The 71,883-nt window shown below is 43.9% G+C and overlaps 1 protein-coding gene, 1 long non-coding RNA gene and 3 pseudogenes across 5 annotated transcripts; 3 read left to right on the top strand and 2 right to left on the bottom strand.

Annotated features, from left to right (window-relative positions):
• Window positions 1-2,046, top strand: part of LOC117311663 (UDP-N-acetylglucosamine--peptide N-acetylglucosaminyltransferase 110 kDa subunit pseudogene) — a 3,403-nt pseudogene extending 1,357 nt beyond the window's left edge.
• A 1,527-nt stretch (window positions 2,047-3,573) lies between these two features.
• Window positions 3,574-12,115, top strand: LOC141278368 (uncharacterized). 4 transcript variants are annotated; one of them, XR_012330987.1, is made up of 4 exons: window positions 3,574-3,692; window positions 7,598-7,729; window positions 7,889-8,212; window positions 8,845-12,115. It is a non-coding gene; the product is annotated as an uncharacterized lncRNA (long non-coding RNA). The 4 variants fall into 4 exon arrangements; XR_012330988.1 differs by lacking the exon at window positions 3,574-3,692 and adding an exon at window positions 3,699-5,887; XR_012330986.1 differs by lacking the exon at window positions 7,598-7,729 and having other exon boundaries at window positions 3,575-3,692.
• Window positions 12,116-30,175: 18,060 nt separating this feature from the next.
• On the bottom strand, window positions 30,176-38,346 carry LOC141278247 (putative POM121-like protein 1). Its single transcript, XM_073801956.1, has 4 exons — window positions 38,295-38,346; window positions 37,088-38,063; window positions 33,716-33,923; window positions 30,176-30,400 (listed from the first exon to the last, which is right to left on the bottom strand). Exons 2-4 carry the CDS (start codon window positions 38,047-38,049, stop codon window positions 30,176-30,178), a joined length of 1,395 nt encoding a protein of 464 aa, XP_073658057.1. The 5' UTR covers window positions 38,050-38,063; window positions 38,295-38,346.
• Window positions 38,347-41,874: 3,528 nt separating this feature from the next.
• On the top strand, window positions 41,875-41,980 carry LOC117312044 (U2 spliceosomal RNA; annotated as a pseudogene).
• A 16,085-nt stretch (window positions 41,981-58,065) lies between these two features.
• LOC117311664 (UDP-N-acetylglucosamine--peptide N-acetylglucosaminyltransferase 110 kDa subunit pseudogene) lies at window positions 58,066-61,212 on the bottom strand (annotated as a pseudogene).
• Window positions 61,213-71,883: the final 10,671 nt, after the last annotated feature.

Below are 71,883 nucleotides of genomic sequence, written 5' to 3'. Positions count from 1 at the left end.
CTTATCGCACTGCTCTGAAGCTTGAACCTGATTTTCCTGACGCTTATTGTGATTTGGCTCATTGCCTGCAGATTGTCTGTGATTGGACAGACTATGATGAGCGAATGAAGAAGTTGGTCAGCATTGTGGCTGACCAGCTGGAGAAGAATAGGTTGCCTTCTGTGCAGCCTCATCATAGTATGCTCTATCCTCTTTCTCATGGCTTCAGGAAGGCTATTGCTGAGAGCCACGGGAACCTCTGCTTGGATGAGATCAGTGTCCTTCATAAACCACCGTACGAACATCCAAAAGACTTGAAGCTCAGTGATGGTCGACTGCGTGTAGGATACGTGAGTTCTGACTTTGGGAATCATCCTACTTCTCATCTTATGCAGTCTATTCCAGGCATGCACAATCCTGATAAATTTGAGGTATTCTGTTATGCCCTGAGCCCAGATGATGGCACAAACTTCCGAGCGAAGGTGATGGCAGAAGCCCATCATTTCATTGATCTTTCTCAGATTCCATGCAATGGGAAAGCAGCTGATCGCATCCATCAAGATGGTATACACATCCTTGTAAATATGAATGGTTATACCAGGGGTGCTCGAAATGAACTCTTTGCTCTCAGGCCAGCTCCTATTCAGGCAATGTGGCTGGGCTACCCTGGGACCAGTGGCGTGCTTTTCATGGATTATATCATCACAGATCAGGAAACTTCACCTGCTGAAGTTGCTGAGCAGTATTCTGAGAAACTGGCTTATATGCCCCATACTTTCTTTATTGGTGATCATGCTAATATGTTCCCTCACCTGAAGAAGAAAGCAGTCATCGATTTTCAGTCCAATGGGCACATTTATGACAATCGGATTGTGCTGAATGGCATCGACCTCAAAGCATTTCTTGATAGTCTCCCAGATGTGCAGATTGTCAAGATGAAATGTCCTGATGGAGGAGACAATGCAGACAGCAGTAATACAGCTCTTAATATGCCTGTCATTCCTATGAATACTATTGCAGAGGCAGTTATTGAAATGATTAACAGAGGACAAATTCAGATAACAATTAATGGATTCAGTCTTAGCAATGGACTGGCAACTACCCAGATCAACATTAAGGCTGCCACTGGAGAGGAGGTTCCCCGTACCATTATTGTAACCACACGTTCTCAGTACGGGTTACCGGAAGATGCCATTGTGTACTGTAACTTTAATCAGTTGTATAAAATTGACCCATCTACTTTGCAGATGTGGGCAAATATTCTGAAGCGTGTTCCCAATAGTGTACTGTGGCTGTTGCGTTTTCCAGCAGTAGGAGAACCTAATATTCAACACTATGCACAAAACATGGGCCTTCCCCAGAACTGTATCATTTTTTCACCTGTTGCTCCTAAAGAGGAACATGTTCGGAGAGGCCAGCTGGCTGATGTCTGCTTGGACACTCCACTCTGTAATGGACACACCACAGGGATGGATGTCCTTTGGTCAGGGACACCCATGGTGACTATGCCAGGAGAGACTCTTGCTTCCCGAGTTGCAGCTTCCCAGCTCACTTGTTTAGGCTGTCTTGAGCTTATTGCTCAAAATAGACAAGAATATGAAGACATAGCTGTGAAACTGGGAACTGATCTAGAATACCTGAAGAAAATTCGTGGCAAAGTCTGGAAGCAGAGAACATCTAGCCCTCTGTTCAACACCAAACAATACACAGTGGACCTAGAGCGGCTCTATCTACAGATGTGGGAGCATTACGCAGCTGGCAACAAACCTGATCACATGATTAAGCCTGTTGAAGTCACTGAGTCGGCCTAAATAATGACTGTGTGCACAGGAGAATTACCCTGTACCTGAGCCTCAACCTTCTGGGGGAAAGGGAACTACTTTTTCCTTATCTGTACAATACCATGCTGCAGATGGGTGACAGACAATGATAAGAAATAGCACAGCCAGACTTGCTTCCTGCATGATCATGATCATGATAGGGAGAGACACAAGAGATGGGAAACTGCTGTTCCACAAGGAGTCTCCATAGAATTTTGCAGCAGCCAGGTGTCTGGAAGGTCTGGAAGGTAAGTGTGGAAGGTCTGATCTCCCTTGGTCTTCCATGGGATGGATGGTTAGTGTGGAAGGGAGATAGAGATTGCCCAGCCGTTCTGTGATTATCATGGATTGATTGAGTCTTCTGGATTAATATTTTTCTTTATATTTGGGGTATTGGAGCTTTTAAAAATGTTTGGTTTCAGGTATTTTTATTCATGTGAAGTGTATATGATTCTCTTGAGATAAGGTTTTAAGCTAAAATATTCCTTGTTTTAGTTTCTGAACTCTACAGATAAATGGGGACTTTGCTGTAGTCTTTTTATAGGTTTTATAAACCACTTGAGCCTATATCAGTCATTTTAGTTTCTGACATAATGTTTGGAACTATCAGTGCCTTGTTGGTTTATAGATGATGGCTTAAATTCTTTTCCTGGTCCGTTTCCTTCTTCCCCTCCCCCCACTTTAAAAATTCTCCTGTAACTTGGCTAACAAAAAACCAAGTCTGATTCAAAACCTCCCAGAGCGTTTCTCTTAAACGCATCATCTGGTGCCAAATGAAGATCCTTAGGAGTGATTATTAATTCTGAAGGGCACAGTTGTGGTACTGTCACTGATGATAACGACAATGGATTTTTGGCCCAGAGTTTTGACCTATTTCACCAGTGTTTTACCGTTGACTGCCCCTCTGTGCTGCTTCCAAAAGTGATAGTGTGTGTTAAGATTTTTACTTTCATTTCTAAAGTTTGTTTTTTTTTTAGTGAGTCCTGTTCTTCCTTTTTCTTTCAGCAGAACTGAAATCCCAGGTAAGTATAAGTATTCAAATATTTGATCAGTAAGTCACAGTTATCTCCAGTACATTAAATAACTTTCATCAAAAAACATGTTATAGGTAAAAAGCTCTGAAGGACCAGCTATGTATATGATAATTATGTTTCAGACCTTCTAGGGTATTATATATAATAACTTGTCTTCTGGACGTGGTCTTGAAGTCTTTATGGATCCAGCCTCAGTAGTAGTGAACTGCACTGCTACTTGGTTTGGAGTACAAATTAGACTTTAGCCCTCCTGGAGGTTGAGTTTTTGGTATTGAAAACCATAGGAGTGAAATTATTGTATTTCAACAAAGGATCGAGGGCTTGAGGCTTAAACAAGGCAACATATGTGTGGGAAGCAGTCAGCCTTGAGAGCAGGTAAGGACATGCCAGGCATGAGGCCGCTGCTCGAAGGGACTGTCCCTACTTGTTCCCCTCCTTATTCCATTCCATGGGAGATAAATCACCAGGGCCCAGAGATCAGAAAGAATGTAAAATGAGACAAGCAAAGCTGTCTCCCCCCTGCACATGCAGGTTATTTTTGATGCTTCTGGGTTTATGGGTTTCCTCCCAGGGAAGTTAACCTTGAGCCGAGACAGTCTGTAGGTAATGTAAACCACCATCTGGCAGCCTTCCGATTTCTAGTCTATATAATCTGCAACTGTAGCATAATAAAATTTGCCTTGCAACCATCAGTTGTCTTGGTCCTTCTGACCCCATCCGTCGTTGCTACTTTCAGTTCCTTACCCCTTCCCTTGTGACCCTGGGCGGTGAGATCCTCTTTCTCCGGCTGGTCCGCGGCAAGTGGCACTCGAACAGGGACCTGAAGCGTGAAGGCAATTAAAAGAAAAAGAAAGTGCAGGTAAGAGAACCCTTATGCAAAATATGTGTGGCCACCAGTAAAAGTGAAACTAATAGAGGCATAAGGCAATAGTCAGAAGTAAAATAAGATGGGGCCAAAGGGCTCAAAGGAGTGTGAATTATTTGCTCAGGTTTTACTTTCGATGCTTAAAGCTCGGGGTAATAAAGTTTCTACCTCACAGTTGACTGAATTTTTACAGCATATCCATGGTGTATCTCCCTGGTTTCCTGATGGCGGCTCTGTTGACATAGAAATCTGGCAGAAAGTTGGAGAAGATTTAAAAAATTATTATGAGTCTCGAGGGCCTACTCATACTCCTGTTGTTACATATAGTTTGTGGAATCTGATAAAAATATGTTTAGCTGCTTCTCATGATAGTGTTGATTTGAATGTAAAGTCAGAAAAACATAAGCCTCTGACAGAAGGAGAGACTGTATTATCAGCTACTGTGTCGCCACTTCCTAAACCGAAAGAGCTAATTAATTTAAATAGTTTAGATGAAGAGGAACATTTTGACTTAACAGATGAGGCTTGTAAACATAAAAGAGAGAACTATCCTGAGGATGATTTTCTAATGGCTGTGATAGATAAGTCAGTGAAAAAGCTGCAGGTTAATAAGGACTGTCTTGCTCAAAAATCTACATCTGTAAAAATGCTCAGTCCCTTGCAGCGCGCTGTACAAGGAGCCATAAAACGAGGAGAAGATCCTATTTTCTGTTGTCCCGTCATAGAAAGACCTGGTCCTAATAATCCTCAACAAGCTACTAGGGAGCATCAGGCTCTCCCTTTGAAAGTTTTGAAAGATTGAAAATCTGCCTGTGCTCAATATGGGCCCACTGCTCCTTTTACTGCTGCTATGGTTGACAGGAGAAGCTCTTCCCCCCGCTGATTGGAAGTCTATTGCACGAGCTTGTTTAAATGGTGGAGATTATTTAATATGGAAGTTTGATTTTTATGAACGGGCTGCTGAACAAGCAGAAAAGAATGCTGCCCATAATATTCCAGTTGATTATCATATGCTGATTGGGGAAGGACAGTATCTTTCTTTGCAAGATCAATTAACTTATCCCTTTGTTGCTTATCCTCAAATAAATCATTTGGCATTACAAGCCTGGAGGAAATGACCTTCTACACACAAAACTGAGGATCTTTCAACAATTAGACAGGGACCTGATGAACCATATGCTGATTTTGTAGATAGGTTGTCACAGGCAGTGGGGAGACTCATTGTGGACGGACTCACTGGTACAATTGTAGTTAAGCAACTTGCTTTTGAGAATGCTAATAATGCGTCTCAGGCTGCGATTCGACCTTGGAGAAAACGGGGAACATTGGAGGATTATATTCGCCTTTGTGCAGACATTGGGCCTACTTATATACAGGGTGCTGCTGTGGCTGCAGCATTAACTAAAGTGGGGTTTAAAAACAACCAAAAGAAAACGAAGACTTGTTTTAAATGCGGAAAGGCAGGTCATTTTGCTAGCGAATGTAGATCTTTTAATTCTAACCCTAGTCCTTCCTTCCCTACTCAGAAACCTCCAGATGGTCAGAAAATCCCTGGTTTATGCCCTAAATGCAATAGGGGAAAACATTGGGCACAAGATTGTTGCTCGGTGGCCCACAAGGATGGGCCACCACTGTCGGGAAACTCCTCCCGGGGCCTTCCCTGGCCCCAACAAATAATAAGGGCAATGTCTGTGTATCCTCCTCAAATTATCAATCAGACATTAACCAAAAACAGAAACATACAATATCCTCGCTCTCCAGAGCAACACCAGGAAGCGCAGGACTGGAGCTCAGTACCTCCGCCCGATATGTATTAACTCCTGAAATGGGTCCTCAGGCCCTCTCTACGGGCATCTGTGGACCTTTACCCAAGGGTTTGATGGGACTATTATTGGGAAGAAGTAGTGTCACCATGAAAGGTTTAACTATTATGCCAGGAGTCACAGATTCTGACTATGAAGGAGAAATAAAAGTCATGGCACAAACTATTAAAAATACAACAATTATTTCTCCTGGTGATAAAATTGCACAATTGCTACTTTTGCCCTTTGTACTTCATGGACAAATTTTACAACATCAAAAGAGAGAAACAAAGGCTTTTGGATCGTCTAATGCTGCCTACTGGATTCAGAAGATAGGGAAAGAACGTCCAGAAATGAAATGAACCATTAATGGAAAGGTTTTTTCAGGTTTGTTAGACACTGGAGCTGATGTCTCTGTTATGACGCAGATACACTGGCCTAAACGTTGGCCCATTAGTCCTACTATTACAGAACTTCACGGAATAGGACAAAGTTCTTCTCCTATGCAAAGTAGTCAGTTATTATTATGGCAAGATAGTGAGGGCCATTCAGGATACTTCCAGCCTTATGTTTTGCCTGGGCTGCCTTTAAACCTCTGGGGCCGAGATATATTAAAAGAAATGGGAGTATTACTTTATAGTCCAAATTCTCAAGTCTCTAATATGATGTTGGATCAAGGATTTCTTCCCACAAAAGGGCTGGGAACAAATCAACAAGGAACTGTCCATCCTATTGATGTGAAAATAAAAAATGATAGACAAGGTTTGGGTTTTTCTTAGGAGCCTTGGATTCTCCTCCACTCACTGCTGATCCAATTACTTGGCTGACTGATGACCCTGTATGGGTGGACCAATGGCCCCTCACAAAGGAGAAATTAGAAGCTGCAGAACAATCAGTACTGGAACAATTAGGGCATTTAGAAATTTCCAGTAGTCCTTGGAATACTCCTATTTTTATTATCAAGAAAAAATCTGGAAAATATAGGTTATTACAGGATCTAAGAGCTGTTAATAAAACTATGCTAATAATGGGAGCTCTTCAACCAGGCCTACCCTCTCCAACAGCCATACCACATAATTATCATCTTTTAGTTATAGAGTTAAAAGATTGTTTTTTCACTATTCCTTTGTTTCCTGAAGATAGAAAACATTTTGCTTTTAGCTTGCCTGCCTTAAATTTTAAGGAAGCCATGAGGAGATTTCAATGGAAAGTATTGCCTCAGGGCATGGCAAATAGTCCTACATTATGCCAAAAATATGTGGCTCAGGCCTTGACTCCTGTGAGAAAAAGGTTTCCATCGTTATATCTCATACATTATATGGATGATATGCTTTTAGCCACTGATAATATTTCTTTATTAGAGACTGCTTTTCCATTTTTACAACAGTCCTTACAATCATTTGGCTTGGTCACTGCCTCAAAAAAATTCAAAGACAATCTCCATTTTTATATTTGGGAAAATATATTGATAACACTACTATTAGGCCTCAAAAACTGCAAATTCGAGTTGATAATTTAAAAACATTAAATGCTTTACAAAAATTACTTGGAGATATTAATTGGCTAAGGCCTTCCTTAAAACTTACTACTGCTCAATTACAGCCTTTGTTTGATATTCTTAAAGGTGACTCAGATCCTTCTTCTTCACGCTCTATGACTCCAGAAGGATTTCAAGCTTTACAAATAGTCAATAGATCTATCAGTTCTACACAATTAACTAGAATTCATACTCACCTTCCAATTTTCTTAATAATTTGTCCAACTCCTCATGTGCCTACTGCCATCTTATGGCAAACTGTTGGAATTATTGAATAGATTCATATGAAAACTACACCCTCTAAAGTTATTAACCCTTATTATGAACTTATTAATAATTTAGTAATGCAAGGTAGAACTAGATGCTTACAACCTATAAGTATAGAACCTTCTCAAATTATTATCCCTTATTCAGTTAGTCAACAAAATTGGCTTTTTCAACATAGTAATGAATGGGGTCTTGCTCTTGCAGGATTTTCAGGTACCTTGGAATGCCATTACCCTGCTGATAAATTGATCCAGTTCAGCAAACTTAACTCATATCTTTCCTTCTATAATTAGGCAACAGCCTGTTCCTCATGTACCTTTGGTTTTTACGGATGGTTCTTCTTCAGGAGTGGCTACTGTAATCATTGACGACGGAACAAACCTCATTAAAGAAACTTCCTTGACTTCAGCTCAACGTGTTGAACTGTATGCTGTCATTATGTCTTTTAAACATTTGCCTTCTATGTCTTTAATTTGTTTTCTGATAGTAAATATCTTATTAGCTTATGATTTCTTCTGGAGACTGCGACCATAGGACATACTAATAACCCTGAATTATCATCCTCTTTTCGTTTGCTTCAACAGCTTATTCGTTCCCATGATGGTCCTGTTGCAGGTCTGTATATCCGTGCTCATTCTAACTTGCCTGGTCCATTGACTAAACTTAATGCGACTGCAGATGTTTTAACTCGATCTAAACGTGATCTTTATCCTGTACATTTTCCTCCCAAGAATAGAGTTGAAGTTACTCCTCCTCCTCAATCTCTTTTCCCTAAAGCAGGACATGTCCCAATTTACCGTACTCCTCCTTTCCGTTCGTCATGCTGTCAAGAATGGCTAATGTACTGCATTCATTATCTTCATACTGTTGATACTCATGGTCCATGTCCTGGACACCCTCATATTATGGTAAGTTATGATCAAACTGCTTCACAAGCAGCACAGCCGTTGCACGCTTTACACCGTCAGTCGGCGGCTACATTACACACACAATTTTCCCTTACTCGTGAAGCCGCCCGACAAATTGTTAAGCAATGCCCACAATGCTTACCTCACCTTCCTGTTCCACATTATGTTGTTAATCCTCGTGGATTATTACCTAGACATTTATGGCAAATGGATGTTACTCATATCCCGTCTTTTGGGAAATTACAGTTTGTTCGTGTCACTATCGATACTTACTCTGGTTTCCTCTGTGCTACAGCACAGACCGGAGAAGCTACTAAACATGTTATCACTCATTTATTACACTGTTTTGCTTTCATGAACCTTCCCAAAATTATTAAAACAGATAATGGGACCGCTTACTCTAGTGCTGCTTTTGCAACATTTTGTAATTCATTACAGAATTACCCATATTACAGGCATTCCATATAACCCTCAAGGACAAGGTATTATAGAACGTGCAAATAGATCTTTAAAGCTAACTATTGAAAAAATAAAAAGGGGGGAATTGTATAGAACAACGCCATATAACCTTATAAATCATGCTCTGTTTATTTTAAATGTTCTCACTGTTGACAAATTTGGCTGCTCTGCAGGGGGAAGGTTGGTGGCTGAGCCAAGATTGGCCTCTCAATCTCCGGAGGTCCTCTGGAAAGATCCGTTAACCAGCACTTGGCGTGGTCCTGATCCTGTGTTGATTTGGGGACGTGGTCACGTGTGTATCTTTCCCAGATCAGCGCCTGGACCTTGCTGGCTTCCTGAGCGCTTAGTCAAGCAAATAGATGGCTCGCCACAGCTCACAACTAGTTCAGAAGATGAAGAAGCTCTGCATCTCTCTCGAAAATTTGACAGTGTTGATTCAGAAAGAGAAGAGGAAGAGAAGACCACTTGCCAGGACGACTCAAAGGAGTGATGTTCCAACTTGGGGACAAATTAAACAACTGGTTTCATGAGCTCAAGAGTCAGTGAAACAACAGAATAATCCTGTTACACCTGTAACTTTATTTTTGGCTATGTTGGCAACCATTTCACGTGTTCCCTCTGTTAATGCAGCAACTTACTGGGCCTATGTACCTGATCCTCCACTATTACAACCCATATCTTGGTCTGAAGCAGAGTTTCCTGTATTTTACAATGATAAGTGTTTATGGGCCTCTTATTGGGAATATAAAACAAACCAATATGTCTGTAAATTATACTAAGTGGTTTAGTACCCATCCTGTCTGTCTTAGCCCATTGAATCTGGAAACTGGATGTGTAAAGGCTATTAGTTATGAGCATACAGATGTTTATGAGGGAACGGATCAATCAATTAGTTTGTCAGGCTCTCCAGGCATCCTTCATTTTACAGGAACCAACATTACTCTTATATGCCCGGCTACCAGCCGATGAGAGGATCTTAAGGATACCATCATTTGGTATAAAATGGGCAACCTCTTAATATTAGAGGTCAAATCTCATACGCCTCACCACTTAGGGATTCCGCTATTACTATAGCCAAGGTTACAGGTGAAGATTCAGGAAATTATTTCTGTATGAAGCACTTATTTACTTGGAGGACAAGGGATATTTATAGCTGGACATAAGGTTACTATGCTTAACAGAAAATCAAAAAATCAATTTCCTCCCCTTATGACCGTTAACTTTCCTGGATCCAATTTTGAACATTGCAATGCATCTTGGAATAATAAACAAATATACCAAGGTGTCAATTCTTATCTCTTCTATTCCCATCATAGATAGGTTTATCACATTTCAAGAGAACTGGGATATATGGAAACTAGCTCTAACTTATTCCAATACACCTGTTAGAACTTCTGTTACTCCTCCATATACACGTTTGTGTGGTTCTATTAACATTGGTAATTCATCCAAAGGAGGATATAATATTAGCTGTGTTAATTGTACTTTTAGCAGTTGTACGTTCCCTTCTGCAGGAACGCAATCTGTGCTTATACTAAAGCAACCCATATATGTTATGGTGCCTGTACATCTGAGAGAACCTTGGTATGAAGATACTGGAGTACAGGCATGGGTGGAACTCTCTAAAGCTTTGCAGAGAAGGAGACGCTTTCTTGGGTGGCTAATAGTAAGTTTACTTGCCTCAGCTGCTCTGTCTGCTACCGCGACTACTGCCGGTCTTGCTCTTTCACAGAGTATTCATCATGCTCACTTTGCTAATCAGTTATCTCAACATACCAGTCTTGCTTTATCTTTACAAAGTCACATAGATTAACAGATTAATAACAAGTTAGATGAATTTAAAAACGCAATTTTGGGGATTGGAGATCAGATGGCAGCATTAAAATTGAGGATGCGTTTAGCTTGTCATGCAAAGTATACATGGATGTGTGTTACTCCTTAAAAGTACAGTGACTGTATTTGGGAATGGGAAAAAGTAAAAATACATCTGCTGAGTGGTCAGATAATATTAGTCTTGATCTTAAGAAATTAAATGCTGAAATTCAGGATATACAAAATGCACATCTTGATGATAGTTCGCCAGAAGATGTAATTCAAACTTTACTGGACCATTTAAAGTGGTTAACTCCTCAGTCTTGGATTACCGGAAGGTTGTCAGGATTTATTACCCTGGCCATAATTTGCCTATTATTGATATTAATCTTCTCATGTCTGTTTCGTATCCTCATGCAACAGTATACTACTCTCGGCACTAAACTTCATGGAATTATTTTGCAGCAAAAGTTAAAAAATAAAAAAGGGGGACCTGTGGGAAGCAGTCAGCCTTGAGAGCAGGCTACAGACATGCCAGGCATGCCGCCGCTGCTCAAAGGGACTGTCCCTACTTGTTCCCCTCCTTATTCCATTCCATGGGAGATAAATCACCAGGGCCCAGAGATCAGAAAGAATGTAAAATGAGACAAGCAAAGCTGTCTCCCCCCTGCACATGCAGGTTATTTTTGATGCTTCTGGGTTTATGGGTTTCCTCCCATGGAAGTTAACCTTGAGCCGAGACAGTCTGTAGGTAATGTAAACCACCATCTGGCAACCTTCCTTTTTCTAGTCTAGATAATCTGCAACTGTAGCGCAATAAAATTTGCCTTGCAACCATCAGTTGTCTTGGTCCTTCTGACCCCATTCGTCGGTGCTACTTCAGTTCCTTACCCCTTCCCTTGTGACCCTGGGCGGTGAAATCCTCTTTCTCCGTCTGGTCCCCAGCACACATGAATATATGTTTTTGTCTTGCTGTACTGCACCTGTGCTGTCTAGTAACAGATATTTTGTCTGCTAGTAGTGTTCTAGATTATGTCTTTCCAAAGCGCTGAGGCAGTGCACCTATTCTGTAGTTGCAGCTGATGCCTGAATGTATCCTAGCTGACAAATTATTGATTAATAAGAACTTGAATTTCTGAAAGATTTGTACTGTTAACCAAAATCTGAGCAAGGAGTCTCAAATGTAATTCTTAGCCAGAATTACATGTTAATGAACCATTTAACAGTGTAAATCAAGGAACATCAGTGTAAGGATTTCTTTTAATTTATTTTTTACCTGCTTGAAATATCAGTTAAAGTTTGCCAGCTTGGTTGCAGATGAACGGACGTTTGAAGTTCACCAAACTACTTAATGTGGGATAGGATAATAGACTTCCAGCGCCCTCAAGGCTGTGACCTTGCAGCCATTTTACATAGCACATCCTCCTCCTATAGGGATGAACCTTTCCCTGGCCCGAAAAGTGGCAGCTCTGTTGAAGCTTTGCTTATTGTAACAGGCTTCTGTTTCCAGGTTACATGTCTGTGGAAGACTTAATTCTGAATAGAGATATAGATATTACTGGAAACTAATTGTTTTTTCTATTATACTCTGCTTTATCAAAAAAGTAAAACATTTAAATTGTGCTACAGAAATTCAGATGTTGTCTTGCAATCTTTAAACAATAAATGAATGAGTTGCCCTTAAAAAAAAAAAAAAGAATTAAGCAGTTAGGCTTTGTGGGCCATATACAGTTTCTGTAACTTCTCCTACCCTTTTTTCTTCAACAACCTTTCTAGACGTGAGACGTTATTAGCTCACAGTCCCACAGATCCAGGCTGAGAGCCTGATTTGATTTGTGGCCATTATTTGCCGATTCCTGCTCTGCGTCCTTACTGAGGAGGGGGACTATGTTTGAGTAATCACTTCTTTGAATCAACTATTGGTCTTCTGGGGCTTGTCCTTACTCTCCTACAGTCTCTAATCAACATGGCATCCAGAGAGATCTTGTTAAAAGTGAGATCATGTCACTTAAGTCTCTTCAATGGCTCCTTCACAGGAAAAGCAAAGTCCTCAAAGTGCGTCCACAGCCCTAGAAATGTGGGCCTCTGTTTTCCTGTCTGTTTCCTTCTCCTCTCCACTTTGCTCCCTCTGTTTTCCACACACTGACATCCTTTCTGCTCCTTGGATACTCCAAGCCCACTCTTGCCTCATTGCCTTTCCATCTGACTGTTCCCTCTGCTTGTACTATTCACTTCCCAGATATGCACCTTGCTCCCTCTCACAACCTTAAGTTCCCTCTTATATTTTATCTTCCCCAGAAAGCCCTCATCGATCACTTAGTTTCAGATCGCAGTCTCCTCCTACCAGCTAACAATCTCCATCTCCCTTCCCTGCTTGCTGTTTCTCTCCAACACTTACCTGATACACTATTCTATCCATTTATTTAATTTTTATTTACATATTTATACTTATGATTTTTTTTTTTTTTTTTTTCGGTACGCAGGCTTCTCACTGTTGTGGCCTCTCCCATTATGGAGCACAGGCTCCGGACGCAGAGGCTAAGCGGCCATGGCTCACGGGGCTAGCCGCTCCGCGGCATGTGGGATCTACACGGACTGGGGCACGAACCGGTGTCCCCTGCATCGGCAGGGGTCTTTCAACCACTGCGCCACGAGGGAAGCCCTATACTTATGATTTTATATTTGCTTATTTACTTTTGTCTCCCCACTCAGCTCAAGAGAGACTATATTCATCTGTGTTAATCACTGCTGTGTTTCCTGAACATGCCTATAAATCATACTGAAGAATGGTGCCTGAAATTTGGTAAGGGATCAATCAATTTTCTTGGCTGGATGAAGAAATGTGTTCATAAATTAACGAACAGATCTTCGAGGCTTCTGACTTGAGGACTAATGGGAAGAGGATGGCAAATGGTTGGGACAGGGTACTGCAAGAAGTAATATTTGGAGTACTCTGATAGCTATCCTAACATAAGATTGTGTTCATTTAAGTAGGTTTAATGAGAGAGCTGGGAACTAGGGACACACAGCATTAAGGTTTTTATAATGCATTCTGTAGAGTTCTTTTTAAGTCTGTACAAATATCATTGAAAATATATGCATACATATACACCTCTGTTACTTTAATTAGTGCCTTACGAGAGCCCCTCAAGGAAGGAGTAGTAGCAACTATCAGTATCCTTCCTTTATGATGAGCTTAATTTATTCAAAGTTACATCATAATTTATTTGTAACTGTGAAACTAGACTTAGTTATTGAATAAACCCTCCCTAGGAACGTATGACATTAATAAAACCAACAAAACTTTGTTCAGTTTCCAATGATAGACACACTACAGACTCAATTATGGGCCATCCAGTTTAATGAAGGGAAGAAGTGATTGAACAAATATAGAGCAAAGAGAATATGAAGTTTTATCCTCCATTAATATTAGTAACGGATAGTGTGGGCTCCAATGCCTTCAAGATAGCTTGAGACCATCATCTCTGTGTCATGGGCAGGGGGATGTTCAGTCAGGGTGTCTTTCACTGTCACTGAGAAAAATTTCCATAATATATAATGATACCTACTGAAACTGATATGGGGCATTTGGGTAATAAGGAATCCATTAGCATATTTTTCCGGAAGCCTTGACTACAAAATGAAGACAGTAGATTTGCACACTTTCAGCCATGAAGAAGTTGTTTGGATATTCATCCTTATGCCTAATGAAATAAGCTTATTTCATCTCTGCAGCTTCCCATATACCATTTTCCCACCTCTGTTTTATGTTTGGAAAGACTTTTAGAAATTGAAAGTCAAGTTAAAAAGTGAGTGACAACTTAAATGATATATGGAATATTTTGCTGACTTACAAGAGCATGCAGAATTAAATATGACCCAGTTCAAATGTTTATTTTAACGTGTATGTTGAGGGGGCGTTTTCAAGGTGCCAGAAAATGAGAATTCACCTTCCAGTGTGTGTTACCAGTTCTGTTCATTGCACAGAATCATCTTCATAAAACATACTGTTTTCTATGTACCTGGTATATATCTCAATTAGTTTGAAGAATTTCTCAGATACCTCTTAATATGTAGTGCTCCAATTCCAATCTTGCCATGTCCTGTACCAGTGACACAGCACACAGGAGTTTTATTTCTCTTTATTTCTCTGGGTTGTTCAGAACCCAATGAAAGAACAATGGAATGGGATCCAAGAGATCAGGGTTCTTGTCCCAGATTTACCATAAAATAATTGTGTCCTCTTGGGAAAATTATAGTCATTCTAGGTCCCTTTTCTTTACTTTGACAGAGCTGCACTAGATGACCCCAAATAATATAGCACTCTTTCAGTAGTCGCTTAGATGTTATTGGTATTCTGAAACAAATGACGACAATGACACATGGAGCTGTGCAACATCTCTGTAACTCTGTTGTCTTAGAGTTGCCTCCATTTGACAGATGATAAGATGACTGTGCATAGAAGTAGATGTTTGGAACCAGCGGTTCCAAAGTAAGTGGAGGTAAACCGCAAATTTCCTTCCTTCCTGAAGCTCACTTAGCCAAAACATAGGCTTCTGAATATTAAGCTGTAAAGCATATTATCAGTACATTTTAAAAGAAGCTATTCTTCTAGGATTTCCAATTAATAGCAGGAGGTTTTGAAATTCTTGAAAGATCATCTGATTTTGTGAGATTTACAGCTCTATTTTCCTGTCAAGCAAGTTGTATTAGTGCCAGACAATCATCTGAGCTTCTGGATGCTTCTCTGAACCTCTTGAAGTTTTCTTCTTGCTATCTGAAATTCATGCCAGATAAGCCTTTTTCTAGAGCATATGTACAGACTTGTGTATTTTTATATAGGAAAGCGATGCAGTGAGTCAAGTCGGGGGTTAAGCCCTCATTCTCAGAGTGGTATTGAGCTCCTGGTGAAATATAATCATCATTTCCTCAGAATCGGAAAGCAGTTATCTCAGGTGTATAATCCCATTAACTATTTATACATTTACATATGATACATGTATTTATTGTACCTACGAGGTGTGTTCTCTTTGGGAAGTACAAAGCTCTTAGAGACATAGGTTGTTCATTTTTTTGTTTTCCCACAAATACTGTGACCCTTTGAGCAGGAAGGTCTATATTTTACTAACATCTAGAACCAGCAGTTAACACGGTGTCTAAGATGTAGTCAATAAATATGAAATAGATAAATGAACACATTTTTATGTAAGGGCCAGGACATGGACAAATAGAAATTTTTCGTTTTCAGTCACAAAGCAACAACAGACATAAAAATGATACAACAAGTGCTACGGTCATTCAAAGAAGGCATAGAATAGATAGAAGGATCTCCTCTATGGCACAGGGAACTATACTCAATATTTTGTAATAACATCTGTATGGGGCACCTGCTCCACACCAGGCCCTATGACAGGTGCTTACATACTTTCCCTCTCCCCCATCCTATGGGGAAAGTACCTCTGCTATAGATTTAACATTTGCCTCCCCCAAAATTCATATGTTGAAATCCTAACCCCCAAAGTGATGGTATCAGGAGGTGTGGCATTTGGGAGGTGATAAGGTCATGAGGGTAGAGCCCTCATGAACAAAATTAGTGCCCTCATAAAAGAGACCCCGCAGAGGTCCCTCGACCTTTCTGCCATGGGAGGTTACAGAGAAAACACGCCAACTGTGACCCAGGAAGAGGAGACTCACCGGACTGTGAATCTGCTCGCACCCTGATCTTAGACTTCCAACCTCCAGAACTATGAGAAATAAATTTCTGTTTTTCATAAGCTACCCAGACTCTGGTATTTTGTTATAGCAGTCCAAATGGATTACGATAACCTCTGTCCTTAGGTTTCAGACCCAGAAACTCAACTTTGTAGAGGTTACGAGGACCCTAAAGCCACTCAACCAGGCAGAGGCAGATTTGAAATTTAAGTCTCCAATTCCACATGTAAGTCTATCAGACCCTGTCTCCAGACATGATGTCATGAACAAGAGCTAATGCAACAAAGAGTTTACATGCAGCAAAACAATTAGCAAACAAAGTAAGAATATAGTAGACCGACTGTTTTGGTCACCCAATAGCCATTCACCACTCTTCCAGTTGAACAGAAGCCATGCCCCGTGGGCACATTCAGCCCTGCTGTTTTCACTTCCCAGATTTGAGGGGTAGGAAATTATTATCCCTCCTGGCCATCAGCACCCTGACCTCTACCACCCACCGGGCCAGCTTCAAGAACAGCTGGATCCACCTGTTCAAATGAAACAGGTCTGCTCTCTGTGGTGTTGGCTTCTAGTTCAAGCAGCTCTCCCCACATGATAGCAAAGCTGGCTCCCAGCGGTTGCAAGCATGAATCCTACCAGCCTAGCAGTCCCAACAGATACCTTTTAAGTATTTTTTCCCCAAAGCTCCAGTTAAAAGTCCTAGGCTGATTCCAATTTGATCTGCTCTGGACAAACATTTTCTTTAGAACCTAGAAGGCTGCCAGACAAAATACAGGATGCCCGCCTCGTTAAAGCTGAACTTCAGATAAACAGTAATTGTCTTAGTAGAAGTATGTTGCATGCAATGTTGAAGACACCCTAAAAAGTCGTGGTTTTCACCTAAGGTTCAGCTTTAACTGAGCGCCCCGTGTGGGCTTTGCCAGCTGTGGTGGGCGCTGAGCGGGGTCGGCGGGGACGGGGGGGAGGGGAGGGGGGAGACGGTGACCCGAGCCGGGTTGCACACCCAGCCCGCAGCGTGCAGGGAGAGAGGGGCAGCCTCGTCTCCGCTGCAGGAGCTGAGACGGGGAGAAGGGGAGCGCCCCAAAAGGAAACCAGCTGCCCCTCCCAGGAGAGAGGAGATGGCTGTTCAGCAGCCAGAAACAGCAGAGGAGCCGGAGCACAGAAGCGGCGGCCTCTGAAGACGCGGTGCACATATTTCTGGTGTGCGAGGGGCACGCGGGCCGGTCCGTGGGAAAGAGGGGAGCCCGCGCCGGCCCCTCCGCCTCCCGAGCCTGTGCGTTTCCCTAAAAGAGCAGCAGCTGTGCAAACTGACCGTTCACAGTTGTGATAAATCGCCTTAGGAAAGCACTTCGATTAAAGTCACATCTAAATAGAACGCAAGAAGTCACCCCTGAACAAATCAATTGCGAGAGGGGCAGCTCTGGGCGCGCCCCCACCCCGCTGCTGTTTTGCTTTCCCCGCAGGACGAGGGGCCGCTCACTGGGTCGCGGGGACAGCGCGCTGTCTCAGCTGGGGAAGAGGCGCTTCCTCAGGACACATGCAAAACCCAAAGTGTGAAAGGAGGCCTTTATGCCATTCCTTTGGGGGATTTCTTAATGACGTAAAGCCCAACTTGGTTTCAGATCTGCCTGTCGTTTCCATGACAGAACTTTCCTGGGGGGTCCACCAGCAGCGGGGTGGCCAGGCGCCACAGGGCTGTGCTCTCCTTCCCAAGCCAGTTCATCTCCATCTGTAGCATTTTCAGAGAAACTCTCGGATAGGTTTTCTCCAACAGGTTCTTTTTCCTTCAGTTTATAAAGTCATTCTCCTGCACAAAATGAACGGCCTGAAGACATCACTGAGCCTCTTTTTCTCCCAGGGTCAGGGCCAGCACGGCCCCCAGACCACAGGGACGCAGGACCTCACAATGGGCTTCAGGTCTTCCCCTCCCCTCCCGCCCCTCCCACCCTGCCCTACCCCTCCCCTCCTCCCCTGCAGAAATCACATCCCTTTCTCCAGACTCCCCACTTCAGCTTGAATTCCAGCAGATCTTTACCCTGCCAGTTAGTAATTCAGGACTAATTAGGTGATTGCTTTCATTTATGGTAGCAGCTGGGGCGGGGGTGGGTGGGTGGGATGAAATGGCTTTGCCCCTATTCTTGTTGGAAAAATAAATCACACCCACTGTCACTTGAGATCTTACTTTGGCCCCCAATCAAGCAAATTAGCAGCGTGGTTCATTTCCCCAGCATTCACTCCTGAACAGACGGCAGTGCCCTGGAACATGGCTTAGAGCTGTGTGGTCAGTGCAATTGTTTGGGGCTGTTTGTGCCGACAATGAGAGGAGACGCCTGTCTCCCAAAAGAAGAGTGGCCCTTGTCTTGCTTAGGCCAACGAGCTGCCCGGAGCGCTGTCCGCCTGGCTTCTGAGGAAGATGTACACCGCCGTCTAGTGGATATGGGGGCTCACTGCAGTGTGTTCGCTCTCCCGCCTTTCCTTCTGGCCGGTAAGGACAAGCAATAATGCTTCTTGTAAATTCCTAAAAATAGGGAGGTCTCATTATATCACCAGGAGTGAAATGTTTGCCTCAATGTCTGTAATGAAAGTGCAACCCCATGCTTGCATAACGTCTGTCTTGTCAGTAGCCCTCTTTCATCCCGATGTTTAGGTCCAAGACAGGATTGTCATTGTCTGAGCAATGGGTATCTCTGTGAAGCTGGGTAGTTCTCCCCTGTCCCAAGTAGTGTGGGAGGAGACAGTCAGCACCTTCAGAGGCGCCTTCATCTCTGCAGCCTCGCCATCACTGCTCATCTCGCCCACAGGAAGCCCTATTCCAAAGTGCACAGGGTAGAGGCGTTCGAAAGTTGGCTTGTTCAACCAGGGGCATTGCCACTTCCCAGCGGGAGCCACAAACACACCCACATCCTAAGACTCTTTTCAGTCTTGGTGTTGAGGGAGTTCCCACTCTGTCCCCTGCCTACACACAAGTCAGCGTCTTTTTCCTTTCCACTCATTCTACCTACATGAAGAGCATGTTGATCTCCCCAGTTTTAACACAGGAACCATGATTTTCTTGGGTTTTGTGTACTGGTGGGGGGGGGGGAGATTGAGAGAGAGAGCAAGTACATCCCAATATGGAAGGGCTTGGGGCCGTGGTTCTCCATCAGGGGCAATTTTGCACCCAGGAGACATTTGAAAGTGTCTTGGGACACTTTGGATGGTCACAGCTTACGCGAGGCTAAATGTCCTTCCATCACAGGACAGGCCCACAGCAAAGAAGCATCCAACCCCACCCAGCAGTCGTGCTGAGGCTGAGAAAGCCTGGTTTAGGCTCGCAGATATCGCCCTCCAGCAAGCCGGTGAGAACACTGATTGTCCTCAAATGGCCCACACTGCAGAGGCTGTGGATAGATAATTCATCCTCTCCCAAGTCAGTACTGACCACCGTTTTTCTTCTTTTAAACTCTTCCATTTTAAACATAATTTAGCTGTCTCTTTTTTGTCCCTCTGCTCTGCTGGGAAGAGAAAGGATTGGAAAGGGGGAGGGGAAGGTGACAGAAAAGGAGGATTAGAGGCCTGACCTGTTTCTCCTGCAGAAGCTGGGCACATTCCTCTCTCACAAGCTTTGTGACCCAGCAGGGTACAATTAAAAGCACAACAATTTGCTTGTTATTCAAGTCAGGCATTAGTCCGGGTAATGGCATGCTTACTAGAGAGATGGATTTCCTTGTTTGGAGCTAAGCACAGGACTAGCTGAATTCTGCATGGAGAAATCTTGATTTGTTCAGGTCTTTCATGTTTTCTACAGAGAAGGGGTTATGTCTTCCTAAAGAGGGGCCTTGCTTAAAAAGCTACAAAAGTATAAGAAAAGGATTTAGGGCAGAGGGGCCTGTGGTTACGTAGCTGAGGGGTACAGGGAATTTCAGAGCCAAGGATTATTTAAAGCCATAAAGTTAAAAAAATAATTGGTTTAGGGACTCCCCTGGTGGTGCAGTGGTTAGAATCCACCTGCCAGTGCAGGGGACATGGGTTCGAGCCCTGGTCCGGGAAGATCCCACATGCCACGGAGCAACTAAGCCCGTGCGCCACAACTACGGAGCCTGCACTCTAGAGCCCGCGAGCTACAACTACTGAGCCCAAGTGCCACAACTACTGAAGCCCACGCGCCTAAAGCCCGTACTCTGCAACAAGAGAAGCCACCCAATGAGAAGCCCGCGAACCGCAACGAAGAGTAGCCCCTGCTCACCGCAACTAGAGAAAGCCCGCGTGCAGCAACAAAGACCTAAGGCAGGCAAAAATAAAAATAAATAAATTTTTTAAAATTTATTTTAGAAATTAGTTTAGCACTACTGCATCCATGCTGGTGAGTACGCTGTAAAGGCAATTAAGCATGAGCTAAAATTCATTTTACTTTGGCTAATTACTGCATGGATCCAGGAGAGGGAGAGGAAAGAAAACATGCCCCCTCCCTGGCAATCAGGGAGGACGTTGGTTTTGGTTTCTTTGCCTTATCGGCACGCTTATTAGTTGGGGTGCCCAGAATCCAGCCGTCACAAGGGCCTTATTAGTTAAAACACAGGAAAATTGTTCTCTCAAGGCAGAACAGTGAATGCTCTGCTGTCCCAGTGACCAAGCAGAAGCCACTATTAGTTTTAACTCCATCGATTATTGTTAGCCAGAGAGGACATGACATACACAGTCCTGACTTCACCCATGTGCCTGCTGAGCCTGGGTCAGGGGCTCTCAACCCAGAGCAACTCTGCCGCCCTCCCCCCAGCTCCCCGCCCCCGGGACAATTGACAAGTTCAGGAGGCATTTCTGCTGTCACAGCTGGGGAAGGACTGCTGGCGTCCGCTGGGCAGAGGCCAGGGATACTGTAGGAGTATCCCACAATGCCCAGGACAGCCCACAGCAAAGAATTATCGGACACAAAATGTCACCAGTGGCAAAAGTAAGAGGTCCTGGTCTAGACAGAGGCAATTTCCTCTCCTTGAGTAGGTGAAGGTCTTCAGAATCTCCGCTTCCTCAAATACATAATGGACAAGTCATCAGATGACCATATTTCATGCTAACTAACACGCTTTTCTTCCCACTTTTCTACACTGGGTATTCATTCTCCCACTTCAGGAAATCGAGTGACACTAAGAAAAACTTGCCCTGGAAGAATGGTCCGCGGGGGCGAACCGAGACCCAAGTCGGTGCCCGCCCTCTCCTTCCCCGATTCACACACAGGCACCCAAGAGAGAAGACAGCGAGCTTCTCTGCAATCCCCTGGTTCGCAGTTTTGAGAAGTTTTATTCCCTTCTCTGAGATTACCCATTCTTCCCTGCATGAAGCATGTTCAGGGAAGTCATTTGTCCTGCAGCTTTACAGGAGTTAAGAGCCCGCAGCAGTGAGATATCCATTTCCTCCCTGGAGAATGAGGACTCCCCCTGAGGGAGGTTAATGCTCAGGACAGGAGCATCCCTGGAGCTGGCGACAGCCAAGGGGCTGTGACTCAGGACTGTCCCAGGCAGGCCATCAACTCGCTGGGAGAGCCTCAAGGATGTACTTAGCCTCCGTTTACAGGAGGTGAGGAGGGCAGAGTGCTGCAGACGGGGAGCGGGGCGGCCACACCCAGACTAAACCCTACCCGGCACCCTGCAAGAGACAGAAAACCTCTCCCCTCAGGTCCCACCAGCCCTGCTCTCCCCTTCTGTGCACCCCTTTCAAATGCGTTTTTCTGCTTTGCCCCCTCCCATTCAATCCGTTCTAGGTACAGCAGTCACGGTGATCCTGGTAAGTCCCAAGTCAGATCGTGTTGCTCGGAGCTCAAAACCCTTCAAAGGCTCCCATCTGGATTCGAACAAAAGCAAAAAAAAAACAAAAAACAAAAGTCTTCTCCCCCTCTCCCCCTCCCCATTCCTCTCTCTCTCTGTCTCTCTCTGTCTGTCTCTCTCTCTGACACACACACACACACACACACACACACACACACACACACACACCGTCCCTCCCCTTCCCTCAAGCCCTTCCAGAGACACTGGTGAGCTGTCCCTGGCTGTTCCTAGCAGCTCCCTCCCCATAGCCTCCTGCACTTGCTATTCTCTCTGCCTAGAATGTTCTTTCTCTCCATAACTACAGGGGCTGCTCTCTCCGGTCTGTCCACATGTCCCCTTCTAATTAGGGTAGCCCTCTTTCCCTTTGATGCTTTATTGTTCCCGTAACCTGCATCATCTGGTAACATGCTAAAAACTTCCATGCTTTCATTTGCGGGTCCTTCCCTACCCCACCTCTCACTCCCAGATTGCAAGGATCTCTGTATAATTTTTTCACAGCTGTCTATCTCGAGGACCAAGTACAGTGCCCGGCTCCAGCAAGCACTCAGATATTCGCTAAAGAAATTAGGAAATGGACCAGGCTACTTAGCTTCAGAAGCTCTTTCATGGAAGTTCCCATCCCCTCCGTACCAGTTCTCAGCTAGTTGACTGAAGACTAGCACCCTGACAATGAGGCAGCTCTAAACTGTGAACGACAAAAATATTTACTGTGTCTCAGAGGGGCACTTGTGTTTGGTATTTTATTTTTTAAATAATTTTTAAAATAAATTTTAAAATTTATTTATTTATTTATTTTTGGCTGCGTTGGGTCTTTGTTGCTGTGCGCAGGCTTTCTCTAGTTGCGGCGAGCGGGGGCTACTCCTCGTTGCGGTGTGCGGGCTTCTCACAGTGGTGGCTTCTCTTGTTGAGGAGCACGGGCTCTAGGTGCATGCACTTCAGTAGTTGTGGCACACGGGCTTCAGTAGCTGTGGCTCGCAGGCTCTAGAGTGCAGGCTCAGTAGTTGTGGCATACGGGCTTAGTTGTTCCGCGACATGTGGGATCTTCCCGGACCAGGGCTTGAACCCGTGTCCCCTGCATTGGCAGGTGGGTTCTTAACCACTGCGCCACCAGGGAAGTCCATGTTTTGTTTTTATTTGTAGTGAAATGCACATAAAATTGTATCATCGTATCACTTATGAGTGTAGAGTTTAGAAACGTTCAGGAGATTCACGTTGTGCGGCAGCCAATCTCCAGAACTCTTTTCTTCTGGAAAAACTGGAACTCTCTGCCCTCCAGCAACCGCTACCCCCAGCCCCTGGCACCCACCATTCGACATTCTGTCTGTATGAACTTGACCACTCTAGGTGCCTCATACAAGTGGAATTGACAGCATTTGTCTTTCTGTGACTGGTAGGTTAGCATCATGTCCTCAAGATTCATCCATGTTGTAGCCTGTGTCAGAACTTCCTCTTTAAGGCTGAATAATATTCTGTTGTGTATACATCCCGTTTTGGTTATCTATTCATCTGTCAGTGGGCAGTTGGGTTTCTTCCACAGTTTAGTTATTGTGAACAATGCTGCTATGAACATAGGTATACAAAGTATCTTGCAAAACCTGCTTTCAGTTATGTTGGGTATATACCCAGACGTGGAACTGGACCATATGGTAATCCTACTTTTAATTTTGAGGAACCACCATAATATTTTGCACAATGGCTGTACCATTTTACATTCTCACCAGTAGTGCACAGGGCTCCAATTTCCTACATCCTCATTAACCCTTGTTATTTTTTGTTTTCACAGTAGCCACCCTAATGTGTGTAAGGTGGTGTCTCACTGTAGTCTTGACTTGCATTTTCCTAATGATCGCTGATGCTGAGCATCTTTTGAGGTGTTTATGGGCCATTTATGTATCTTCTTAGCAGAAATGTCTAATCGAGTCCTTTGCCCATTTTTTAGCCAGGTTGTTTGCTTTGTGGTTGAGTTTTAGGAGTTCTCTGTACACTCTAGATATTAATCCCTTATCAGATATGTGATTTCCAAACATCTCCTCTCATTCTGCAATTGCCCTTTTCCTCTGTTGATAGGGTCTGGATGCACAGAGTTTTAAAAATTTTCTTGAAGTCAATTTCTCTATTTTCCTTTTGTTGCCTGTGCCTTCGGTGTCATATTCAAGAAATCATTGCCAAAATCTAATGCCATTAAATTGGGGGCACTTGTGCTTTTTAAAAGGACCTTTTAATGACAAGTTCCCCAGTTTGGGGAGTTCAGAGCCCTGAAACCTAACTATAAGTGTTCCCAATGCAGAACGTACATAAGAACCAGAGTGCTTAATCAACATTTCTGTTGGCAAGCAAGGTCCCAAGGAGCGTGTGGAAGCACAGCAGAAGTATCATGGAGGACTTTTAGGAATGTTCTCTGCCACCTTAGTTTCCTCCCTCTTTCTCCATATATCCCTCCCATTTTTCCTTCTTTCCTTCCTTTCAGATAACATGTCTGGGGCAGGATATGGTGAAGAAAATGCTTTTACCTCACTCCCCTATAACAACACTGACCACTCCATGAGCCTTGGAGAAACAATTTGCCTAATTTGGAGAGAAAAACTCCATTCAAGCCCTGCTGGGATGCAAGTTCAAATCTGCGTGACCACAAAACCCACGTTCATGGACCCACTTGCCTCTATTGCTTTTTTAAGCTATAGGAATGCTGGATGAGGAATGTTGTCTGTTATTAACTAGCAAAACACGATCCCCCTTTGAGCCTTCATGTCATTATCTATAAGATGAAAATGGACAAGCACAGCACATTTCCAGTGTTACTTTTGAAGTTTTCAGTGCTATCTTACATGAAAATAACATGAAGAAAGAGAAACAAACCTGCCTTATTCCCCCTTATGCCTTGACTTCTTGGCCTCCAGAGAGGCCTCCAAGACCCTCCTTGGACGATCCAGGGTTCAGCCCAGCACTGAGCTAGACGACCACAGGCTCCCCTCCCAGCCCAGTGAGTCTTTGCATGACTGTTTGGGGTTTTTTTTCCTAGACTCCCATTTCTTAAAAGTTTGAGAGCCAGTCACAGATCTCCATTTCACCCGAGGGCTGGCATGTCACGAGGTCACCAATATTTGTTTTATGTACTGCTAAGAGATTAAGGGGCAGTATAATTTCAGAGAAAAGTTAGGTTCCCTGGAAGTCAGGAACCCCAGCATCCTGCCCTTAAACACTCGAATGACCTTGAGCAATGAAAGGTCTCCAGACCTTCATTTCTCATCTTCAAATGAGAAGACAAATTGGACAACATCACTGTTTCCTAAAGTGTGGTGTGTACACCGCTGTGGAAAGTAAGCAATAGGTAGAAAAAAGTTAGGTGCTTTTATCTTATGTATATATCTATAAATACTTAAATAGCCTCTCAGCTCTACAGTATCTTAGCTATTATTGCTACAGCAAGGCTGAAGTCGGTGACACACACACAAGCAAGACCCAATGCTAGTACATGCGGTGAAGGTATCGCACCTTCAGGAATTGTCCTTTCCACCCAAACTGTCCAGAAAGATTGACACCGATGAAATGGATCGCTAGTGTGGATCCTCATATACCAAATTCCCATGAGCTTTGCTGAGAAGACCTCAGCAGTGCATCAAAGCATCCCTTTGATGCAATGTGAATAAGGTTTAAAACAGTTATTAATGTGGCTAGTAACTGACTGCAGTTTGGGAAATCCTACACTTGATTTCTTGGTTTCTTCCACGTCTAGCTGTCTTTGACGTGTGAGGTGCTTAGACGAAAGTCAGTGTGCTCTCTTCAGGTCAGTCTTAATCTATAACCTGTGTTATACATGTGCCTCATTAAGGACAAATTGCTAGTTCCAGATGGGGAATTTGGAGCAGGCTCTTTTTTCTCTAAATGAATGGGGCTCTACTCCAAGAACACAGACTTCACATATATGGGTATAAACACATACATACACCAAAGTCAAGTCACTTTCTATCCCTCTATTCACTGTTTAGGCCCTGAAGGTATTGTTTACAGCCGGACACTTGGCTTGCAGGGAAGAATCTCATCCACCTGAGATCTTAGGCACAGTGCCTCCAATCCCCTCCTCTCTTTCTGTTAAATTTCTGCAAAGGCAGGAAGTACCAGAGTGATGCAGAGGTTGGCTGGAAGGTTGAGAAGAGGCCCCAAAGATGTAGGGCTTAGGATGACCCTGAAGAAGAGATGGGGTTTGGGCAGTCGGCATGGAAGCTAGAGAAAATTCCAACTGGGCAAGGAAGGAGTGGGCACTATAAATGGGGGACAGGGAAAAGACTGGAACACAGGGTTTGGACTGGGAAGCAAAGAAGATGGTATAAGACAGGTTCAAGGGGTGGGTTAGAGAGAGCCTGATGGCCCACTAAATCTTTTAAGCTCCACTCTGTGCCACTCACATGCTACAAAAGGATTTATTTCAGTGTGAGGTAAGATGTAAGTGCTACTTTAAGAATTTAACTGAACCAAAATGGCCTGGGGACCAGGATGCTAGTCTACTGTTATAGGTACTGTTCTCCTGGGGAAAAAAGCCAACATAAAATGGTGCATTAGTCTGTTTGGGCTGCCATAATAGAATACTAGAGACCGGAGGCTTGAACAACAGAAATTTCCTTTCTCGCAGTTCTGGAATTTTGCAGTCCAAAATCAAGATGCCAGCAGAGTTGCTTTCTTCTGAGGCCTCTCTTCCTGGCTTGCAGACAGCTGCCTTCTCACTGAGTCCTCACATGGTCTTACCTGTGTGTGTGCATGGACAGAGAGAGGCCGCTGATGTCTCTATCTTCTTATAAGAACACGAGTCCAGTCTGATTAGGGCTTCACCATTATGACTTTATTTAACCTTAATTACCTCCTTAAAGACCCTATTTCCTAATACAGTCACATTAGAGGTGAGGGCTTTAACTCAGGAATTGGCAGGGGCGGGGCGTTTCTGCCCTATGTGAGAGGGTTGGGAATGGCACAGAGCACATCCCGCTGAAGCCTGTGCCTGTGCTGCCCTTCCCACCTTTTCCAGTGGTAAGATATAGGCAGAGAGGGAAGAGCGTTCTAGAACAGGCTTCATGACTTGCTTCAGTTCAAACCTATTCAAACCCAAGGACAAGCATTCACTCTTGTGGACCAGCACAGCTTACCAGATTTTCAGGGGTTGGGGGAGAGTTTAAAGCCCAAATGAAGTGTTCATTTCTCGTTGGCCAGGGGCACAAGCCGCCGACACAGTGTGGGCAGGTAGCTCCCTCAGCATCCAAACTCCCTCTGTGGGGAAATGAAACCCCCGGGGTCATTTGGAGGAAAGGTGCAGTTTCAATACACCCATACAAAGGGAGTAGCGTCATAAGATTTATTACTTTCAAAAATAGATAACTAATGAGAACCTACTGTATAGCACAGGGAACTCTACTCAATGCTCTGTGGTGACCTAAGTGAGAAAGAAATCTAAAAAGGAGGGGTATATGTATACGTGTAACTGATTCACTTTGCTGTACAGCAGAGACTAACACAACATTGTAAAGCAGCTATGCTCCAACAAAAATTAATTTAAAAAATAAAAAAAAATGATTTATTACTTATATATCCCAGAAGCAAAGGGACACAGTGAGCCGGGGGAAGGGCAGTCTTCCACCCCAGGTCACAAGCCAGCAGGAGCTAGAGCGGGGTAGCAAGCACCTAGTCCTTACAAGGTGATTGGGGCAGAGGCTACTAACTTTTCACAGGCTTAACTCTAAGTGGTTATTTTTTTTTTAACATCTTTATTGGAGTATAATTGCTTTACAATGGTGTGTTAGTTTCTGCTTAATAACAAAGTGAATCAGTTACACATATACATATGTTCCCATATCTCTTCTCTCTTGCGTCTCCCTCCCACCCTCCCTATCCCACCCCCCTAGATGGTCACAAAGCCCCAAGCTGATCTCCCTGTGCTATGCAGCTGCTTCCCACTAGCTATTTTATGTTTGGTAGTGTATATATGTCCATGCCACTCTCTCACTTTGTCACAGCTTACCCTTCCCCCTCCCCATATCCTCAAGTCCATTCTCTAGTAGGTTTGTGTCTTTATTCCTGTCTTACCCCTACGTTCTTCATGACCTTCTTTTTTTTTTTTCCCTTAGATTCCATATATATGTGTTAGCATACGGTATTTGTTTTTCTCTTTCTGACTTACTTCACTCTGTATGACAGACTCTAGGTCCATCCACCTCACTACAAATAACTCAATTTCGTTTCTTTTTATGGCTGAGTAATATTCCATTGTATATATGTGCCACATCTTCTTTATCCATTCATCTGTTGATGGACACTTAGGTTGCTTCCATGTCTTGGCTATTGTAAATAGAGCTGCAATGAACATTTTGGTACATGACTCTTTTTGAATTATGGTTTTCTCAGGGTATATGCCCAGTAGTGGGATTGCTGGGTCGTATGGTAGTTCTATCTGTAGTTTTTTAAGGAACCTCCATACTGTTCTCCATAGTGGCTGTATCAATTTACATTAAAAAATTTTATTTAAAACCTGCTTAGCTCTAAATTTTTAAAAAATTTTATTTATTTATGTTTTTTGGCCACACAGTGTGGCATGCAGAACTTCCCTGACCAGGGGTCGAACCCATGCCCGCTGCAGTGGAAGCTCAGAGTCTTAACCACTGGACCACCAGGGAAGCCCACTCAGTGGTTATATTAAAAGGTTCCACCGGGGAAGGCAAAGCAGGAACCTGTGGGGATACCCTAAACCTATCTAAAAGTCCAGACTCTGAACTTTTGGTGTTAGTAGGGTCACCATACTGTAAAATGCCTCGGCAGCCACTCAGAAAAACAAAATTTTTTCCTCAAAGTTGTTTTTCTCATCACACCTTTCTAGTTTTGACCCTCTTGCATTATTATCCTAGCTAGGACAGGAGGTGACATCATGCAGCTGCAGGAAGGGCTTGGGGGAAAAAAGCTCAGTGAGGGCAGCCTGGAGCAGAGTAAGATAGATCCTGGGTGAAATCCCAGCTTCACCACTAGCTGTGTGACCTTGGGCAAGTGACCTCACCTCTCTGAGCTTCCATTAAAAAAAAATTTCCATTATCAAAAATTTTAAACAGAAAAATAGAAAGAGAATACAATGAACACTTATACATCCGCCCAGATTCAACAAGTCTAAACTCTGCCATATTTGCTTCAACTAAGCCACTTTAAAGTAAATTACAAACGCTAAGGACCATCGTCCCTAAATACTTTAGCATTTGTGTCCAACAAAAGAGAACATTTTCCCCATAACCACAAAACTATTACGCCTCAAAAAAACAGTTCCCTGGGACTTCCCTGGCGGTCCGGTGGTAAAGAATCCACCTTCCAATGCAGGGGACTCGGGTTCGATCCCTGGTCAGGGAACGAAGATCCCACATGCTGCAGGGGAACTAAGCCCACGTGCCACAACTACTGAGCTCCCACGCCTCAACTAGAGAGCCCGTGTGCCGCAAACTACAAAGCCCACACACCCTGGAACCCACGCGCCACAACTAGGGAGAGAAAACCCGCACGCCACAACTAGAGAGAAGCCCGAGCCCGCACGCTGCAACAAAAGATCCCGCATTGCCACAACTAAGACCTGACGCAGCCAAGAAAATAAAAAAATAAAATAAATAAATATTAAAAAAACAATTCCCTTATATATATATATATTATTTAATATTCTGGCCATATTGAAATTTCCCCAATTGTTCCCAAATTATATTTTACAGATGGTCCATTCACACCAAGATCCAATCAGAGACCTTGCATTGCGTTTGGTCATTATGGATCTTAAATCACTGAGTTTCCATTCTGCTCATCTGTAAAATGGGAAAAGAATAATACACACCTCACAGGGTACACAAATTAGACATAATACATGTTAAGGGGTTAGGCTAGTGCATCCAAAAGAGTACACTATTATTATTAGCTTCCTTACTGGACTTGTTCTGCTCAAGGCAGCAGTGCATTGGGATGGAGTGTCTTGAGATGTCAGTAACATGGGCTAGAGATAATGAGGCAACAGGTCCCAGCATCCTCAGGGATGTAGACCCACAAGCTGCATTTTGCCCAGCCCTGGCCTGGGGATGGAGGGAACCAGTCTCATCTTGACCACCTTCAGCACCCCCGATTCCTGGTCCAGCCCATGCTCCCCCTGGAAGCTCTGCTCCCTCAGGAACTGCTCCACGGTCTACACAGTCTCCAACACCTCTTTTTTCCACTTCTGGCTGGGATGCAGGCAGTGAGCCACGAAGGAGTTCAGCCTGGAAGCTGGGGTGACAAAGAGCTCCGGGGGCACTGCCATCTCTGTCTTGAGAGTACCACTGGTGGCTAGATCTATACCCACACACCTACCCAGCTCCTGGCACACACACTCTTCTTTAAGGGGACTCCTCCTCAGCTGACCTCCAGCACCCTGTGGAACAAAGGACCAGAGTGGAGAGGAAACAAGGGGTGTCTGGCTGACCAGGGGATCCTCTTCCTGGAGGCCATTCACTGCAGCTGGGGTACCGAGGGACACTGGGTGAAACCATCTTAACAGGCGGGGCTTTTAGTCACCCTTTCTGCTGTAGGTTTTGTTTCTCACCTCTTAGTTTCCCTTTTACAACTTGGAAACTGAAACTGGCTTGAGGATGGCCCTGGGAAAGACAGCTCCCCCAGGAGATGGGAGTTGGATGGTATCCACCAATCCCATCCCCACAAGCTTGTCACCCAAAACAGGCTCAGTAAGAGCAGGCACTCGCTGGAGGTTGGGCTGAACAGTGGGAATTCTAGGGTTCCGCAGAACAAACTCTGGAATTCCAGTCTGCCCTTTGCCAGACTCTTAACCTCTCTGACCCTCACAGAAATAATCCTTAAAATGGGTTTAAGAATAATACCTACCCCATAGGTTGTGTGGATTAAGCAAGAGAACATTTAGCAGAGAAAACATTAAGTAAATGCAAGTATTGTTATTCGTTCACTGTACATCTATTGAGTGCTGGCTGGGTGCCAGACATTGTGCGAAGAAGACAATGTAAGACGTGGTTCCTGCCCCAGGGGCTCCCAGAGCAGTGGGGGAGACAGAGGAGACACAGAGAGTCCAGTGTCCTGTGTACTAGGAGAAAAAAGGGCACAGAAACTTGGTGGAAATTCAGGCAGAAGAGTTTCTTTGGGGTCACCTGTGGTGTCAGTGAACACCTGCTTGAGATGAGTCTTAAAAGACTGGGAATGCGGCCACGAGACAGAGGGCACAAGACAGGATAAGGCTGAGAAGTGTGAATCATCCTGCCATGTGCCAGGACTCGGCTGTCAGATCCACGTTGGCATGGAGGGCAGGGAGGGGAGAGGGGAGAGCTGTGCCTGGACAGGTGGGCAGGGATTGAAACTCGGAATGCCATTCATTCAACAAACATTTGTTGAGTGCCCGCTATGTGCCAGGCAGGTGTCCTGGGGATACAGCAGTGAATAGGCAAAATTCTCGGACTGCAGAGAGCTAACACTCTAATGGTGGAGACAGATAATAAACAGGATAAATAAGTAACATTATAATAATTAAGACGGTGATAAGCGCTAATCAGGAAAATAAAGCAGGGAAAGAGGTTAAAAGGTACTGACTACGTGTGTGTGTGGGGGTGAGAATTGGTAATGTTCAGGGGTTCAATCTCAAGAAAGGTGGCTAGGGAAGGTCTGAAAAGGAGACATTTGAGCAAAGACATGAAGGAGGCGAAGAGTGAGCGGTATGTATGTCAGAGGGAAGAATGAGAGAAAGTGGGACTTCCCTGGTGGTCCAGTGGGTAAGACTCCACTCTCCCAATGCAGGGGGCCCAGGTTCGATCCCCGATCGGGGAACTAAATTCCACATGCATGCCGCAGCTAAGAGTCTGTATGCAGCAACTAAGAAGTCCACACGCCCCAACGAAAGATCCCGTGTGCCGCGACTGAGACCCGGCTCAGCCAAAAATTAAAAAAAATAAAATAAATTAAAACAATTAAAGAAGAATGGGAGAAGGAACAGCAAGTGCAAAGGCCCTGTGGCGGCAGTATGCCTGGTGGGATTGAGGAATAGCAGTGTGACTGGAATGGAATGATCAAAGGGGGAGAGTGGGAGGGGATGAGGTTTGAGTACAAGGGTAGGGGGCAAATTGTGTAGGATCTTGAAGACTACTAAGACTTTGGCTTTTACTCTGATTGAAATGGGGAGCCACTGGGGAGTTCCAAGCAGAAGAGGGACATGGATGGACTTTCATTTTAATGGTATCACACTGGCTGTTCGTGGGAAGACTGGATTAAAAGCAGAGGGTGGGGAGTGGAGGTGAGAGCAGAAGCAGGAATTCAGTTAAGAAGCTACTACAACAGTCCAGGCAAGAGATGTGGCGCCTTGGATCAGAATGGTAGCAGTGAAAGGTAGGGAGAAGTGGTATGATTCAATTTTCTTATTATGGAAAATTTCAAACCATGAACAAAAGTAGAATAATACGGGCTTCCCTGGTGGCGCAGTGGTTGGGAGTCCGCCTACCGATGCAGGGGACATGGGTTCGTGCCCCAGTCCGGGAAGATCCCACACACCGCGGAGCGGCTGGGCCCATGAGCCATGGCTGCTGAGACTGCGCGTCCGGAGCCTGTGCTCTGCAACAGGAGAGGCCACAACAGTGAGAGGCCCACGTACTGCAAAAAAAAAAAAAAAAAAAGGGGGGAACATGCAGTCGATTGTGTATTGGTTTTATGGTTTGTAGAAATGCCATGCAGTTGGGCACATTTCTATGGCGGTGGGGGAAGAGCTAGTAGTTAGGAAGGGTGTGGGCTGGGTTTTAGGAAGGAGGAAGATGCATAAAGATGGGTTTTCTCTTAGCTTGTGTTCCTCCAAATGCAGAGCCTGAGACAAGGATTTGCATGAGACTTGTTTTGGGAAATGATCCCAAGGGACAGGTGTGGGGGATTGAGAAGGAGGAAAAAACAGTCCAAGAAATATCATGAAATTGATCACTACTGTGGGCAGCTGAGCTTTGATCCCACTGGGGACCCTCTAAGGAGCAATGCAGAACGTGCCTCAAAATTATCCACCTGAGAGGTGGAGGAGGGGAGTATGCACTCACTGCACTCGCTGGTTCCTGTCTTTCAATGGGCCAAGGCTTACCCCCTGGGGTGTTAACTCCCTGGAACTTCCATATTTGCTCAGAATTACTTGGAAGGCTTGTTAAGACACAGATTGCTGAGTCCCACTTCCAGAGAACCTAACTCAGGTAATTCTGGGCTAGCTGCTGAGAATTTTTATTTCAAAGAGGTTCCCAGATGATGTTGATTCTGCTGGTCTGGGGTCCGTACTTTTGAGAATCAATAACTTAGAGGTTTGAACTTTGAATGGTGACAACATGGGGGAGAAGGAAAGTTGACACAAAGTCATGGAGTTGTGAGCCAGCATTCAGTGTTCTGGAATTGCAAGTGTTTGGCCACGTCTGGTATGTTTTGAGAGTGACGAGGAGAGACTGAGAGGTCGGCAAGAGCTAAATGGTCAAGAACCCTGAATGCCAAGCAAAGGAACTTGAACTTGATTCTGTAGGTAATAGGAGCCATTGGAGAATTTAAAGCAGGGGAGGATTCTGTTTCTATTTATGCTTCAGAAAGAGCACAGTGGTCTGGGTAGAAAGGGGTGAGCTAGGGGGACATGACCATAGAAGTCTACAAAATGAACAGCCTGATCTTGGCACTCGTGGGGATGTGGGGCCTCTCTTAACGAGCGTGATGGTGTCACAATCCTTGATGTGCAGTCTGAGAAGCTATTGATTCCACAGTTTCTGGCCCCGGGACCCTCCATGTAAGGTCCTCCAGCCTCTTCAACCTTCTCTTTCAAGTCGTGGATGGAATCATCAGGGTCAATGGCGTAAGGCTTGCCCTGGCCAATGGAGTCCTTCATGAAGACCTGGATCTCAGGAGGGAAGGTCTCCAGCACCTGGAGGCTCCTGAAAGGAGAGACAGTGGTGTCCACTGGGGCCACATGTCCTCTTGTTTTCATAGTTTTGCCTTTCCCAGAATGTCATATGGTTGGAATCATCCAGTGTGTAGTCTTTTCAGACCGGTTTCTTTCAACTAGCAATATGCATTTAAGCTTCTTCCATGGCCTTTCATACATCACCACTCACAGTAACAAATTATTTTTTTCTTGGGATGAGAGCTTTTAAGATCTACTCTCTTAGCAACTTTCAAATACACAACAATATTGTTAGCTACAGTCACTACACTATACATGACATCCCCAGGACTTATTTATCTTATAACTTGAAGTTTGTACCTTTGGACCACTTTCAGCTATTTCACCCACCTCCCACCTCTGGCAACCAGTCTATTCTATGTATCTGTGAGTTGTTTCTTCTTTTTTTTTTAAAGATTCCACATATAAGTGATCTCATACAGTATTTATGTTTCGCCCTCTGACTTAATGCACTTAGCATAATGCCCGCAAGGTCTATCTGTGTTGTCACAAATGGCAGATTTCCTTCTTTAGGTGTGGCTGAATAAAATTCCATTATCTATCTATCTATCTATCTATCTATATCTATCTATCTATATCTATCTATCTACCTATCTATCTATCTATCTATCTATCTATCTATCATCTATCTATATCTATATGTCACACTTTCTTTATCCATTCACCTGTTGGACACTTAGTTGTTTCCTAGTCTTGCTTTGCCTATTTTATTTTATTTTTTTACACACGCTGCATAACATGCGGGCCTTAATTCCCTGACCAGGGATCAAACCCATGCCCCCTGCAGTGGAAGTGTGGAGTCTTAACCACTGCACCACCAGGGAAGTCCCCTGCTTTGCCTATTTTAGAATCAGATTATTTGTTTTTGTTTGTTTGTTTGTTTTTTGCTATGGAGTTGTTTGAATTCCTTATAGATTTTGGATATTAACCTCTTATCATACATGTGGTTTGCAAATACTTTTTCCCATTCCTAGGTTGCCTTTTCATTTTGTTGATTGTTTCTTTTGCTCTCCAGGAGCTTTTTAGTTTGATGTAGTCCCATTGGTTGCTTTTTGTTTTTGTTGCTTGTGGTTTTGTTGTCATACCCAAAAAATCATCATCAAGACCAATGTTAAGGAGCTTTCTCTTTATGTTCTCTTCTAGGAGTTTTACACTTTCAGGTCTTACATTTAAGTCTTTAATCCATTTCAAGTTAATTTTTACAAATGGTGTAAGATAGGGGTCCACTTTCTTTGTTTTGCATGTGGGTATCCAGTTGTGCCAACACCATTTACTGAAGAGACTATCTTTTCCCTGTTGAGTATTCTTGGATCCCTGTCAATTAGTTGCCTGTATGTGTGTGGATTTATTTCTCGGCTCTTGATTCTGTTGCATTGGTGTATGTGTCTGTTTTCATGCCAGTACCATACTATTTTGATTACTCTAGCTTTGTAGTATAATTTGAAACCAGGAAAAGTGTTGCCTCCAGCTTTGTTCTTCTTTCTCAGGGTTGCTGTGGCTTTTGAAGTCTATTGCAGTTCCATACGAATTTTAGGATTGTTTTTCCTATTTATGTAAAAAATGTCATGGGAATTTTGATAGGGATGCACTGGATCTGTAGATTGCTTTAGGTTGTATGGACATATACTCTCCGAGTGAGATGTGCATGTAAATGATTTGTCTAAGACCTATTAAAGCAAAACAAAAAAAGTCAAAGAAACTGCTACATTAGAAAATACTAAACGTGTAGAGTATGGGCGGCTGGTGTGTGCTCGGGATGACCCAGCCCCCTCCAGGCCAGAGAGGTGGGTGGGAAGTAGCAATTACAACAGACAAGGATGACCCTCCCTGTTTACCCCTCCCTCTGGGCCCATTTTATTCCGGGCTGCATCGTTTAAACTCAAAACACACTTTTAATATAGGGCCCTTGTAGCCATCTTGTTGTGCTACTCTTCACAACCCATGAGCAGGGTCACAGGAAACTGTCAACAGGTCTGGCTTTCCATGTTACCACTCATACAAGCCAGTGCTTTTCCACACTTGATCTACAGATCACAGACACGTGAGGATTATGCAAAAGAACAAGAACAAAGCTTTATTGTAAGTTTCACATCGAAACAGGGTCCACACGAGGCCCAGCCTGGGAGGAGGTGGACACTGATGGCCTCACCCCAAAGTTATTGGCTCAGGCCAACTTCCTCCTCTTAAACCCCAAGGTAATGAATCGCGACCTGGAGGAGAATGACTTGGTCGATGGCCCAGTGGTTTTTTGTCCAGCCAAGCCCTGGGCAGGTGATGAGGGGGCCCTAAGAGCAAGGCTGCACCTTGCTGTGCCCACTGTGGAGCTGAGGCTGATAGGAATAGAGGCCGGAACCGACACACTCCTAAAGTCAGCCTTGGCTGGGCATGGGCTGCGCCCTCCGCTGGAAGTAGGGGGGCCCTGCCTGGGTGCGCCCCCAGGGATGTGATGTAAGATGGGGGCAGCAGTGCCTCCAAACCTAGGCTTCTTCTTAGGGCTGGGTCCCGTGGTCACCATGGGGTGGCTCTGGTGAGGAGGGCCCCAGGAGTTCAGGCCCACGCTGCCCCCATTGCTGTGTGTGGTGCTCGGGGGCCCCCTCTTTCTTGATGTCACTCTGAGAGCTGCAAACATGCAGCTCAGATCATCTAGGGCAGCCGCTCTGCTCCCAAAACCCAGCTGTGTGCTGGCATGGGTGCCCACGGTGGAATTTCTGGATGATGAACCCCCAGAAGATGCTTGTGCGGGGCCGCCCGAAGCTGGGGGGCCGGGAGCAGAGGCAAAGGCTGGGGCTTTCCGTTTCCTATGCTGGGGAGAGCTGCCACAGGCGGTGGTTCCTCGCTGCTGCCAATCAGGGCCCCCAGGGATGTGCATTAAGATGGGGGCAGTAGTGCCTCCAAACCCAGGCTTCTTCTTAGGTCTGGGTCCCGTGGTCACCATGGGGTGGCTCTGGTGAGGAGGGTCCCAGGAGTTCAGGCCCACGCTGCCCCCATTGCTGTGTGTGGTGCTCGGGGGCCCCCTGTTTCTTGATGTCACGCTGAGAGCTGCAAACATGCAGCTCAGATCTAGGGCAGCCGCTCTGCTCCCAAAACCCAGCTGTGTGCTGGCATGGGTGCCCACGGTGGAATTTGTGGATGAACCCCCCCCCAGAAGATGCTTGTGCGGGGCCGCCCGAAGCTGGGGGGCCTGGAGCAGAGGCAAAGGCTGGAGTTTTCGGTTGCCTGTGCTGGGGAGAGCTGCCGAGGTCCCCGATGGCATAGGTCTCACCCCGCAGCGCTCTGTTGATGCGCCGGAACGCTGTTTCCTTCTCGGAGTCTAGGTCTTCGGCGGTGACCCGGAAACCCGGCTCAGGGGCTGGAGGCAGCCTCAGAGGCTCCCCTCGCCTGTGCGGCAGCAGAGGAATCCTGCGTTTTCGGGGCCTGGGACTGTCAGATGTGCAGGAGCCCTTCCTCCAGGGCCGTTTCTGCCCTCTTGTTGCCTCTGCATTTTTGTCAGGCTGGCTTTTCCTCTGGGAAACCACCGGAGCTGCAGAGGGCGATGGAGGACCCTCCTCGCGCCCTGTCTTTGCAGACTTCTGGGGCAGCCCTTGCGGTATGGCGGGACCCCTCCTTCTTTCCACTGGCAGGAAACCTCGGGTGGAGCTATATGAGCTGGTGATGGCGTTTCTTTGGGGGCAGGAGCTCATACAAGAGGTCTGTTGTTTCCTGGCAGATCTGTCCTCTGCCCACTTGGCGTGGAGGTCTCTCTGCAGAGGTCCAGGCCTGGGCACGAAGAAAGAGCCCCCCAGGGGCCTAAATGCAGATCGTGCGCCCCCGGTGTCATTGGGGCTTCTCTGGTCATCGTTCTTCCCTGTGACTGTGGGGACTTCCTCCTGCTTGGCCATCCCTTGCCCGCTCTCTCCCAGGGCCCTCAACACCGTCTTCTCTGTGCTGTAGTTCGGGACACAGCTGGGTGTCGTGGCCGGCACTGGCTGCCCCCGCGCCACACTGACAGTGGCTGTGTCCACTGCGGACACTGAGCTGCGGGACGTCGTGGAGGTGCGAGCACCCATCACTGCCTTCTTCCGATGGCCTCGCCTGAAGATGGAGATAAGGATCCCCATAAGGAGTGCAGCGTCTGCGGGATGGTAGAATGGGGTCTCAGAGACTCTGTGGCAAAGCGCAGATGGCAGAGTCACTGGACACTTGTGGGCCGGCCTGCGAGTGGATAGCCGCCCATAGACAGCTGGGTGAGCCGGGCCGGCCACGGGAAGTCGGTGGGCGCGGGGAGCGGGCTGGGGGCAGCCGAAACCTCCTGGCAGGTGCTGGTCCCCCAGTGCCCGGGACGAGGGTGAGGGGCAGGGCCTACCTAAGTAACTGCTCCTAGAGAACTTGGGTGAGGTCGGTCCGTGGATAGAGAGGTGGGCTCCGAGCACTCTCCTTCAGCTGCCAAGTCGGCCAAAAGCGGAGTGCGCTCTCTTTGGCCTGTTGCCTTTTTATACTCTGAAACCTGTGAGCGAACAATGGGCGTGCGTTGGCGGGGCGCAAAAGTTTAGGGAAGGGTGGCGCATGCGCAGAGTACACGTCAGGCCCTGGGGCGCACAGGTGAGGATGCGCGCCCCTGGACCGTCTAGCGCTTCTGAATCTCCCGGGGGTCTGAGGGCTGGAGGTGTTTGCCTTGAGGGTGATGAGCTTCTTGGCAGGACAGCTGGCCCTTCTCCCCTGGCCGCGCCCCAGTGCTGTCGGGGTAACTAACTGTACTGGACGGGATCCCCGCCCAGCAAAGTGGGGCAAGGTCGCTGGCTGTGCAGCTCCCACAAGAGGCGGCAGCTTTGGCAGCAGCGCCTCTGCGTCCTCCTGCCCTTTCCCCTGGCGGCACTGGAGGGGAGTCGCTAAGAACGGAAGTGCCCACACCATCCAGATCCTGCTGGGGTGACACCTGAAGTGGTGGCCAGGGCTGGCTGAGAGGGCCATACTTACCATATGACCCAAAAACCCACTCCTAGGCAATTAACCAAGAGAAAAACTTTTCACAAAACACATATGTGAATGTTTTAGCTATCTTGTCCACAATTCCTAAATATAGGACTATTGAGGTTATCCAATTTTCTTGAGTTTGTCATTTTTTAATTGTTCTTGGAATAACACTATGTATACGTATTGTTTCACAGTCTAGAGTTAATATTTTACCAATTAAATAAAATTCAGAAGGCTTACATCCATATAGATTCTTTTACCTTCCACTCTTTGTTATAGCTGTCATATGTGTCACATTTATATGACGTCAACGCCACCCTCTGAGACTGTGGTATCCTTTTTTCATACATATACAGGGAATTGCCTGGCGGTCCAGTGGTTAGGACTCAGCACTTTCACTGCTGGGGCCCCGGGTTCAGTCCCTGGTAGGGGAACTAAGACTCCTTAAACTTAACCCCACTCTGGGGCAATGTCCCAGCCAGGCAGAAACTGCAGGTGGAGCTGGCGACCTTGAAGAGTTTGGCTATACTTCCAGCTCAGCCCAAAGCCCAAGGATGATTCTGGACTTTCATTCTGACTCGTGCATTTCAGATCTTTCTGGGTTTGGACCTGGTATATACGTCCCTCCCAGCCTGCCCTGCCTGCCCCTTCAGTTGTCACCCCAAGCAGGATCTGGTTGGCTTGGGCACTTCTGGGGGTTTCTTTTTGTTTGTTTTTGGTTTTTTTTTTTTGCACTTCTGTTCTTAGCGGCTCTCTCCTCCAATGTTACCAGGTGGGAGGGCAGGCGGACGCACAGGCGCTGATGCCAAATCTGCCACCTCGGGCGGCGGCTGCTGAGCCAGGTACCCTGCTCTCCAGCTTTCCTGCTCTGGTGGCCGGGGACCCATCCTGTACAGTTAGAGCCGGCCGGGGGAGAAGGGGCAGCTGCCCTGCCAAGAAGCTCATCACCCTCAAGGCAAACACCTCCAGCCCTCAGACCCCCGGGGAGATTCAGAAGCGCTAGACGGTCCAGGGGCGCGCATCCTCACCTGTGCGCCCCAGGGCCTGACGTGTACTCTGCGCATGCGCCACCCCTCCCTAAACTTTTGCGCCCCGCCAACGCACGCCCATTGTTCGCTCACATTTCCAGAGCTGCATCCCAGCAACAGGCCAAAGAGAGCGCACTCCGCTTTTGGCCGACTTGGCAGCTGAAAGAGAGTGCTCGGAGCCCAGCTCTCTATCCAAGCACCGACCTCACCCAAGTTCTCTAGGGTCAGGTAGGCCCTGCCCCTCACCCCCGCCCCGGGCACTGGGGGACCAGCACCTGCCAGGAGGGTTCGGCTGCCCCCAGCCCGCTCCCCGCGCCCACCGACTTCCCATGGTTGCCCCGGGTAAACCAGCTGTCTATGGCCGGCTATCCACTCGCAGGCCAGCCCACAAGTGTCCAGTGACTCTGCATCTGCGCTTTGCCACAGAGTCTCTGAGACCCCATTCTACCGTTCCGCAGACCCTGCGCTCCTTTCTGGGGGTCCTTATCTCCATCTGCAGGCGAGGCCATCGGAAGAAGGCAGTGATGGGTGCTCGCACCTCCACGACGTCCCGCAGCTCAGTGTCCGCAGTGGACACAGTCACTGTCAGTGTGGCACGGGGTCAGCCAGTGCCGGCCACGACACCCAGCTGTGTCCTGAACTACAGCACAGAGAAGACGGTGTTGAGGGCCCTGGGAGAGAGCGGGCAAGGGATGGCCAAGCAGGAGGAAGTCCCCACAGTCACAGGGAGGAACGAAGACCAGAGAAGCGGCCCCGATGACACCGGGGGCGCACGATCTGCATTTAGGCCCCTGGGGGACTCTTTCTTCGTGCCCAGGCCTGGACCTCTGCAGAGAGACCTCCACGCCAAGAGGGCAGAAGACAGATCCACCAGGAGACCGCAGACCACTTGTATGAGCTCCTGCCCCCAAAGAAACGCCATCACGAACGCATATGTCTCCAACCGAGGTTTCCTACCAGTGAAGAGAAGGAGGAGTCCCGCCATACCGGAAGGGCTGCTCCAAAAGTCTGCAAAGAAAGGGAGCAAGGAGGGCCCTCCGTCGCCCTCTGCAGCTCTGGTGGTTTCCCATAGGAAAAGCCAGCCTGACCAAGATGTAGAGGCAACAAGAGGGCAGAAAGGGCCCTGGAGGAACGGCTCCCGCACATCTGACAGTCCCAGGCCCCGAAAACGCAGGATTCCTCTGCTGCCGCCCCGGCAAGGGGAGTCTCTGAGGCTGCCCCCAGGCCCTGAGCTGGGTTTCCCTATCGCCACTGAAGACCTAGACTCCGAGAAGGAAGCAGCGTTCCGGCGCATCAGCAGTGAGCTGCAGGGTGAGACCTAGGCCACTGGGGGCCTGGGTACCATGCAGCCTTCCTGTCCCTTTTTGCTGCCTGCCACAGGGGCTGCTTCTCCGCAGAAAATGTTTCATAGTTATTTCTATTTTAATATGATCATGGTACATTAAAATGTATTAGTGCTTGCCTGTGAACACTAAGGTCACTTGTAATTTTCTATATTGTTCTATATTTTTGTGACTAAAGGCATTACTTGGGGGAATTAAAAGAATATCTTGAAGCGATTTTGGCTTTTGATCTGCCACTAATTGCTATTTAACCTTAATTCAGGGGTCGGATTCTTTGACCCAAGGAAACAGAATAGTATAAAAAGAAAGAATGTGAGTGTCAGATGGTGGCAGTGATTACGTATAGCAAGAGACGCCTTTGCAAAAGTTACTGTTGGTCCCAGAAGACTCTCACTTAGCTGTGTGACCCTGGGCAAGTCACTTCACCTAAATCTCTGAATTATAGGGCTGTGCTGATGATTTAAAAGTGACTGAGCACGGTGGACACTCGGAAATCCTGGGTTCTCAATAAAGCCACTGCCCTGCTCTTTGGTCCTTTGGAATTACTAGATTAGTAAAATTTATACTTGACAGTAATTTTAGCTTAAAGTTTATTTTGTCTATTTCATCTCAGCCTTTCGGCTAAGATCAAGTGTAGTATCTGTTCTTGTCAATTTAAATAGCAAGAGAAAAGAAAGGAAAATAACGGGCATGCCCCCACACTCTTCAGACAATAGGAGCCTCTTAACCTGTTCCTTTGTCCAGAGACACAGGCCATTTCTCAGTGAAGGCCTCTGCCATCACTGAGGTTGCAGGGGAGATGTGGTAACTGGGGAGAAAAAGACCAATGGGGATGACCCCCTCACTCCTCAACATCCAAGCCCCCCACTTTCTCACTTGTCTGGCTAGAAATAAAAGGTTGATCCCATGGTTTTAACTTTCAGCTGTTGCTGGACTTTGCGTGCCTTGCCTAAGCTGGGAGACAGAGGCAGGAAAAAAACCCCACCATAATCACCCTGTTATGGGCTGTTATTCAACTTTGGACTTCCAGGCCCCATCTGCCTGTTAGCGTTCACTTCTTAGAGTTTCAAGTGCATGCTGTTTGTCCTCTATCTTGCCCCACGCGGCTCTCAAGCCTTCGTAATATGACCACATTTCTCGTGCCACATGTAAACATTCTAACACTTTGCAGATACTGAATTAAAAATCTATTATTTACATTGACTTCACCATTTTCATTTTCCTGGTGTGTTCATTAGAAAATTCAAAATTACATATGTGCCTGGCATTATGTATTTTTTGGTGAGCAGTGATCCAGAGGATGGAAATGTATGCCTCCTTCGACTCCTTAAACTTAACCTCACTCTGGGGCAATGTCCCAGCCAGGCAGAAACTGCAGTGTGTCTTGGAGAAGGTCTTTTGCATTGAGATAGTAGGATGCTCTTTTAGCTTCAAGAACTTGGATGTTGTTGAGTTTAACCTGGTATAAGTTCAAATTAGAGTGTTTTAATTTTAGGATGTTAAAGGTAATCCCCATGTTAAACACAAAGAAAATAGCTATAGAATAGTCCCAAAAGGAAGTGAGAAAGTAATTTAAATATTTTATTGTAAGAAATCAGCTAAACACACACAACGAAAGATAGGAATGCAGGAAATGAGGGGCAAAAAAGCTTTGGGCAGATGGAAAAGAAACAGCACAATAGCAGAAATAAGTCTTTTTTTTGTCAGCAATTACTTTAAATGTAAATGCATTAAACTCTCCAATCAAAATACAGAGATTGGCGGAATAGGTAAAAACATATGACCCAACTATATGCTGTCTACAAGAGACTTACTTGAGATCAAAAGAATCAAGCAGGTTGAAAGTTAAAGGATAGAAAAGGGAATTCCAAACTCAGTGAGAAAACTCAAATAGTAATCAAGAGAGCAGGAGTGTCTATACCAATATCAGACAAAATAGGCTTTGAATTTAAAATGGATCAAAGAGTTAAATATAAGAGCTAAACTATACAAATTTCTGAAGAAAAAAAGGGATAAATCTTCATAGTCTTGGATTTGGCAATGAACCCTTAAATATGATAGCAAAAGCACAGGCAACAAAAGGAAAAAGAAATTGGACTTTATCAAAATTAAAATCCTTTGTGTTTCAAAGAACACCAACAAGAAAGACATAATACAACCTTCAGAATGAAGGAAAATGTTTGCAAGTCATATATCTGATAAAGCCTAGTATTCAGAATATGTAAAGAACACTGGCAACTCAACAATAAAATGTCAAATAACCAAATTTTAAAAATGAGAAAAAGAATCTGCATAGATACTGCTCCAAAGAAGACACAAATTGCCAATAAGCACATGAAAACATGTCCAAAATTATTAGTCAAAATTATGCAAACTGAAACCACAGTGAGATACCACTTCATACCCACTATTGTGCCATATAATTTTTTTAAAAACAAGGGTTGGCAATGATGTGGGGAAATTGGCACTTTCAAGCATCGCTGGTGCAAATATGAAGAAGAAAATAGTTTGGCCGTTCCTCAAAAAGTTCAACACAGAGATACAGTATGGCCCAGGAACTCCACTCCCAGGTATATGTCCAGGAGAAATAAAAAACATATGTTCACACAAAAACTTGTACATGAGTGTTATATTGTCATATCATTATTCATAATAGCCAAAAAGTGGAAACAACCCAACTATTCGCCAACTGAGGAATGGAAAACTAAAATGTGTTATATCCATACAATGACTATTATTCAGCCATTAAAAGGGTGAAGGACAGATACATGCTACAACCTGGATGCACCTTGAATACATTTTGCTTACTGCAAAAGTCAGACACAGAAGTCCGCACATTGTGTGGTTCTATTCATATGAAAGGTCCAGCATAGGAAAATCAATAGAGACAGAAAGACCCAGGGCTGGGGTGAAAGGGGAGGACAGAATGAGAATGACTGATACTAGGTATGCGGTTTCTCTTGGGGATGATGAAAATATACTGGAATTAGAGATGTTGATTGCAAAACCTGAGTACACTAAAAGCAGCTGAATCACACAGTTAAAAAAAAATGTGAATTGATGGAATGTGAATTATATTTCAATCAAAGGATAATATGACAACATTTTTATAGTCATTACTCTTGATCAGTTTCAGGATGGAATTCTCACAGTGACTTCAATGGAGTGGCTTGTATGGGATGATATTTGAGGCTCAACGCTTTGGGACCAGATGTTCATTTTGAGCTGTTGAATGACGGTGAGGGCCAGCCAGTATATTTTCTTCACGGAGGATCAATCCCCATATGTATCCTTGGTTTGAATCCTTGTCTTTTTCTCTTCATATTCCTGAAACAAGTTCCTAGGAAATACAGTCACAATAGTGAGAGGTGTTGACATCTTCCTGGCAAAAGTCTTAACTTATTCAGAGGTCAAACTTCAGAGCTCCTTATTACTAGCTGCCCGGGGAGTCCCCTGAATCAAAGTAGGGCTTATGAAGATGGATCTTGCATTTTAGCGTGCACTTAAAATACCCAACAGGCTGATCACATGGGGAAAATAACTTTATTTACCTGAGACAAGTACAAAGTCAGCACAACACAATGAGGGAGAGTATGGGTGCTGGTGCCTGATGGCCTGAAATCAAATCCTATTTGAACGCCACGTGTACCTGGGAAGGTTAGTAACTTAGCTCTTCTGTTTCTCAGTTCCCTGGCCAGTGATATGGAAATATTAGTAGGACCTGCTTATTCGTATTATGTTCTGAGGCTAAAAATTAGTAAATACAAAGCCTGAAGAAAAATGATGGGTACTTACTTCATAAGTGCTACCTACATAAATGTTCAAGTATTAAATGCCTGGAAGAATAAGTAGGTCGTCTCCAGAAAGGGCACCTAGGAGGCTACAAACAGGAGGATAGAGCCTACTTTTTCACATTGATGACATGAGTAAGAAGTTATAGAGCTCATGGAAAGAATATTATTTCTTGTGATGCACTGTGGGGTGGGCAGAGTAGGGGCTGTGACCCATATTTTATGGTTCAGGGCACTGAAATTTAGACAGATTGAGTAACTTGCCCAGAGTCACAACACTGATGAGTGATGGGTCTGAGGCAGGGGAGGGATAGAGATTCCTGAACACATGGACATGAGATCATGCCCTGGATACACAAACCAAGAGCTCTCCTCGCTCCCTTTCCCACATCCTCCTGCCCCAAGGATGCTGCAGGGAGACAGCTGGTACTCGGAGGAGGTGCCTGGCCCAAGAGAATGGCTCAAATCTGGACCTACCTCCTGGCTCTACGTTTCAATCCCTGACCCCAAATACAATGTCTTTCCCCCAAATGCAGACCCCCTGATGGACCGGGGTATCCAAATATGTGTGCATCTTCCCTCCCTTCCCCCTCAGCACTTGATTCTAGCAGCTGATTTGCAGTGAGACTTCCTGGTGGTCAAGTGACCACCCTGAATGACCAGTAGTCTACTTGACTCCCTAACTGACTCAAAACCCAGGACATTCCAAACCAACTGCCCACATGACAGTTGCACAGAGAATTAGCATCATCTTCAACTGATCAAACCTGGATGATGAGCAGTTAATATTCATTAGCTGGGAACAGGGTCTACTGGGCTGGTGTTTTGGTGGCTTAACAGATGAGGTTTACAGGCCCCCAGGGTCTCACTGACTAGAAACTGACCAATCGTCTGAGCAGCTTGGACTAAGGCCTGCCTAAGAGCGGGCAGTGGCTGCACCGGCTCTGAGTGGGCACCTTCCTTGCCCAATCCTCCCTCAGCCAGATCCAGGCTCTGCTGTACAAACTACAGCCATTGCTCCTGAATCTACTTGCTGGTATTATTTCCACAGTACCTTCAATGGAGTGGTTAGTGGGGGTGCTATTTGTGTCCCTACCCTGTTGTTTGGCCAGATGCTGATTCTAATGTGCCTGAACCACCGCTGCGGATGGCCAGGAGATTATCTTGACCGCAGATGATATTCTTGTGCATCCTGTGTTTGACTCCTTTATAATCTTCCTTTTCTTCTTGGTACCCGAGTCATGATCCAGGAAACCACAACAAAAACTGAGAGAACTATTGATATGTTGCTGGGAGAAGACCATGCAGAGGTGTCAATTCATTCCCAGGTCACACGTCTGTTCTCTTTGTTCACCAGCCTCCTAGGGGAGTCTAGGGGAGTCAAGTGAATCGAAGCTGGGCTGAGAAGAGGGTGTTGCAATGTGGTGTGCACTTAAAATAGCCAGCAGCCTGACTGCACGGGGACATGACTTTATTTAGTGAGATAATACAGAAAGGGAGCACAGCACAGTGACCGACAGAGTGGGGGCTGGTGCCTGATGGTCTGGATTCAAATCATACCAGAAGCCACATGAACCTGGGAAAGTTATGCAGACTCTCTGTCCTCAGTTCCTTGTTCTGTGATAATGGAAATGTCAATAGGGCCCACTTATTAGTATTACATGATGAAGCTTAATACAGCAAATCAGGTAGACCCTGATGAAAAATGATGGTTACTTCATAAGTGCTACCTAAGTGTACAAATATTAAATGTCTGGAAGAATAAGCAAGAAATGTGGTAGTGCTGCCTCCAGAGAGGGGACCTGGATGCCACAGGGCAGGGGAGTGGGGAAGGTTATGGGTGTGATGCTTTAGAGCTTGTGAAGAATATCTGTCATCATCTCCTGTGATCCCCACATCAGCCCCGTGGGGAACTCATGGCAGGTGCTGTGAACCATATTTTATGGTACATGGCACGAAAATGTTGAGATTTTAAGTGACTTTCCCGGAGTCGCAAAGCTGATGACAGATGGATGTGGGACAGGAATGTAGTTGGTTCCCTGGGAGAGAAATCCCTCAACCCATGAATCCTCTAGATGGTGCTCTGGACCCCTGAGCCCAGGGCTCCCCTCCCTCCATCCCCCCAATCCTCCTGCCTGCCCCATGGTTGCTCCAAGGACAGGAGGGGTCTGAGCCAACAGGAGGGCCCATGCCTGACCTGCTGCCCCCCTTACATGTTGATCCCTGACCCCACAGCTCTTAAATATCCCTGAAAGAAGGTCCCTTGAAGGATCAGAGGGTCCCATCTACGTCCCTCCTCCCTCAGCGTCTTCACACACTGGGTGAGCCTCCTGGTGGTCTGACCAGTGGTCGGCTTGTCTTCACGTGGCTCAGAGCTCTGGTCTCTCCAAGCCAGTTGCCCACATGGCACGTCTCCAACAAATTAGCTTGGTCTTCAACAACCAGCCCTGGATGCACAGGTAGTGCTGATTAATGAGGACAGTGGCCTGCTGGGCTGTGCTTGGTGGTTTAGTGGGTAAAGCTGGCGTGACCCACTGTCGCCTATTGATGTGAGCAACTGTCTGAGTAGCCTGGGCTACGGCCTGGCTGGGGAGGGGCCGTGGCTGCACTGGCTCTGAGGGCGCACCTTCCCTGCTCATCCTTCCTCATCAAAAACCAGCCCCTACAAACTCCTCATCCATCCCTAGACCCTGCAGTGGCACAGGAGAGAGGCCCATGCCCTTCTAGAGGGACCCCTCCATAGCCACAGCCTAGAGACCCCATCCCAGGACTGTCTCTGAGGATGACCCAGGCCCTCCTAATCTCTGTCACCAAACGTTCATTCCACTAACCCGATGGCATTGTCCCTTCTCTCCACGTTCCCAGGCAGCGCCCAAACACCCAGTGATCCTGTTCACATCAACCACTGGAAATACCACCACGAAATCCCAGTTTCCTTCCTTTCTGAAAAACTCTAGATTTAGACTGCTAATATTTGCTTTTGGATTTTGACATCGACATTCAGAAGTCTTTAGCCTGTAATTTCTCCTGTCCTGTAATATCTGCTGCGGGTATGACATCAGTATTCTCCTGGTCCGATGAAAGCAGTGTGGGTGTGTTCCCTCTGTATCTGTTCTCTGGAAGAGTGTGTAGGAGACGGGCATCGTTTCTGTCTTAAATGTTTGGTAGAAATCAGAGGAAGCCACCTGGCCCTGAAGTTTGTTTTGTGGGGAAATTTTTTTGGCATCTCCTTCTAATTGAAGTTTCCTTGGTGTATTGTACAGGGCACAGATCTTAAGCGTAGAGCTTTATGGTTTCTTGTAAATATAAACACATCTGTTACCAACACCCAGTTCAATATACAGGACGTCCGCAGCACCCTGGCTGCCCCCTGTAGAAGGGGAGAAGAATAAGTGCTAACTTATTCGGTTATAAGAATGAAATCAGTTACTCCACGTATATTCCAAGTGCAGTGATTTACACACAAATAACTCAAAATGAGTGTGGCAGCACAATCAGAAAGTAGTGGAGGGTGCTGGAGGGCTGGGAGAATCCAGTCCCTTTGGGATTTCCGCTGTGGAGGTCGGGCCAGAGTAAGGAAGCTGAGAGGAGCTTCTCAGAAGCATCTGGGCTTTTACAGAGGGAAAAACTACTGCTCCCCAGAGTGGAGCGCCCATTGTAATTCACTGAGCCCTCCCTTTGCGGAGGGTGCTTTTCTATACTTGTGTGTTATCTTACATAAAAATGTTTAAAAAAAAAAAGATCAATTTGCTTGATGTAACAGCCTTTCACTGTTAAAAGTAAGACCTATATCTAAAATTTATGCTAAATCTGTACAGCTCCGACAGGAAGTAACCGGCACTCACTAGCTGACTCAGGAGCGGAGGGGGAGCAGAGAGGCGGCCCTCCTTCCTTGGCCTCGTGTCTCATTTAAGCTGCCAGACGCTGCGCAGGCTCCATCCCCTTTGAGTCTCAGGCTGAGGCCTCCAGGTCACAGTCCTCACAGGTGTCAGACCAGAACCTGCCACACAAAGGCAGGGACTGGAGTCAGTGGGGAGGTGGGCTTCCTGGGGTCGGTGTGTGGGACCCAGGGCGCTACTCAGACCCTGCAAGTCACTTTGGGCCCTGACATCCCCCAGGGCTCACATCCCCAGGGCACTGGGGCCTGTTTGCTGCTCTTTGCCAAGTGTGTTCTGGTAGCAGAGAGACCTGTCCTACAGGGGCGATTTAACCTGGGCATTTGGCCGGGCGGTGTTCAAGTGACTGGTCCCCTGAACAGTGAAAGTGATGCAGAGGAAAGGGGAGGCTCTGGGGCTCCAGGGTGAAAAGTGTGGGTCCCTCCCACCTGGGCGCTGTGAGGAGTGGGAGGTCTGATGACACAGGTGGGAGTAGTGACCCTGTCCCTCCAGCCCACACGCAACATGGCCCATCATGAGACCAGCACAGTGGAAGTGGGCAGAGAACCGCAATGTTCCCTTTTCCCCTAAGAATCATTTTTCTTTCTTTAACACCCCAGCCAAACTTGCCTGTGCTTTTTAATTTAAAAATATCCTGATGCTGTGGTCATAGAATCATAAATTCTATAGCTTTGCTGTATCCCAACATGAAAAGTTTGTAGAAGACACTGCTTTTCAGCGTGTAATAAAACCAGATGTATTTGTTATCTAATTTTAAGGTCATAATTAACTTGGAATCCTGGCCCTTTAACTCATCCTAAATTAGCATTGCTTTGAATTGCCTTCATTTTGTGTGTGTGTTGTATTCAATTTTTACACATCTATGGAAAATCTATAGAACCTCAGGTTGAGAAATGGTGCCATGAGGTGACCCAGGCCCTTCAGTGGGGCTCCACAGAGGCTGAGGGGTCCCCAGGGGGTGGGCAAATCCCAGCCAGGTGTGGATCCTGCAGTGTCCCCTACCGGATGCCAGGGCTACCGCGTGCCCACAGGGATGCAGCAGCGCTGGGCCAGGTGAGCTGTCTGCTTGCGTGAGAAGAAGCCCCGGTGCCTCTGTCCTCCTCACCCTTTCCCCAGGACGCCTGAACTGGGGGGTACCAGGGCCACTTCAGATATCTCACCACACCTGGTGATTAACTGGGGATGTTGCCTGCTGACCTCGGCGGGTTGGGAGGGCAAGGCAGGGTCCTGCAGAGGGAGATGTGGAACCTCACCAGGGACACTCTTTACAAAGAGTGAACAACACCTCCAGGAGTGATGTATGTGGTGACCCCACAGACGCCTTCGGCCCCCCATCTAAACATAAGAGCCTGGCATCTTCAGGGGTTCTGTGGAACAGGGACCGTTCCCTGGCGAGATGCACTCAGGTCATCCTCCAGTTGCCTGCGCAGATTACCACCATTCTCTTCTCTCCACCTTTTTGTTCACATGCAGTGGTGACCACCTCCGTGCTCTTCTCTGGCTTTTGGGTTTTCCTGAAGCGCAAAAAAAAAAAAAAAAAAAAAAGTCAGGGATGGCAAGGGAAGCACATACACTTATTTGCCTTCTGCTCTTCCTCCTACCCTCTCCACGCTCACATTTCCTCTTCTTGTTCTTCCTCATCCTTTTACTTCATCCCTTCTCTTGAATCCAGGACAAGAGAATTTCTTTTCTTTTTTTAATTGGATGAGTCAGTCTTCTTTTCCTTATTTATTTATTTTTAACGTCCTTATTGGAGTATAATTGCTTTACAATGGTGTGTTAGTTTCTGCTATATAACAAAGTGAATCAGCTATACATATACATACATCCCCATAACCCCTCCCTCTTTTGTCTCCCTCCCACCCTCCCTATCCCACCCATCCAGGTGGTCACAAAGCACCAAGCTGATCTCCCTGTGCTAAGCGGCTTCTTCCCACTAGCTAGCTATTTCATGTTTGGTAGTGTATATGTGTCCATGCCACTCTCTCACTTTGTCACAGCTTAACCTTCTCCCTCCCCATATCCTCAAACCCATACCGTTTTTATGCTAAGTTATATTCTACATGTACCTGGAAAAATGTTAAAAAGATTTTTAAAGAACTGCGCATCTATTTTTGAAGCTGATTTGGCTGTTCAAGGCTTGCTAGCACTTTATCCATCTCAGTGCTATTTCACTTAGTAAACAAATGCAGTTGCCATAATTGCTGCATATGTGTCTGTGTTCCCTTCTAGGTTATATGTTTTTGAAGTTAGAAACTATATTTATATCACAGCCCCTATGTATAGCACAATATCCATTGCTAATTCAGATTGTGCTTTAAGATACGAGAGAAAATTTAACACGTTTATTATAGTCATAAACATCTAGCAAACCAACCAGAAAATAAAAACGAATTTTCAATTGGTTGGCCAAGAACAAAAAAGAGAGGAATACCTAGTGCAAATCATATCTCTAATAACTACTGTTGGATTTAGAGCACACACATGCTAAACTTATTTTAAAATATCTTCTCATCAAAGATTTGAGGTTGGACCTGAAAAAATTATATCAGAAGTGAAAATAATTATGTGGTCTGACCAGCGTGGATCACACAAAGTAAGTGTATACTATGTATAAAGTAGATAAACTACGAGGTCCTGCTGTATAGCACAGGCAACTATATTCAATACCTTGTAATAACCTATAAAGGAAACGGATCTGAAAAAGAAATATATATATCTGAATCTCTTGGCTGTACACCTGAAACACAACATTGTCAATCAACTACACTTCAAGTAAAACAAAACAAAACAAAACAAAACAAAGTAAGTGTAAAGGGAAGTATAGTTTTATAAATTCACCTCTGATATCCCATGGACCAACTGAAAGACAACAGAAACTACAACTTTCTAGGAGACAGGACATGGCCAGCAAACAAGGCCATTACCCTCGGTAACGGTCATACCTGCCAAAAAATATACAGACTAGCCTGCATTCATGAATACATAGGAATTCTTCATTTATCTGGCATTGTTAGGCAATGAGGTATTGTATGTTAGGAGAAGTTTTTTTAAATGACAAATTGAAGAGGAGTTATTTTAACCTTCACTAGGTAATTTTTTTCTAAAATTAAGAAATGTATCCACTGGTGTATCTAATGTTTCCCGTGATAACTCGGGGTCATCAGTTCAATCAACGTTTGCATGAATAATGCAAATGGAAACAAGGCAGGCATGCTTACTGAAACTGAAAATGACATGGCACTGGCTGGAATAACTGATGAGAGAGCAAGAAAAAAGCAAAAATGAAAACAAACCGTGATCAAGAAACAATCAGTCAAGTTCTGACTTTCTGTACTTAGTTTCAAAAAGAGATACCACAAATCCCAGCGAGAGACTCCAGCATCATTAGCTGTCTTTCTCCTTTGTTTCCACCTTCCTTTCCTTTTCCTTCTATCCTAGATTGTTCCAGGCAGTGCTTATAGCTGCTTGCAAGACAAATTCTAATACTTGCTTTCTCTCACACAAACTTCACAATATGTCCATGTGATAAATAGTGTGGAGGTAAAAGACAATTCATCACAGGCACATCGCCTATGAAAATAAAATTAGAAACTAGCTTCTAAACATGCAGAGAGAAGGGCGTGGTGTCAGGCACTAATTTCCTTGCGAATTCCTCTCCATTTCTAATGACGTTCTTCTTTACCAAGATCCCTTTTTATTGGTGTCCTGTTCCAGACTGCTCCACTCCACCCATCCTCATCCTGTAAAATACATTCGCACTCTTTTGTGACCCTACTTATTTGCCCATTAAAGAATCAATCATAGAACTGTCGGAATTAAATACAGAGTGAAATTAAAATACTGGAGTCACTTGGAGGGTTTAAGCAGCTCCACCAGAAAATACTGGGCATGGATTTAAAAGAGGCTGCGTGGGACTTGCTCTTGTCCATGTTCTTTCTCAAGAAGTATCTGAAATAAGCCTAAATTCAGAGTTAATCAGACTGGCCTGCTTTCTCAGGTGGACTGGAACTCATTGCTCTTTCCCCTCAACTTCCTGATGTCAGTGGCACTTTCCGGAGATGAGGTGGACTTCTCTGCCTACTGCAGAAGCTCAGTTCCCCCAGGAACCACTCCCCATCTGAATCCCACACTGGAGGCCAGATGCCAGCCTTCCCAGAACATTCGTGGTCTCATTTCAGTTTTTGACCTGCTCAGATTGAGTCCCTGTAGACTCTTTCTCAGCTTGAAACCTGATCTTCCACCCCTTTCCCTGACCTCGATGGTTACCTGCCTATTTTAGGCCTCGGGTGCTTTAGCTATAAAATGATATAGTTGCCCTTAATTCTAAAGTCTTCTTTCTAAAGCTCTACAATGTGGTGGCTCCTTGAAAATGTTTCTCTTTGCTGGTTTTAATTTTGTAGAGAATTAAAACCCCAGCCACTCTAAAAGATAGTAAGTTGCATTGGATAAGGAAAGTGTGCTCTTGTAGTTAGATTTAGAGGGATGGAAGACGACTTAGTATGTTTTAAGATACTCATGATCGATTCTCCTGAGAGTCGAGGGAAGAGAGTTAATAAAATACCAAACGATTGTGACAAATTAAGTTCACCAAGATGTAGATGATTAGTTACTACTTGAATAAGCCACACAAATCCAATTCAAGTTGTCCTTTATTTTTCTAAGAAGGATCCCAGTGAACTGAGTCCCATGTTCAGTGACTCCACGTTCAATGGCTTAGTCTTTAAAAACTGTTATGTTGCTGGAAGAAATATTGCCCATCAGTCCTAATTGATGTCTACCTATCACGCACATTTGAAATAAATTTATTACTTTGACTGATCTCAGTGTAATACATTCCAAAGGGGCAACGAGCACATGAAAATTTATGAAGTCTCCATCTTCTACACTGAAGTGTGCAATAAATTACGTATTATTTGGCGGTGAAATTCACAAGCCATAGAAACCACGCCATTAGCAATGTATACAGTGGTAAAGAGCAGGTAATGAGAATGATATAAAACAAAACAGACTGTGTATGTTGGCACTGCTGCCAATAAAGCAATTATTAAATGCATTCATATGCATCTACGCTAGGTAAGCTCTTTGAGGGCAATTGCTATGAATTCTACATACCTGTCAGGATACTATATATAGCCCACTTTCTATGCCCTTTATTCAAAGACGCTGAGAAAGGGTTACTCTGGGTAAATTCAGACCTTTCTCAATATAGAATTTGGTCAACATGCATTCTGAACAGCAAAATTTCACAGTATTTTCCTACACTAATTGCCACCTCAGCAAATGCAGGATTAAGTATAATGGATTATAAGAAGTTAGAAAGGAAAGAAGGAAGAAAAGAAGGAAGGTAGAAAAAAGGTGGGTATGGAGTACTTCAACATTTACGTAAAGAGTGGACCTAAAACTAACCTGAGGTTTCCCTGAGCTATTAGCATACGCTATAGAAACTTAAATGAAAAAATAAAAAAAAACCAGCAAGGGAAACTCAAAGATTCTTTGTTATTTCACTTTACTGCATACACACGTCCACCTTAAACAATCTATATGCTTATATCCAATAAGAGAGCATTGTTTTGCAAGGCTATTTGGCTTCTATCAGCATGTAAAGGTCGGACAACTCAACTTTAGCAGAGTTAGCCTTCAGGTGAATAATGGCTTCTTTCAGGTTGCGAGCATTTGAATTTTCCAGAAATGTTTCCCAAAATATGAAAACTAAAAGAAGGGTCCTAGGACAGCGTCCTTTAGAAGTTTTATAGTATCAAGGCTTTTGGAGGAAGAGAATCCTTGTCGATTATCAACACAGTGATTCCAAGCAGGTCAATTTTTGCTGAGAATATTATATAACAGAACCCACTTCACCTCCATTATACTGACAATGATCTTCCTTACTTCAACCTTGTGCTTCTTAGTAAAGTTGAAAATACTGAGCCAAGAACAGACAGTGACAATGCCAGAGACTCAGATGTACCTATAGGTGCCTTCAGACAACATCAGCTACCCAGGCTAAAGTCCTGGTTTAAAACATCCCAACATGAATGAATCTCAAAAACCATATGCTGAGCAAGTGAAGCCAGATCAGAAGGGCACCTACTGTATTATTCAACTTACATGAAATTCTAAACTGGGCAAAAGTCATCTCTAAAGATAAAAAGCAGATCCGTGGTGGCCTTGGGGTGGGAGATGGGGATACTTTTGCAAAAGCCTAGGAGGAAACTTTCTAGGGTTTTAGGATTGTTATCTATCTTTATGGGGGTGCTAGTTATACAAATGTATACATTAATTAAAAGTCACTGAACAGTTGACTAAAAATGTCTGCATTTTATTGTATGTAAATGATACCTTAATAAGGTTGATTACAAAATGAACCAAAAATAAAACAAAGCAGAAGAGAAACCTCTCAAGACCTCAAAGGAAATACACTGTTTTCTTCCAGGGTACCAGATTGGAAATGAGGCATTGGTCTGTTCTACCCTCAGATTATCCCTAGGATTATCTAGTCTATTTTAAAGCACTAGAGTCCCCTATCAGGAAAACTCACCCCATGTTTAATTACTTTGATTTCTTCTGTGCCTGTTCTCCCAACACAGTGAAGCCATTCACAGAAGAAAAACCACGTTTTTCCAACTTTGCATCATCACATATTCTTTCCAAAGCTATTATGTATGGAATAAAATTTGGCTACACTTTGTAAAAATCTAGCTATTTGAGCCTTACAAATCTTAACAGTTAACCTATTGCCTCCACTGGAATTTGGAAAAAAATTATTTTGAAAAGGAATAGCTGAGACTTGACAATTTTGTTTTTTGTGATTTTCTCTTCCCCTAAGAGAGAAGTGAGTAGGAATGAGAAACACATACATAAAGGAAAAAAAATTATCTTGCTGCCTTTGCATGGTTATAATTTATAGGAGGCCCTTTTCAACAATAATCTATTATCAGAATCAATAAAATATAATCTCCATGAAGGCCAGGCCAGGATATTTGTCTCTTTTTCAGCAGATTGCAGTACAAACCACATTCATGGATATGCTTCTTGATGATCTTTGTAATACTGTAACAGTTGACCATTTCCTCATGCCTCTTCACCTTAACTTCAACCTGGTTTTTAACTAATGACCTCACATTTCCTTCTCTAACACTTGGTTGTGGGCCTCTTTTCCAACTCCAACTCGCATTTCACTCCGGAACCAAAGGAAGACTCACACCTTCCTGCTTTTTAGTGATACCTCAAGGTCATTACCATATTGTGATCACCGTGAAGAATAGCCAGACAATTGTTATTTCAGAGCCATCTGACAGTTTGTAGCTCTAAAAATTAACTAAGGACCGCATTTGTCAAAAATATCCTAGTTTAAGATTTTGCTAATATAGCAACAGTAATTCCAAAGTCATTATGCTACAGTTGCAGATTAAATAGACTAGAGAAAGGAAGCTTGCCAGATGGTGGTTTACATTATCTACAGACTGTCTCGGCTCAAGGTTAACTTCCCTGGGAGAAAACCCATAAACCCAGAAGCATCAAAAATAACCTGCACGTGCAGAGGGGAGACAGCTTTGCTTGTCAAATTTTACATTCTTTCTGATCTCTGGGCCCTGGTGATTTATCTCCCATGGAATGGAATAAGGAGGGGAACAAGTAGGGACAGTCCCTTCGAGCAGCGGCCGCATGCCTGGCATGTCCTTACCTGCTTTCAAGGCTGACTGCTTCCCACACATATGTTGCCTTTTTTAAGCCTCAAGCCCTCGATCCTTTGCTGAAATACAATAATTTCATTCCTATGGTTTTCAATACCAAAAACTCAACCTCCAGGAGGGCTAAAGTCTAATTTGTACTCCAAACCAAGTAGCAGTGCAGTTCGCTACTACCGAGGCTGAATCCATAAAGACTTCAAGACCACGTCCAGAAGACAAGTTATTATATATAATACCCTAGAAGGTCTGAAACATAATTATCATATACATAGCTGGTCCTTCAGAGCTTTTTACCTATAACATGTTTCTTTGATGAAAGTTATTTAATGTACTGGAGATAACTGTGACTTACTGATCAAATATTTGAATACTTATACTTATCTGGGATTTCATTTCTGCTGAAAGAAAAAGGAAGAACAGGACTCACTAAAAAAAAAAAAACTTTAGAAATGAAAGTAAAAATCTTATCACACACTATGACTTTTGGAAGCAGCATAGAGGGGCAGTCAACGGTAAAACACTGGTGAAATAGGTCAACACTCTAGGCCAAAAATCCATTATTATTATCATCAGTGACAGTACCACAACTGTGCCCTTCAGAATTAATAATCACTCCTAAGGATCTTCATTTGGCACCAGATGATGCGTTTAAGAGAAACGCTCTGGGAGGTTTTGAATCAGACTTGGTTTTTTGTTAGCCAAGTTACAGGAGAATTTTTAAAGTGGGGGGAGGGGAAGAAGGAAACGGATCAGGAAAAGAATTTAAGCCATCATCTATAAACCAACAAAGCACTGATAGTTCCAAACATTATGTCAGACACTAAAATGACTGATATAGGCTCAAGTGGTTTATAAAACCTATAAAAAGACTACACCAGCAAAGTCCCCATTTATCTGTAGAGTTGAGAAACTAAAACAAGGAATATTATAGCTTAAAACCTTATCTCAAGAGAATCATATACACTTCACATGAATAAAAATACCTGAAACCAAACATTTTTAAAAGCTCCAATACCCAAAATATAAAGAAAAATATTAATTCAGAAGACTCAATCAATCCATGATAATCACAAAATGGCTGGGCAATCTCTATCTCCCTTCCACACTAACCATCCATCCCATGGAAGACCAAGGGAGATCAGACCTTCCATACTTACCTTCCAGACCTTCCAGACACCTGGCTGCTGCAAAATTCTATGGAGACTCCTTGTGGAACAGCAGTTTCCCATCTCTTGTGTCTCTCCCTATCGTGATCATGATCATGCAGGAAGCAAGTCTGGCTGTGCTATTTCTTATCATTGTCTGTCACCCATCTGCAGCATGGTATTGTACAGATAAGGAAAAAGTAGTTCCCTTTCCCCCAGAAGGTTGAGGCTCAGGTACAGGGTAATTCTCCTGTGCACACAGCCATTATTTAGGCCGACTCAGTGACTTCAACAGGCTTAATCATGTGATCAGGTTTGTTGCCAGCTGCGTAATGCTCCCACATCTGTAGATAGAGCCGCTCTAGGTCCATTGTGTATTGTTTGGTGTTGAACAGAGGGCTAGATGTTCTCTGCTTCCAGACTTTGCCACGAAGTTTCTTCAGGTATTCTAGATCAGTTCCCAGTTTCACAGCTATGTCTTCATATTCTTGTCTATTTTGAGCAATAAGCACAAGACAGCCTAAACAAGTGAGCTGGGAAGCTGCAACTCGGGAAGCAAGAGTCTCTCCTGGCATAGTCACCATGGGTGTCCCTGACCAAAGGACATCCATCCCTGTGGTGTGTCCATTACAGAGTGGAGTGTCCAAGCAGACATCAGCCAGCTGGCCTCTCCGAACATGTTCCTCTTTAGGAGCAACAGGTGAAAAAATGATACGGTTCTGGGGAAGGCCCATATTTTGTGCATAGTGTTGAATATTAGGTTCTCCTACTGCTGGAAAATGCAACAGCCACAGTACACTATTGGGAACACGCTTCAGAATATTTGCCCACATCTGCAAAGTAGATGGGTCAATTTTATATAACTGATTGAAGTTACAGTACACAATGGCATCTTCCGGTAACCCGTACTGAGAACGTGTGGTTACAATAATGGTACGGGGAACCTCCTCTCCAGTGGCAGCCTTAATGTTGATCTGGGTAGTTGCCAGTCCATTGCTAAGACTGAATCCATTAATTGTTATCTGAATTTGTCCTCTGTTAATCATTTCAATAACTGCCTCTGCAATAGTATTCATAGGAATGACAGGCATATTAAGAGCTGTATTACTGCTGTCTGCATTGTCTCCTCCATCAGGACATTTCATCCTGACAATCTGCACATTGGGGAGACTATCAAGAAATGCTTTGAGGTCGATGCCATTCAGCATAATCCGATTGTCATAAATGTGCCCATTGGACTGAAAATCGATGACTGCTTTCTTCTTCAGGTGAGGGAACATATTAGCATGATCACCAATAAAGAAAGTATGGGGCATATAAGCCAGTTTCTCAGAATACTGCTCAGCAACTTCAGCAGGTGAAGTTTCCTGATCTGTGATGATATAATCCATGAAAAGCACACCACTGGTCCCAGGGTAGCCCAGCCACATTGCCTGAATAGGAGCTGGCCTGAGAGCAAAGAGTTCATTTCGAGCACCCCTGGTATAACCATTCATATTTACAAGGATGTGTATACCATCTTGATGGATGCGATCAGCTGCTTTCCCATCGCATGGAATCTGAGAAAGATCAATGAAATGATGGGCTTCTGCCATCACCTTCGCTCGGAAGTTTGTGCCATCATCTGGGCTCAGGGCATAACAGAATACCTCAAATTTATCAGGATTGTGCATGCCTGGAATAGACTGCATAAGATGAGAAGTAGGATGATTCCCAAAGTCAGAACTCACGTATCCTACACGCAGTCGACCATCACTGAGCTTCAAGTCTTTTGGATGTTCGTACGGTGGTTTATGAAGGACACTGATCTCATCCAAGCAGAGGTTCCCGTGGCTCTCAGCAATAGCCTTCCTGAAGCCATGAGAAAGAGGATAGAGCATACTATGATGAGGCTGCACAGAAGGCAACCTATTCTACTCCAGCTGGTCAGCCACAATGCTGACCAACTTCTTCATTCGCTCATCATAGTCTGTCCAATCACAGACAATCTGCAGGCAATGAGCCAAATCACAATAAGCGTCAGGAAAATCAGGTTCAAGCTTCAGAGCAGTGCGATAAGAAGCAATTGCTTCTGGAATATTCCCTGAATACTTGTGAATGGAAGCCAGATTGCTGTGGGCATCCGCAAGTGCAGGGTTAATCTGAATGGCACGAGTATAACACTGCAAGGCTCCCTGAACATCCTGCATCTCCTTTAGAGTGTTTCCCATGTTACAGTAGGCATCAGCAAAGGTAGGACTGATTCGAACAGCCTCCTTATAATGCATCAGAGCTTCCTGCAGTTTTCCCTGCTGCTGCAATACACTTGCTAAATTTGAATGGGCAACAGCAAACTCTGGGAAGACTTCTAATGCTTTACAATACAAGCGAACTGCCTCTTCAATGTTCCCCTGGTCTCCTTTGATATTGGCTAGGTTATTCAGAGAGTCTGCATGGGTGGGACACAGCCGCAGAGCTGTATTATAACAATCTTCTGCTTCGGCAACACTGCCCTTCCCTTCCAGAGCGTTGGCTAGGTTGCAGTAAGCATCAGGGAAATGTGGTTGCAATTCAATAGCTCGCCTGTAGGTGTCTATTGCCAGATCTATCAGGCCTTGCTCATAGTATACACAAGCCAGGTTGGCATGTACCACTGCATGATTTGGGCTCAAGCTTAGGGCACAAAGGTAAGCTGCCACAGCTCTGTCAAAAATCCGTGCCTCTTGCAAGACATTTCCTAAATTGATATAAGCATCCAGAAAACTGGGGTCAAGGGTGACAGCCTTTTCAAAGTGATGAATTGCAAGCCAAATCTCCCCTTGTGCATTGAAAACACAGCCAAGATTACTCCAAGCTACTGCAAAGTTCGGTTGCGTCTCCATTGCTTTCAAATAACATGCCTTGGCTCCTTCCAAGCGACCCAGGGCTTTGAGCAGGTTCCCCAGGTCACTGCGAACACAGTACAAATCAGGATTGCACTGAAGAGCAGAGACGTAAGCTTGTACTGCCCCTTCCATGTCGCCTGCTGCTACCAAAGCGGCTGCCAGGTTAATATAACCATCGATGAAATCTGGTTTGAGATGCAATGCATGCCGGTAATGCTCAATTGCTTCCTGCAACTGCCCTCTTTCCTTGTACACATTCCCCAAATTCGAATAGGCTTCTGCCAGAAGAGGGTTCTGTTTAATTGCCAGAGTACTAAAGTGGGCAGATCTGTCCAGCCTTCGACACTGGAAGTGTAGAGATGAAAGTAATAAAAGTACTCCAGTATTGTCTGGCTCTTGTCTCCACAGCTGCATGCAGTGTTTCTCAGCTGCCTCAAAATTTCCTGCCTGATATTCTCGATGTGCCAACTCAGCTAACCCTTGGAAGGAAAGCATACGTTTCGTTGGTTCTGTGCTGTCGGCCACGTTGCCCACAGAAGACGCCATCTGGAGCTTCTGCAGAGAGTGATAAAAGGGGGTAATTGAGTCCCGCTGCCGCCACTACTGGCAAGAATGTTTCTAGAGGTAGCAAATATGAGGGCAGCAGCCGTACCACTGCTTTGGCAGGCTTAAGTGGCGGCAACAGTTACAGGCACCGAACTTTAGGAACTCTGGTTGGTCGTCTAACTGTCACGCTCTTGAAATCTTCATTCTTAACCCTGCCCTCTTCCACCATTTTTCTCCTAATCAGGGAATAAAAATTACCTATACACTTGCCTTAGAAGAAATCAAAAGTCAGTAGTCCAAACACTTTTCAAAATTTTGTTTTCTGCCTAGTTGGAAAGGAAATACATGATTGACTTTACTTCATCATTCATACAGTCAATGTGGAAAACATTAGGGCCGTGAATTTCAATACAGTAAGATCAGAAAATTTTAAATTGGCCTTCCCAAACCACTAATAAGTAACCGATGTTGTATATAATGCTAAAATCTTAGAGACTGAGTTTGATATTTTAAAAGTTCTGAAAGGATTAGTTAATTTCTCCTCATATTTCTCATGCCTCAAACCTGAGTATTACTTTTTTAAAAATAAATTTATTTATTTTTATTTATTTATTTTTATTTTGGCTGCATTGGGTCTTCAATAGTGCGTGCAGACTTTCTACAGTTGCGGCGAGCAAGGGCTACTCTTTGTTGCGGTGCCCGGGCTTCTCATCACAGAAGCTTCTATTGTTGTTCCACAACTCTATGGGTTCCTTTTTAGGTCCTATGAAGAATCCTAGAAATTAATTCATGTAATTATAGGTTTTTGCAAAATTGTCAAAAGTGAGATATTTTCACTTCCATCAGGTAAGACCAGCGTCTCTTTCTTTGCCAATTTTCCTTCTATCATATTCCACTATGTTGGATCATATTGGAATGGCCACAGGCTTTTTTGAAATCTGGCTAAGGAGATTTTCTTTTGTTCTGTGGTACGCGGACCTCTCACTGTTGTGGCCTCTCCCGTTGTGGAGCACAGGCTCTGGACGCACAGGCTCAGCGGCCATGGCTCACGGGCCTAGCCGCTCCGTGGCATGTGGGATCTTCCCGGACCGGGGCACGAACCCGTGTCCCCTGCATCGGCAGGTGGACTCTCAACCACTGCGCCACCAGGGAAGCCCTAAGGAGTTGTTTTAAGTGAGGCTATTATGTGATTTTCAGACACCACCATATGTAATTGACTATATACTATCCCATTACAGGAATAACTTCCAGTACTCATACTGACTACTCTACTGACTTAACTAGCACAAGACACAGAAGCATAAGGACAAAAACCACCTTACAATATAGCCATGTCTTGCACTTCACAGCTCTCAAAGCATGTGCGTTTGAAGAAGAAAAAACCAACTGAAAAGTACAAAACCAGAAGCTATTCTGTGGAAAATTATTTCAATCATCAGGCATGTGAAAGATAAGTCAAAGATTCAGTTCTCATCAATGCTTAGTCAAAACGGGAAATTTTCTTCTGTCAAGAATATACTCCAGGGGCTTCCCTGATGGCGCCGTGGTGAAGAAGCCACCTGCCAATGCAGGGGACAAGGGTTCGAGCCCTGGTCCGGGAAGATCCCACATTCCACGGAGCAACTAAGCCGGTGTGCCACAACTACGGAGCCTGCGCTCTAGAGCCCGTGAGCCACGACTACTGAGCCTGCGAGCCACAACTACTGAAGCCTGCGTGCCTAGCGCTCGTGCTCTGCAACGAGAAGCCACCGCAATGAGAAGCCTGTGTACCGCAACAAAGAGTAGCCCCCACTTCCTGCAAGTAGAGAAAGCCTGCGCACAGCAACGAAGACCCAACACAGCCAAAAATAAATAAATAAATAAATAAATAAAAGAATATACCCCATCAACAATGTGTGTAATGGAATGGTGTGAATGAGTATTTTATCAGAATTCCTGTAATGCACAAACCTATAGCAGTACTGAAATCAGTAATGCATTTATAATAGTAAATATTTATGAGGAAGTAATCCATAGAGGTTTTCTCAAAGTTAACAATGAAAATTAATGTGACATTATCAATAATAAATTGTGAAGCTGAAATAAACTTTTCTAAACTATTAATAACTAGAAGCAAATTCTAATCAACCATGTTACAAGAAATCTATGTCTATAAACTACAAAGTTTATTTCTTAAAATTTTATTTCGAAAATACATAAACTGTCGTATGAGGAGGCAGTTAAAGAATATATAGCTAAAAGAGTGGGGGGAAAGTTTTATAGAGACACATCTGGCAGTAGTTCATTTTTAAATGTCATTTTTCTAGATTTTGTGACACCTATAGTATTGATATTTGAAAGCATTTAAAAAACTGTAATTTGAAGATTTGCTACTTCCAGGTAGAATAAAATATTTGGAAGCAAAACAACGTTTCCACTGAGAAAAACAAAAAAAGCCAAATAAAATAGCCAGCATTCAATCAAAAAGTTCTAGACAAACCAAGAGATAGAATCATATGACTAAAATTCTAAGAACAGATAATACAAAAATATTTATATAAGATATTGTGTATCTTTATCAGGAAAAGTCTTTCTCAAGAAAAGACTTTAAAATCATCAGAATTAATATTATATTTTATTTGTATATTTATATATAGATATTTATATATTTATATAAAGAACTTAAAGATAAAGCCCTAGTTAAGGCAGTGACAATAGTAGCAGTGGGAGTGAAAAGAAATGGTTATATTCAAGCACATTTTGTCAGGAAAAGTCCAAGATCAAATGTCTGACTGCATACATGGGATGGATAGACGGAGTGGGAAAAATCAAAAGTTAACTATAGAGGTTCTAGTGAAGATGGGGTTGCCGTCACCCAACCCAAGGGGTTGTGATCATCCCCAAGGTCTAGGAGACTCAAAGGGAAGGTCATGGTCAGAGGCAAAGTTAATTGGTGGGAAAATAAGACTCCCAGTCTCTCCATCTCCTTATACCAGTTTTTTTTTTTAACATCTTTATTGGAGTATAATTGCTTTACAATGGTGTGTTAGTTTCTGCTTTATAACAAAGTAAATCAGTTATACATATGTCCCCATATCTCTTCCCTCTTGCATCTCTCTCCCTCCCACCCTCCCTATCCCACCCCTCTAGGTGGTCACAAAGCACCGAGCGGATCGCCCTGTGCTATGCGGCTGCTTTCCACTAGCTATCTATTCCTTACACCAGTTTTGTTTTTCTGCTCATATATGTAGCAGCATTTCATTCAAGGGGAATGTCATTGATCTGACTGGTCAAATTAAACAACATAGTTCAAGGCATATTTACAGTGGTTAGTTCCTCCACAATTTAGAAAGTCACATTCACAATTTCCCTCTTCCTACGCCGCAGAACACATTGGCCATTCCTCCGAAGTTTCCACTCCACAGAGTGGACCAGAGATGACGTTAGCCCAGAACTGAGAGCTTGGCATGAAATGGTGTCAGCCCCACGTAGAGCTCTGGCATAAGTTATAACCCAACCCAGCTCTACAGAGAGCTCTGCATGGAATCCTGGGAGTAAACTCAGCCATAATAATGGGATTCTGTTTTTCATTTGCTTTTCTTCCTTGCTTAACTTTCCCTGGCCACTCTGACAAACAAACTTTCAGGCATTCCTGGGCCACTCACTAACTTTATTCCATTTAATCTCATCCAGATTCCCAAGAAAATTACTAACTATAAGGAGGGAAATTTGGAACATGGTGAGTTTTAGATGCCTGAAATATACAGGTCATTGAATCCAGTTAAGTAGCAAATTATCTGGATCTCAAATATGCCAGTAGAATAGCAGACTAAGCTCAATTTAATGTACTCTTACTGGAGACACATGTAAATTCTGGGTCAATTTTGAAAAAGTTAAAAGCACATAGCTGAGATTAAAAGAAAGAAAGGAACACCTGCATGTTTCAGAAAGTAACAGAGAAATTAAATCCAGAGAAAGAAGAGCGGACTGATGTCTGTGGGTTCCGTTCCTTAGTATAGGCCTTATGTAAATAGGGGCTGGAGCTAGGAATCTAACATTACCTTGAGGCCAGGAATTTAGACTCAGGATGGAACAATATTGAGAAGTTGGTACAGATATCCTACAGAAATTTCATGAGGAACTGCTTAGTCCATTAAGAGGGCCAAGGGAGGTGGTGAGGAAGACTGATATCTCTTGAAAACCTTCAGGTACGGAAAACATCAACACCTCTGAAAAGTAGGCCTGTCCTTCCCAGCGTTGTGATGGCCAGGTTGTCACTAACCTGTAAGGCCCTGTATGAATCAGAAACTGCAAGGAGAGTAATTCAAAGAAAAACAGATGCAGGATGGGCGTGGCAATAAATCCTAGGTCCCTATCAGAAACAAAATTAAAACCACTCTAAAGCGAAATTTTAACAAACCAGAGCAGATAGTATCCTAACCAGAATAGAATAATAATTCTGAGGAAGTTACTTTAGTTATTTAAGTAATATTCAATGCATTTCCATGGCCAGGCCCTTTTGAAGAATTCTAAAACATATACAAACAATTCGTTTACATCTTATATAGTCGACTATCCAGAGCAAAATTCACTTAAGTACTGTACTGGTGGAAATCGGGCAGCACTATGGAGACAATAAAAAGGTGTTTACCATCAAAAAACGTCAAGGTAAGAAAGATAATGTCTAATTTTTAATTATCCTGTGGTTTATTGAAATCTTTTGGAAACCCAAAATAGAGAAAACCTAGCAGGCAATGAAGACTTAAATATTTAGAGATTTATCAACTCATCTATAAGAGCTTTATTAATCTCTTCTTTTAATACCATTCCTGAGAGGTATAAACGTGTCCAGAGATAGGGTTGAAGAAGCCTGAGAGAATTTCAATTGTTTACTATTCTTGGTCAGCTATTAAGACCGTTCAGGAGCATCTTGATTTTCATGGCATCATCCAACAAAAAGCAGGATATTTTACAGAAAGTCCTGGTCCACTTTTTGGCTTGCTTTTGTGTTTATGTTTTTGGTTTTCTCACATTGGGCGGTACATTAGGCTACCTATTGCATACTCCCTCATTCATGCATGCATTCATTGAAACAATATTTACTGAGTTGAGATATTTAATTAACACCCAATAAATGATGTTTAGATGAATGAATGCGCTTTTTATCAAAGTAAGTGTAAGTACTGAGAAAAATTACAGAATGTATGATCCCAGCCCCACAAAAGCGTATAATTGTGTTGAGGATATAACATATGCTGGTGAAATAACTAATATATCATATTGGACAGTTTCTAAGTTCAAAAATGAGTTTTTATAAATAATCAGAGCCTAAGGAGGACAAAGAAGGGACAGTTCATTATGGGTTGAATCTATCAATAAATGTACATTTCAGATGAGATTTGAGATTGACCTTAAAGAAAGAAGAGGACTTAGATATATGAACAGAGAACAAAAAAGGCATGGTGATAGCATGTGCATAGATAGTGTGGCCAATATTTATGTTCTTCGTTAAAGATAGTCAGAGATAACCCAAATGTAACTGTTCCCATGGGTCCATTCTCAGTATCCAAACAAAACGGCAAATCCTATCTCAGTAAAACTAATGAAAAACACAGTCTTTAACAAAGACATTGTGAAGGAAAGGGGGAGAGAAAGGCTTGCGTCCCACACCACACAACAAAACTTATTTAATTATTTGTTTCATTTTCTCCCTCTGAAAATTTCCTCTCCCTCTCTCTGTATGTCTCTCTTCTCCCACATCTGGCCACACTCTACCAGCCACCTTTCCAGATCTTTCCAGAACTCTCCATCCTAGTTTCATTATGCCACAAGTTGAACATCTCACAGGTCTCCAGGATGCATCCTCATCACTTATTCCACAAAGAAAAACAAAGGACACTTCTCAGGATCACGTTTCTTGGAAGGAAGAGGTCACGAGGAGTGATTATAAATAATATAAGGTGGAGAGCAGTGACTTAAAATACCATTTTTCCTCTTAGAATGTGAATACAGGGAACTTTGGGAAACTAGAAAATGTAGAAAGGATTCATTGATAATTATTTATTTTCAATGAATAAAATAAAATGTAATAATATGGCTAAACTCTGACAGATTAACTTTTTCAAAAGTTGCTTTCACACACCTTCACTATTGGGATGTTTGATAAACACATCTTTCTTCTTTCTTTGCAGATACTGGCACCAAACTTTCAAACAATAAGAACCTTCCCATAAGTCCCTTGCCAGGCAAGATTAAGGTATAACAATCCAAACAGATTTTTGAAGAAGATAACTGGTTGAAAGCACAGGAAAAGTGCTGGGTTTCTCTTTTTCAACGGTCACATAATGAGTAACGTGGGAACTGGTTTACAAAGTCTCTCTCCATGAGGGGCTAAGGTTAAGATTAGAACTTCTGAGGCCAGAAGAGCTAAATAACTACAACAACACACATATTTTCAAGAGCCGCCCTTTGGATGTGAGGGATTGATTTTTCCCACTCTTTTTTCAGCAGCCCAACTGGTGTCTTTATTAAATGACATAAGAGAATACAGTGTGGCCAAGAAGGCTTAGATTTCCTTAGCCCCAAGTCAGATATTCTCAAGTGACTGTCCACTCAAATTAAAAAGAGAGATTTACAAGAGGAAACTGGATACAACTGAGTGTACTTTTATTTCAACCCTTTACCTGAATGTTTTGTTTTGTTTTCAGTTCTCCACTGAAGTTGCCTACATTAATATATTTTTAAGAACATTTCCTTAAGTTGAAGTATTCATTCAGTATATTCATTTACTATAATTGAGAAAAGCCAAATGACTTAGGCAAATTCATTTCTATATTGCCACAGCAGTGTACTGTGAACTAAATGACACCTGGCAGTTCTTTACTCAGATACTAACTCAATTAGAAGGCAGAACAAGGATACCTACCCATTCAGGGAAGAAAGGACACTTAGCCTCTGTAGCTGTCTTAGGTCTCTTATCATCACAGTAACAAATTGAAGACTAAAAACCATACGATCATCTCAATAGATGCAGAAAAAGCTTTTGAAAAAATGCAATATCCATTCATGGTAAAAACTCTCCAGAAAGTGGGCACAGAGGGAACATACCTCAACATAATAAAGGCCATATATGACAAGCCCATAGCTAACATACTCAATGGTGAAAAGCTGAAAGCATTTCCCCTAAGATCAGGAACAAGACAAGGATGCCCACTCTCACCACTTTTATTGAACAGAGTTTTGCAAGTCCTAGCCACAGCAATCAGACAAGAAAAAATAAATAAATAAAAGGACTCCAAAATGGAAAGGAAAAAGTAGAACTGTCACTGTTTGCAGATGGCATGATACATAGAAAATCTGAAAGACACCATCAAAAAACTATTTGAGCGCAAACATGAACTTGGTAAATTTGCAGGATACAATAGATTTCTATATATGAATTTTGTATTTCTATACACTCACAGTGAACTATCAGAAAGAGAAATTAAGGAAACAATCCCATTTACAATCGCATAAAAAAGAATAAAATACATAAGAATAAACCTGCCTAAGGAGGTAAAAGACCTGTACCCAGGAAACTATATGACACTCATAAAAGAAATGAAAGATGACACAAACAGCTGGAAAGATATACCGTGGTCACGGATTGGAAGAATTAATATTGTTAAAATGACCATCATACCCAAGGAAATCTACGCATTCAATGCAGTCTGTATCAACATATCAAGGGCATTTTCCACAGACCTAGAACAAATAATTTTAGTTTGTATGGAAACACAAAAGATCCTGAATAGCTAAAACAGTCTTGAGAAAGAAGAACACAACTGGAGGAATCATGCTCCCTGGCTTCAGACTGTGCTACAAACCTACAGTAATCAAAACAGTATGGTACCGGCACAAAAACATCCATCACTGGAACAGAATAGAGAGCCCAGAAAGAAACCCATGCACTTATGGTCAATCAATCTATGACAAAGGAGGCAAGAATATGCAATGGAGAAAAGTCTGGGCTTCCTTAGGGATGGTGTCACCAATTAATTTGTTTTCTTAAATGGACCATACTTTACCATGTCTTTGTATACCTTGTGAGTTTTTTGGTTGAACATCTGGCTTTCAAATATTATAATGTGGTGTCTATGGAAATCAGATTCTCCCACTTTCCCACAGTTTTCTGGGCTTTGGATTGTTGAAGGCTGTAGTAGTCTGTTTGTTTAGGGACCTTTCCAAACTAGTTTTGCAATGAGTGTACTCCTTATCGTATGTAGGCACTGAAGTCTCTGTTCCTTTAGTTCATGTTTAGCTAATGTTTTGACAGAGATGTCCTTGAATTCCTGCACCTAAGACAAACAAAAACAAATATACACAAGCACATCCACATGCACACTCAAAACCACACACCTCTCCCCATTGTGCAGATTGCTGGATCACTCCTTCAACATTTAGCTGACCTGCACTGAGGTCAGGGCTCAGCCCATGGTAAAAGCTTAGAGACTCCTCTGGTGTTTTCAGAACATGCATCTGATCTTGAGTATGCATGTGGCTTTCTTAATTTCTCTGGACACATGTGTACTTTTTGTATGTTCTAAGTTCCCAAAGAATCTCCCCCAACTTTTGCTCCTGCATCTTATGTGGTCTATTGTATTTCAATGCACAGTCTTCTGCCCCAGCCATCTGTGCTTTGTTAGTTCACCTTGCACTTTTCTTGAGCAATGACCACTGCTTTTCCAGACTGTGTTCCAGGTTAGCTAAGACAGGGATAAGCATCTTGTGTCAGTCCTTCAGGTAGCTCCCAGACAGGTTAGAACAGATACACATAATAATCCGAGAGTATGGTCTCTTCTGCTCCCTCCTGAAGCAGGATTGAGGGTCCCATACTAGGAATGGTCTGCTGCTACTTTAAGACTATCACTGCATTAAGACCCCAGCACTTTAAGACCATCACTACACTAACAGTAGATGGGGCAAGGGCAAGTAAAAATGCCACAAAGCTTTCCTGCCATTTTCCAATTGCCTCTTCCCGGGTTCAGTATGTGTTTGGTTGCTGTAAATCTTTGCCTGATTTCAGGACTAAGAGAAACTCAAGGAACGCCACAACAAGAAACAGTATAATCAAACTCTCAGATGCCGAAAGACAGAGAAAGAATCCTTACTCCCAAAGGAGAAAGAAAAAACAAATTTGTTACAAAGCAGGGATCCTCAAAAAGATTCATAGCTAATTTCCTATCTGAAACCACGGAAGAAGCCAGACATATTTAAAGTGCTGAAAGAAAAAAATTGTCCACCAAGAATTCTATATTTGGCCAAACTGGTTTCAAAACTTAGGGAGAAATTAACACATTCCCAGATGAACAAAGGCTGAGGGCGTTTGTTTTACAACTTCCTAACACTGCCCTATGACAAATGCTAAATTGAACCTTCAGGTTGAAATGAAAGGACACTAGACAGCAACTCGAAGCTGTATAAAGAAATAGAAATCTCCAGTAAAGATAAACACATGGGCAGATACTAAAGCCAGTATTGCGCTACTGGCTTGTAACTCTACTTTTTATTTCTTACATGATTGAAAAAACAAATGCATAAAATAATCATAAATCCATGTTATTGGGCTCACAAAGTATAAAGGTGTAATTTGTGACAACAATAATGTAAGGAGGAGGAATGGAACTGTAGAGGAACAGAGTTTCTGTGTGCTATTGAAGTTGGTTCCAATTCAAATGATATTGGTTGAACTTTAGAAGGGTAAATGTAATCTTCTTGATAACCACAAAGAAAATATCAATAGACTATATGCAAAAAGAAATGAAAAAGGAATCAAGAGTTCACTACAACAAAATCGGCTAAGCACAGAAGAAGTCAGTAATGGAGTAAATGAGGGGCAAAAAATGCATAAGACATACAGAAAACAGCCAGGAAACAGACAGAATTAAGTTCTTCCTCATCAGTAATTTTTGAAAAAGTGGATTAAGCTCTCCAATAAAAAGATAAATATTGGCAGAATGGACCTTAAAAACATCCATAATCCAAGTATATGCTGTCCGCACAAAACTCACTTGATTTCAAGAGACACAAGTTGGTTGAAAGTTAAAGCACAGAATAAAATATCCCATGCAAATAGTAACAAAAAGAAAGAAAGAGAGAGAGAGAAAAAGGAAGGAAGGAAGGAAGGAAGAAAGGAAGGAAGGAAGGAAGGTAGATCTGGGATGGCTACGTTAATATCACACAAAATAAACTTTAAATCAAAAACTATCACAAGAGGAAAAGGAGGCCACTATATGTTGATAACAAGTTCAATCTATCAAGAAGATATAACAACTATAAACATATATGTACCAAACATCCCCCAAATATGTGACGCAGACATTGACAGAATTGAAGGAAGAAATAGATAGTTCTACAATTATAGTTGGAGATCAATACCTTGCTTTCAATAATGGATAACACATCTAGACAGAAGATCGGTAGAGAGGTAGGGGGACTGAATAACACATTTAACCAACTAAACCTAACAGCCATATATAGATCACTCCACTCAACAACAGCAGAATACACATTTTTCTCAAGTACACATGGAACATTCTCCAGGAAAGACCATATGTTACGCCACAATACAAGTACCAATACATTTTTAAGAAACTGAAATCATACAAAGTATCTTCTTTAGCCACAGTGAAATGAAGGCAGAAATCAATAACAGAACCA

This window comes from Tursiops truncatus, chromosome 3 (assembly GCF_011762595.2).
Source record: "Tursiops truncatus isolate mTurTru1 chromosome 3, mTurTru1.mat.Y, whole genome shotgun sequence".
Taxonomy (NCBI): Eukaryota; Metazoa; Chordata; class Mammalia; order Artiodactyla; family Delphinidae; genus Tursiops; species Tursiops truncatus.
The sequence above is the reverse complement of the archived record's forward strand: the minus strand, read 5'-3'. Positions and strand labels throughout refer to the sequence as shown.

What these genes read in the sequence shown, in the direction of transcription:
- LOC141278247 (XM_073801956.1), bottom strand. Translation starts at nt 38,049, where the DNA reads ATGGGGATCCTTATCTCCATCTTCAGGCGAGGCCATCGGAAGAAGGCA. An exon ending in CAAGCATCTTCTGGGGGGGG is followed by an intron (nt 33,924 to 37,087) that starts GTTCATCCACAA and finishes CTCTCCTTTCAG; the next exon opens with GAGCCTCCAGGTGCTGGAGA. An exon ending in CAGACTGCACATCAAGGATT is followed by an intron (nt 30,401 to 33,715) that starts GTGACACCATCA and finishes TTTGTTCCACAG; the next exon opens with GGTGCTGGAGGTCAGCTGAG.